The sequence below is a fragment of the Anguilla anguilla genome, chromosome 17, assembly GCF_013347855.1.
Source record: "Anguilla anguilla isolate fAngAng1 chromosome 17, fAngAng1.pri, whole genome shotgun sequence".
Classification (NCBI taxonomy): domain Eukaryota; kingdom Metazoa; phylum Chordata; class Actinopteri; order Anguilliformes; family Anguillidae; genus Anguilla; species Anguilla anguilla.
Window position 1 is genome coordinate 2386169 of NC_049217.1, and position 61603 is coordinate 2447771.

The window sequence follows — 61603 nt, forward strand, 5'->3', positions numbered from 1 at the left end:
AATTCTGGAATCTCTGGCAAATAATCAACTCAAAGTATTTCTTTCTAGTCATTCAGTTCTAAGCCCACATCAATCCGGATTTAGAGCCAAGCATAGCACTATCTCAGCTGTTACGCTAGTTACAAACAATATTATGTCTGCTCTAGACAGTAAGAAACACTGTGCTGCCCTTTTTGTAGATCTGTCTAAAGCTTTCGACACAGTCGATCACGCTTTGCTTTTACAGAAGTTGTGCAGCATTGGTTTAGATGGTAAAGCTTGTGATTGGTTTCATAATTACTTGTATGGGAGATTTCAGTGTGTGAAGTCTGGGAGCACCCAGTCTGGGTTCCTGCCTGTGTCGAAGGGGGTTCCGCAGGGATCAGTTCTGGGCCCTATCCTTTTCACCATTTAGATTAATAATATTGTTTCCCCACTAAATGATTGTCAAGTCCATCTATACGCAGACGATACTATTGTATATTGTATTGCTGATTCTGCTCAGCTTGCCATTGAGAAACTGCAGCTTGCTTTTAATGCCCTTCAGGAGGCTCTTGTTAAGCTTAAGTTGGTTCTTAATGCAAGCAAAACCAAATTCATGTTGTTTACTAGGGCCAGAAGCACTGATTATGATAGCATATTTATATCCACTGCAAATAGTTCTAAAATTGAGAGAGTTTCTGAATATAAATATCTTGGCATCTGGCTTGATGAGAAATTCTCATTTAAATTCCATATAGATAATCTTGTCAGCAAACTGAGACAAAAAATTGGCTTCCTTTATAGAAACAGATCTTGCTTCCCTATGATCAGTAGAAAAAGAATTGTTGAAGCAGTTTTCCTTTCAGTATTAGACTATGGTGACATTATTTATAGAATTGCTGCTCCTTCTTCCCTTAAGCGCTTGGACACAGTCTATCACTCTGCCCTCAGATTTATTACTGGCGATAGTTATGGTACCCACCACTGTGTCCTCTATGCCAAGGTGGGTCTGTCTTCTCTGGCAGTGAGGCGTGATAAACACTGGTTTTTGTTTATCTTTAAGGCCATTGTCGGAATGCTTCCACCTTATATTACAAGGTTGTTAGAGTGGCGCTCTGGACCCTATCAAACCCGATCAAATGGCTTGCTTATGCTTAAGGTCCCTCGGGCTCGATCAGAAATTGGGAAGTCAGCATTCCATTTTAGTGCCCCATCCTCCTGGAATGAGCTCCAACAATTGCTGAAAATCAGCTCTCTACCAACTTATGGGCAGTTTAGATCGCTGGTTTTGAACATTCCTGTCTCTGAGTGCATCTGTTTTTGATCGTATCTGTGCTGATTTTATTTATTTTATTATTTTATTTTATTTTTATTTTTTATCATATTTTACTGTATTTTATTACTGTTATTTTATTATTTACTATGTTAGTTGCTGTTGCTATATTCTATGATCTTTTATTACACCTATTGTGTTTTAATTGTGTTTGTAATCTCGGCTACATTGAAAATGAGGGCCTGGCCCTCAATTGTACCTCCGAGAATTTAAATAAAGGTTCTGACTGATAGCCCATAAGGCCATACTAAAACTGTGATATTCTGTAACACATGACATAGCCCATAAGGCCATACTAAAACTGTGATATTCCTTTTTTTTGTGATCAAATTTTTTATTGATTTTGATATAATCATCAGCATCAGCAATACATCATCAAAAAGCTCCTATCATAAAAAAGGGAAAAGAAAAGAAAGTAAAGAATGGCACAACAAAAAATAATAACAAAACAAAACCCTCCCTGCCATGGTTCCCCTCCCTCCCATCCTCCCCCACTCACCCACCCAAAATCCAGGCTACCCATCCCGACACGACGGTACTACAGTAGTGTTTTGAGTTTCTCAGAAATGCAACTCCACAGTTCAGCCACTTACAACCTCTGATCTAACTGTAAAGAAAAAATACTTTACTTTTAGCCAGTTAAAGGTTAGTTGCACCAATGGGGCAAAACCGGCGCTCCTATTAGCGCTCAAACTAGCCAGCACACACCTGGGGAACTGAGATGGTAGGCTGCTGCAGTGTCCTGCATGTAATGCTGGGTACATAAAAGACAAGGTACTAAATGCGAGTAGGCAAGGTACTAAATGCACGACAAGTTCCAGGGTTTTACGGTGTTGAACTCTGGCACAACGCTTTGAATTCATTAATATTTGATCATAGTTAAATGGCAAGTTATAAACGACTGAATTTGAAAATTTTGGACAAAAGGTAGTTTCCCCCCTTTCACACGCAGCAATTAACATATAATCACATGGGCGGATTGCGTGAGAAGCAACACATTATTGTTATCCGACAGGCAACATTTTTTAATCCCAAAATTTGCCCACTATCTCCTCTGACGGCTTTTCAAATTACAGGCACCAAACTGTCCGGATCTCGATCGGTGCCTGTGTATACAATTTTCAGATATTCTGAATAGTTTCCGAGATACTAAACGTTATTTTTGGAAAAATCCTTGTCTAGTTACACTTTCCCTCTAAAATAGCTTTGTTTGGACAACTCAGAAGACGGACGACGCAGACGTTTATCCTTAAATAACATTCAGTGCGCGCGCTCACAAAGCAGCGCAGCATCAGCAGTAGGCAAAGAACTGACGCGCGCCCCCGCTTCAGCCGAGAGTACCTCTTTAGTCAAGAAAGAGAGCTGGAGCTCGGCTCGTTGGTGTTTGGAAGACGGGGAAAGGATGTTGCCGTGGTTGGCGAAAAGAACATACCACCAGAAACAAGAAGGATAGACGCACGAGGAAACGCCTGTCTTATATGAACGATGAATCGCAAAATATTGGGCTCAAGTGTTTTACTTTTGCTCGGTTTTCAACACTGTTCCTCACGTAAGTCCTTTTCCAGGATTGTTATTCATGGTTTCATTACTTAAAATTTAAATAAATCCTTCTAGTACCAATATTCCCAATTGAATTGTTAGGTGGGACGGTGGAAACACGTGATGTATTTTTGATAGGCAGTCAAATAAGTGAAATAATAATACAGCCTATACACTCTTTTAACAACGAATGGTGTGTCAAAAGTCCACATCACAACTATATCCACTTTGTCAAGTGCATATCGAGTCACTCGCGGGCGGCCGTCACTGCCTTTAGTGCTCTCCCTATTAATTCATTCTGCATTGCAGTGGTTTCTGGTGCCTCCTCCGAGTTCCTGCAGGAAAATGTGTATCTTGCGCGCTCAGCAGTGAGAACCTGTGGGCGAACGTTGTGGTGTATCAGGGAATAAAATGTTTGAAACGCATAACGGGATGTTTGTGCAGCCTTAGGCGAAGACATTGCGCTTTGGTGAATGGCTACGGCCGTTAAAGTCCTCGTGCGGGACCAGCCCATGCAGCACAGGACGTGCTGTTCACCTGTAAATGTGGTACAATGAATAGCTCGGCGAGGGACAAACAACACGGCTTCTATAATCTGAATAAGGGAATTCGGCGGGTGTTGCAGCGTTGAATTTAACCGCGCAGAATTTTCAGGACTTCGTGTTACCAGTGAAAATCAAGGAGGTAGAAACTTCATTGACAAAATAAAGGTCATTGTTGTTCCATATTAGCGAAAAGGGTTAAAAACATACAAAACGTATCCGGTTCTTCTGTTGTGTGTCAAATTTATTTGATGAATCGTGGCGTTAAAAATCTTGGCTGTATCTTTCTGGCGACCATGACAGCATGCAGACTGCGGTCACTGCGCTGTGCCGGCAGCAGCGACGCTCTGGGTAGGGTACTTGAGTCATTTTGGAATGATACATCATACATCATTTATACAAAGGAAACGTTTGTATATACGTCTATTAAATAATAAGCTGTATGCTCAATATAATGCTATTCACGTTATAATCACGTTTTTAAGGGGGTAATGAAAGTGACCGGGTTTCTGTCAGTGTGTTGGCGCTGCACGTGCCCTTTTATTCGCCCGTAGGGAAACAGTACTCCTGTTTCTGCGACGGCAGAAAACCAAGATTGCGGAGAAATGCAACCAGATTAAAAAGGGAAACTCAGTACCGAGGAGATTAGATTTAATGCCTCATTTAAATCTAAAAAGCAGATGCTAAAATCCTTTGTGATGTATAAACCTTGAACAGGATAGTTTTGGATATGACCTGTCTTACTGGTAGATCATAGGCTTCTGCATTTTCACCCTTAACTGAAAATTTATATAAATTGGATTCCACATCATTTTACTGTTGCATCTTTTATCACTAGCTCTTATATGTTTCGGAAATTGTATTTTATGTGGCCTTTTATCTATATTTGATTTATAAAGCTAACATTTATTGCTTGTTCTACTATATGCACTTTGGGCTATATCAGAAAGGTCCATTAATAATAATAATAATAATAATAATAATCCAGCAATGAATGGGCCCAAGCAAAATGCCATGAACAGAGAAAATCATTCAGCCTTCAATATCAATATTTTACTATGTTTTAATCTGTAATTATGTGCAAGGTTAAATGTTTTTTTTTTTTTTTTTTTTTTTTTGTAGAATAATGATTTCATTACACTGTTGAAAATGTAAAATATAATTATTTCACAGTTTGAGATCTATAGCATCAGCATGTGTGTTGACTGGGCCAGAACTGTAGAGTTGCAGCCTTCATGTACCTATTAGTGTAAATAGTTAAATCTCATGTCAAACCATTTCTGATATATACACATTTCTGGGAAAAGCCAATCCTGCTGAAAATTCAGTTACTGTGGCTATGGTGTTGTCATAGCACCTTCATTTCACAACTTTTAAAAAATCTACAGAACATATTAGTCCAAACTGCACGTGAATATGTCAAAAGGCTTTGGAAGAGGTGCTCTTTAAGTGTTTCACAAAAAGTCCAAAATGTTGGGCTCATCTAAACAGCAAATCATGTTGCTACAAGTCAATACATAAAGTATACATACATGGTGAATAGATTTAGTTATTTAGCTGTTGCTGGACCAGACAGAATGGGCAAGACGTGTGATCTAAGTGAATCTGACCATGGTATGATTGTTACTACCAGACGTGGTGGTTATTTCAGAAACAGCTGCTCTCCTGAATCCATGCCGCAAAAAGTTTGGGCTGTTCTGGTGGTGAAAGTAGGCCTTTTCTGGTGCTGGATAGGTGTGCGCACTGGGTGTACAATACTGAAAATCACATTTCCCTCTTGTTGGTGCACTGTGATAACTGTGTAAATGTTCACCAGCTGTTGAAAGAATGATTTGAAAGATGGAGGGTTGGTGTCTCAGGTGGCACAATACCCTTTTCCTCTGGCATGGTACTGAAGCACTCCACCAAAAGCCCAGCAGCTGCAATGTGTTAAAGCTTCTCGAGTGAATCTGATTGGCTGGCTCATGAAGGCGCCATTGTATAGGCTAATGAAAGTTTGCTGCAGCGTAGGCGTTGGCTTTATCATGAACTGGTCCGTTTCGCAGTTTGTCATTTTGATTAATAGTGTAGCGCAGTCAGTCAAATTAGTACCTTGTATTATATTCTATTATTAGGTCATAATTATATAGGCTTCTGGGTTTCTGCTGATAATAATCAGCCATAGGGCTGTGCCATGGCAATATTTAGAGCGCCACGGTGACGTAATCATATTTAAATGTGCTGACAGACAACACTCATTACAACTTTATTAAAAATAATCTGACCACCAAAATGCATGAGATGCTCAAAACTGGCATCTGTATTACCCTATGCAGTGTATATCATCTGAAGTTTGGAAAAAAGCCCATCTAAACTCCAGCTGTGTGGGCTACCCAATGTAGCTATGATGATCAATATAAAGATTTAGAGCACAGCGACTTAAACTTCACAAGTAGACCAAAAGTCTGAGGACAACACCAAGTCCTGGTTGTTTTCATTATTTACGAAGGAATAATGCAATTATAATACTCCAGTAACAATTCTTATTCTAGAATACGTTATTGAGATTATGAGCATTTTTACACATTTCCGAAATGCTTGTATGAAATTGGAAGCTAGGTGCATATATGGTTTGTCCACCAAAAGCTATATGTTTCTCTTTTCATTGTAGGACGGTGTTCCATTCAGTGTGTTCCTAAACCTCAGTATGCAAATATCTGGGCTAACAAACAAAACCATTTATTAATTGAATGAATCTGCTGTTCTACCCATTAATGTAAAATATTTGTATTAGCCCTTTATAAATAATGGAAACAGTCAGTGTTGGTGGTGTCCTCAGTATATTGGTCTCTGTGCACTGTATGTTATGCTGCTAAGTTTTAAATTACTTTTTTTTTTTTACTTTTTGGAGTGCTCAAATGTGACTTTATGGAGTTCTCTGCACATAGATTTATTATGTGTACAGCAATTTATTTATGTGTATACACATAACCTACCAATAGAAAAAAAAACATTGAATTTGTCTCCCTCACCCACATGAGCTTGTTTACATAAGGCAAAGCTGATAACTTATTAGTTGGCCAGCAGGTTTATGTTCATTCGTACTTAATTTGATAGGAGGCCTACTGCCATTTATTCACCCAAATTCTGAAAAAGTACCAGTTGATGTAAACTTGTGCTAGATTTCATTTGTGATAGCAATAGGTAGCATTTAGTCTAATAGCCTAACTAGACGAGATATCATATGCAGTGTGGTTGTTGTGCCAAACACAAGCGACGGGGAAACGCAGTCCTGTTCAATTTTTTAGAGTTAGAGTTTAGAGTTCTAAAAAAATACATACAAAGCTGTGCCTTTGCGGTCACAACATTTTAAAGCCACAAATGTGCGTAAACTCATGTGGGTTTGAATGCACAGCAGCCCACTCTGCCTGTGATTAGGAATCAATAATTCAAACACTCTCTAATTCCATTCTAAGTCTTAAATTATTATCTAAATTAAACTACAAACAAGCACCTGCTTCAGCACCTCTTAACTAAGAAAAGAAGACAAATAAATAGCTAGGCTACTTACACATGTACACATACAACATGTACATGTGTCTATAGCTATTTCCTTTTCCCTTTGTCTGTCCTCTTGGTTAAGTGTGGATCTTGGAATCCCAGAACGTCAAATCACCAAGTGCTAAATTCGTTCTAGCAGTGTTATGTTGTACACTTGATTGATTGAATTCTCTTTGGATGATTGCAATGTTTGTAATTTTAATTCATTGATTGTAAGGTGACTGATATGTTGAGCATTCACTTGTAGGCCTATATTTGCCTTTTGAGGCATTCTATGCTACAAGGAGCAAGCCTAATGTGAAGCAACAGTGAGAAATGTGGTTTGCATCCTTACTTGCAACTAAACAACACAAGTCTTTAACATCTTTTCGTTTTTCTTCTTTTTTTGAGTGTGTGGTTCAGTAAATACCAGCTAATGCTGGCCTTCACATTGTTTGATTTGTATTTTGCCGGGCCTGCAACTTGCGATAGCACGCTGTGCAAAAGGCTCTTTCCTTTTTTTCATGCATGCACACTCACACTCACGCATACACACACAAATATTATAATAATTATTTAGATTAAAAATCATCAAAAAAACCTTCTCTTCGCCAATCCCTCATGATGAGCACCGAGCCCCTGATGCATCGTCGATCAGCACAGCCCTCCTGCAGAGCATCATAGCAGCCCTGACTGTGGCAGAGCAGCAGATCGAGTCATCAGCTCAGCCTCCTATCCAGCCGATAAGTAGACCATCAGATCACCCCCAGTAGGCTCATCGGCTGAGGAAACATCTGTTACCGGACAGACCCCTGCAGTTGTTGATGTGTAGTCAGTTGGAAACTTGAAGGCATGGGAACCATCCTGCCACATCACTAGTCTGCTACCTCCCTCATTTCAGCCTAACCTTCCACATCCCAAACAGTCTGTTTCCCCTGACCTTTCACTTAGTACCTCCCAAGTATGCTGATCTACATGCAGAGTTCAGCAAGAAATAAGCTGCTGAGCTTCTCACAGACCCTGTGATTGTGCCATTGACCTCCTGCCAGGCACCACTTCTCCCCTAGGAAGACTCAACTCTCTATCAGCCTGAGTCAGCCACCATGGAGGAATTCATCCAGATAGCTGGAGCTGCAGGATTCGTCCATCACTCCACCTCACCTGCTGGACCTGGCTTTTTCTTTATGGCAAAGAATAATGGGATCCTCAGACCCTGCATTGACTACCATGGACTCAACAAAATCACCATTAAGAGCCTCCCTTATGTCATCAGCTTCTGAGCAAGTTGTGCAGTGCCAGTATCTTTGCTAAGCTTGACTTTTCAAATCCTACAACCTCATCTGTATCCGAGAGGGAGTTGAATGGAAGATGACGTTCAACACTGCTAATAGCCACTATGAGTACCTTGTAATTCTGTAATACTATAGCATCCTTATAAAACATTATAAATGTAAGTTAATGTCATAAAGATGACCTACATGTGTGAATTACAGTGAAACCTAAGTTACTGGACTAGAAAGGCACTGAACAGAAACATGAAGCAAAGTGCAGGTTCAAAGCAGGATAGGGATGGATTTTGTTATGTCATAAATAAATAAAAAAATTGCAGCTGCACAGGCAGCTTCGAAATACCCAGCTCAATTTAAACAGCTTCTATCACTGTTAATGAAGAAATTAACCCGTCAATGTTGCAAACATACTGCATTGTAGTTTATGAGAAGGTAACATAGTTCTCGTTTCATTATGCCACTCATTGAAAAATTGCTCCCAACTTGGTAATTTTAGACATGCAATATGCATTTATGGAGGGAGAGGTTTAGCCGGCGGTCGCAGTGGGATTTGTAAAGAGTCCTGGTATATGTAATTGTTTTTTTTCTGGGGGGCAGGGGGTGTCATTTAAATCTGTCATTTAAAGCAGCCTTTCTCAAAATTAAATAATATTTCTCACAAACAAGATGATGAGCAAGCTAATGTCAGCAACAGCAATGAGCTTAAATAACGAGCTAGCTGATATTTGACAGTGTGTTTCATATGGTCAGTACATCAGTCTCTTGCTGTTTTCCTTTCACTGCGCATTGCAGTTGTCCATTAACTGTTTCAGCATAAGTTATAACTGTGTAGCATATCTTCCTAACCAGGGCGGCAGTAGTGTGACCCCGTTTACTGCTATAAAATTACATAAAAGGCTAGCTAGCATGGAATCCAAAGTAGCGATTAGAAGATAACGATTATAGATAGCTGAGCATGGGCTATATGAAATGATTTGGGACAAAAAACCTAATGAGCAAGCTAGCTAACTTTAGAAACAGCAAGCTCAAATGGTAGCTAGCTAATTTTAAACAATATGTTTTCTGTTAACCATGCTACCTGAACCAGAAAAACTGCCAGCTAGTCATAATGATAAGCATCATATCGTATTGACTGTGTTAAAATTAACAGGCTGCTATTTAATTTCAACTGAGGCCAATGTTTTTTTTTGCAATTTTCTGCAACTTCCTGTACCTGTTAATATAATAGTAACTAAACGTATCTTGTTAGCTTGTTTGATTTTGTTAACTTGCTAGCTAGCTTTTTATGCTAAAACACGGAGGAAAAATAGCTTGGCTGCCTTCCTCCAGACCCCACGAGCCCGAGGGCACATGGGTGTTCATGGACTCGTGATGATTGGCTAACCAATGATAATCAACAACAACATTTGTGTATTTTATCCCCTAATACATTTCTGCTTTTGTGAAAAATTGCTATTGAATATTTAATTGAGCATCTCATAGTGAATAAAAAATTAAACTGAAGTGTGACATTGAAGGAGACAAAGTGCGAAACTCCAGCAGGGTGTGATTTGGAATTAAGGAGGCAGAGAGCAGTTCAGGCTGGCCCCGGCTCAATTTAACCCCTGGGTGTAGCATTGTCTGGCTAACATGATGCTTGCCTCCTAACCTTTTTCTTCTTGTCACACACAACGTGGCTCTTGTATATGGCTTGGCTTTTACTTGCCCTGGACAAATGGGCAAACATTTATGCTGAATCCTGGTCTTTGTAGTATGCTGTTGGTAGGCAGTGTTCAGTCCTGCTCAGTGTTTGTCAGCAAACTTGGTGGGGTGCTCTTCTTCTTCTGTAGTGACCCCCCAGAAACAATTTACCGGACACCCTAGGGATCCATTTATGGTCAGTCTTTGTTTTAGGATACATTCTCCACAGATGTTGTTGGACACCTGGGTGTGTCCCAATAGTATTTTCTTGTCTCGTCTCCTTGTTGTGAGACACCTTACAAAAACAATTAAGCGAAAAATCTATGATCTCTTTCAAGGTTAACTTGTTGGTGCAATCCCCTAGTGGCCATGATGCCGGTGTCATGAGATGTTCAATGCAGAGAAGGGGTTAAGTAAATATATCATAGCCCACTTGATGCCAACAGTACAACAGCTGAGCTTCACCAAGGTATCAAACCTGCTATCACTTCTCTAACCATTGTTCCACCCTATTGTCAATTTCTTACCCCCACATCACAGCTGTCTACGTCACTGTTCTCATGAGGCCCCTGGTTAAATAATCTATTTTATGATATTAAACTGGGGGTCTCTTCAGATTATTATTGATTTTGTGCTAACATCCATAACATTCTACAGAAACTGGTAGTTACAATGTATTTGAACTCTAGGTTTCTCTAGTTTCATTAGTTTTCCTAAGGTGTCTCATGCCATGACCATGGAGAACTATAACTTCAAACTCCATTTCCCCTCTTGTCCTGTGCTGCTTGGCTTGTCCACTCATCTGTTTCTAATATTTTGTTCAGTGGACATGGAGAAGTATGGGAGGCTACTCTCTTGGCAAGTGTGATGAATCACACACAGGCTCTTGAATGGCATAATGAATCACACACAGATGCTGTAGAATGGCAGGCATAATGAATCACACACAGAGGCTCTTGAATGGCATAATGAATCACACACAGAGGATGTTGAATTGCAGGCATGATGAATCACACTCAGAGGCTGTTGAATAGCAGGCATAATGAATCACACACAGAGGCTCTTGAATGGCATAATGAATCACACACAGAGGCTGTTGAAATGCAGGCATGATGAATCACACACAGAGGCTGTTGAATGGCAGGCATAGTGAATCATACGGAGGCTGTTGAATGGAATAATGAATCACACATAGGCTGTTGAATGCAGGCATTATGAATCACACACAGAGGCTGTTGAATGGCATAATGAATCACACACAGAGGCTGTTGAATGTGAATAATGAATCACATAGAAGCTTTTGAATGGCAGGCATTAAGAATCACACACAGAGGCTGTTGAATGGCAGGCATGATGAATCACACACAGAGGCTGTTGAATGGTATAATGAATCACACACAGAGGCTGTTGAATGTAATAATGAATCACATAGAGGCTTTTAAATGGCAGGCATGATGAATCACAGTCAGAGGCTGTTGAATGGCAGGCATAATGAATCACACACAGAGGCTGTTGAATGGCAGGCATGATGAATCACACACAGGGGCTTTTGAATGGCAGGCATGATGAATCACACTCAGAAGCTGTTGAATGGCAGGCATAAAAAATCTAATTCAGACCCTCTCGAATGGCAGGTATGAAAAGTCATACGCTGAGGCTGTTCAAGTCTGAGAACAGAATACGTAAGTTTGAGGGAGAGATTTATTTATTTTATAGACTAGCAAAAGAATTTACTGGATTGGTATGACATCTTTGTAGTGCCAATCATATCCTTTTCCATAAATATTTGTGCTGTACAGCACTATTGAAATTATTGTTTTTCATTTGTCCCTTTTATTACTCTGTCTCAGACCTCTGGGGATTGACTCAAACAAATGCTGTTAAAATGGAACTGTGCTACAGTGGAGGAGCATGGAGATAAGCCACTGCCTGACTAAGGATTAAGGAGCAGAATGAGGATTTCTTATTGAGTGCTATATTGATGGCAGAGAGGATTACATTACTGGGCAAAGGTGAGCCTGCAGCAGTAGGAATGACTCACACTTGTGCATATGTGCAGTACCTGTATCACTGGTGGCGGGTGTGTGCTCAAGCATGCTGCTGTGTGTACATATATCCTCCATTGCAAATGTCTGCAAATATATGTTGATTTCACTCTCTGACCCTGTTTATGAAAGTGGCCTTTTAACACAAGAAACAAAATGATCTGTACCACATACCTGTGGATATTTCTCCCCACAGACAAAAAAGCTGGCTTGTCCCCTCCAAGTGAAGGGTAGCAACTGCCCCAGGTGGAGGAGTTGAAGTATTTTGGGGTCTTATACACGAGTGAGAGAAAAAGGGATTCGAAATGGATGGATGGATGGACAAAAAAGCAGATGTTTTTTCTTCCTCTGGCTGACAGGTCTGCTTCAGACTGTGCTGAACAGGACAGAAAAAGATGTTCTAATTCCTCTTTCCCATTAAAGACTTTTAGGTTCCAGAAATAGGTGTAATATTCATATCTGTCTGCGTGTTCAAAGGTATGCCTTGAATATTTTTGATAGAGTACAATAAGGGGCTCTCCTGGATGCAGATTAAATGTTTTTTTCTCATCTGCTGATAAGCTTTATAATAAATGTAAATATAAATATAATAATCTCTAAACATTGGCACAGTCATTTTTTGTTTGTCTCAGATTTAGATATATTAATTCCTGCTGAGAAATAAAGACACTTAGGCATTTGTCAGACGTTATATGAAACTAAGTTGTATTCACTCTCAAATCAAATATTTTACACCTTTTGGCTTTTGAAAACTAAAATATACAGCACCGATTAGCAAAGCTAAGAAGCTTGTAGAAGGTGGCCCTTCCTGTGTGGGAAGCTGACTGCTGGAATGAGAAGGGGTTCTCTACTGAGTGTGTCCATGAATGCAGTGTGGCAGTATATCTAGAGCAATGGTGGATTCCAGAAAGAGATTTAGGTGGAGTAATGCACTTGATTAAATGCCAAGGCCAAGAGTAAATCCAGATAATCTGTGGTCTGCCCACACATCGTATCAATGCAGTGATTAAGTCACTGGCAGAAGGTCATGGGGTTTAATGTGTTTTCTGCTTCTGAGCATACTCCCTATTGGGCCTGCTCCAAGGGACGAGGAACCTACGAACATTAACTCGTTCAGTTGGGCAGAGTTCATCACAAGGCCTGTTGCACTTTAAAATGTCTGTACTTGAAGAACATGATACCCAGCTAATAATTATCGGTTCCCAGTATGCTTCCAGGAATCTTATGATGGAGTAAATGTTCTCCAAATATCTGTTCTCCTGTATATCCCTTCAAGGTTACATGTAACATGTAACATCCACACTTCAAAACAAGCACTTTAAGTGATATATATTTAGACTTAAAGTGCTTGTTAAGATTGATTTGTTTTTTGGTTTTTGTCATTGTAATTTTTTTCAGTTATGTCATTTCAATACATTTGGGACATGTGCCTTCCATGATACACACTTCAAAAACCGAAAAATAAGTAAATCTTAACAAGCACTTTAAGTATTATATTTAGATGTATTTCTATTACTTTTTGGCTAAATAAGACAAAAATATTGACAATGGGATGACATGGTTTGACTCATTTCAAGATTTGCCAGTGGGGAGAGACAATTTCACTTCTTTAGCAAAAAATATCTTAAAACAAGCAAATATTTTATATTTGAGAGAAAGAAATACGATTTTAAGTCACATTACACTTGTTAAGACAGACTTTTTTGCAGTACAAGTCAATAACAGTGATAAGAGAATCAGTGATTCTACAAGTTGAAGTTATAGCTTTAATAATCAAATAGTACAATCAACTTCAGAGTGGGCTTACACCTAAAAAGGTGTGGCAAATATTTATAGGCAAATACACCAAAATATATTGTGTAATAGTTTCTTCTTGAGTAATATTTCAAATGTACTGTAAGAACTATGATGAAATCACATCTTCAACATTGGAAAATGTACACACTACAGTCAGCCAAATTATGTGGGGTATTTATATTGAATTAAATAAGAACTGCTTTTAAACAGCAATACTATACAATAATGTGGCACAAATGAATCGAGACTCAGTAGCAGAAAAAAATAAACTTTATGAGAAATAGAAAATGGAAAACGGGGGAAGACTAAGCAGGGGTTATGCAAGATTTTTTACTGGAAAATATTCTAAAATCTATCATGCTAAGGCATATCTATGATGCACTGGAAATCTGCTGTAAGTCTTTACTTAGTTTCACCAAATTCCTGCACGTTTTGCCTGTATGTTATTCTAAAATGTGTTTCTGATATGTACAGGTAATTGACATCAAGTTGTAAGCACTAAACAGCGAAATGAAGGGCATGTAATGTATTGTAATGTAATGTATTGCACTGTAATGCAGTATAAATCTGTTGGGCCAAACCCTGGCTGATTTTAGCTGTTTTTTAGATATGGGCCCATCTCCAAAGCATAGCTGAAGACTGGGGACCTCTGCCCTCTCTTTTGCTTGACTTAGTATTTAGCTTTGACTTTTTCCAGAAGCTCCTTTCCTGACCAAGTATCCGCACAATACTGGCTTTTCCCCAGCTGCTGCCCCTGGACGCCCCCCCCCCCCCTTCCCCCTGTTCACATTATCTGACTGTAGTATCGATGCATACGTCCATACTTTCTTAGTGAAAATGTACAGTTCTCTCTCTCTCTCTCTCTCTCTGTCTTGCTCTCAAATTCAAATTCAAAATGCTTTATTGGCATGTCTTCTTCTCTCTCTCTCTCTCTCTCTCCAGGAGACTGTGTTGATCCACTGGTGGGCCCACTCTATGCATCCTCTTTCTCAGCCTCCTCCCGGTATAGCTTTCTGTACTCTGCAAACTTGGCCAGATTGTACGGTAAGTGTCGTCACTAATGTCATCACTAATGGAGGACCCACTTACGTTTAGGCTGAATATGATTTTCAGTATTAATATTAGCACAACCGCCAGTGAAAGAAATAATTAGGAGACCTGTCACTTGAGGACAGCAGATGGACCAGTGCAGGGGACCCAAATGTTAGTGGTACTGGATGGGGCTCAGTGGGGATGGGGTACTGGATGGGGCTCAGTGGGGATGGGGTACTGGATGGGGCTCAGTGGGGATGGGGTACTGGATGGGGCTCATTGGGAATAGGGTACTAGATGGTGCTCAGTGGGGATGGGGTACTGAATGGGGCTCAGTGGGGATGGGGTACTGGATGGGGCTCAGTGGGGATGGGGTACTGGATGGGGCTCAGTGGGGATGGGGTACTGGATGGGGCTCAGTGGGGATGGGGTACTGGATGGGGCTCAGTGGGGATGGGGTACTGGGTGGGGCTCAGTGGGGATGGGGTACTGGATGGTGCTCAGTGGGGATGGGGTACTGGATGGGGTCTGCTTGTACTCTTTGCTTTTACGTATCTGGGTGGGTTTATGCTTGTAGAATGCCATAGGATGCCTTCAACACACAATGTCTGTTGTCAACTGTTAAACATGCTGGTAGATCAGTAATCATATGGGCTGCCATCTCATGGGTGTCCTTGGGGCGGTGGTTGCTCTGAATGATCATGTAATATGACGCTGTATATGAACCCAAGGAATATGAAGCAATACATGATCAGGTGCACGCTGTGGTGCAAACAGTGTTTCCTCATGATGAGACCGCCCCCAGACATACTGCAGAATGAAGTGAAGGTTTCATGGACACTAAGATGAAGGCCGATGCTTTCCATGGCCTCCACAATCACCAGTCTAAGCATCATGGATCATTTCTGGGAAATTTTGGAGTGCAGAGAGTGAAGTAGATTTCCACCTTTCTCATCCTTCAAAGGAGTGGATGCTTGAAGAATGGTCCGGTATCCCACTGCACACAGTTCTGAACCTGTATGGCAGCATTCCAAGCGTTGAAGCTGTTCTCAAGGCAAAGGGTGGCCCGACTCCTTACTTGATATTCATATATTGTTATATTATTATTTTGCTCAACCTCTGCATATGTATGCTCTGTACAGGAAGTAGTGGGTGGTCTCCGTCTCCAAAGGACCAGCAGCCATGGCTCCATATTGACCTGCGGAGGAAGTACCGGCTGGTGGCCATCTCCACCCAGGGCACTTTCAACTCCTACGATTGGGTCACCAAATACACCCTGCTGTATGGGGACCGCCCGGATTCCTGGACCCCCTATACCCAGAGAGGGGGGAATTCGGTAAAGCAGGGGGGACTGCAGCAGGGAGGGAACAGGGCAAATATATCACCATTTTACTGAGGTAGATGCTCTGTTGGTTATATTCAGATATATAACAGAGGCTAGAGTGACAGTAAGAAACAGGTGCATTTCAAGTAAGATAATAAGTGTAATGTCTTTATCTAATTTTTAGCCTTTCTCCATTCTAAAAAATGACTAAATCAACATTGCTAATGTGTTGGATCACCTTATATGGGAAAATATTTTTGGTGCTGTAGACATTTTAAGATCAAAGCTACTTTAGCCTTGGCAAGACACATTTTCTAGGCCAAGGTTAAATCAAAAGGCAGTAAAGCCAATTCCACATGAAGGAATCAAACTGTAAACTTATTCAAACAATCAAGTCACAAAAGAGAGAATTGCCCAAATGTGAAACTTTTAAAAACAAAACTTAATTTATAACAAATTTGTAAAGCACTTATAAATGCCAACATTGTTAATTTATGCCAAAACTATTAATTATGACATTAAACAAAAATATTGCTGGGATGCTGTGGCCATTTAGATTATAAGGCAATGCACCAATGGCCATTCAGGTAATTGTTTCTAAAATGCGATTAAGACCAATGGCAGGGCCTGTGTGCAATTATGAAATAGATAAGAACTTCCCTAATACCTTGTTTTGGATATGCTTCCTTGTGTGTTTAGCCAATGAAGAGCGGCATTTTGTGGTTAATGGAGAAAGGTGTGAAACCTGGCCTGTTTCATAGAGAATGCAGCCCTTAGCCATAGGAGTGTGGCCTCTTAAGACAAATAGATGGCTTGCTCATTAGTCCAGATTATTAGCCACCAGTATTATATTTCAGATTTTGTTCAGGCAGCTAATATGCACTGCTGTGCCATGTAATGAGAGTGGCTGTCTGCAGTCACAATTGCAACAGCAATGCCTTTCATAATTTGGGTTTAATTTGCTTTGAGACACTTACCGGCTCTTTGGGAAGGGAAGTTTATCTTTGTTTTCGGCTGAAGGTACCGCCCTTCTCTTTGGGATGGGTAGTTTATCTTTGTTTTCGGCTGAAGGTACCACCCTCCTCTTTGCACAGACCCTGTCTGGGAACTGGAACTATTACCAGGTGAAGAGACACGTTTTCCACCATGCCTTCACGGCCAGGTACCTCCGCTTCCTCCCCCTGGAGTGGAACACAGGGTCGGGGGGCAAGATCGGGGTGCGGCTGGAGGTCTACGGCTGTGCCTACGGTAAAAGCCTTTCAGTCTGTGTTCCTAAAGAGCTACGCTAAGGGTTCCCAAGCTCAGTCAGGGTCCATGCTCAGCTGGGCTAATGCCAATCTCTTCATCAATTACAGTTGAAAACATGTATTAAAGTCCTTGCATGCTTTTCCATTAAACATATCTTAACATAATGCAGGTGTTGCTTACTGATTTAGTTTCAGTGCCTAGGTATTAGAACGAGAATTAGAATTAGAAAAGCTTTTTTTCTCCCGGAGTGAACTTAATTTGCATTGTTGAGTACATTAATAACCATCTTAATGTCACATTCATACACACACACACAAACATCCATTCATTCATTCAGCAGATGCTCTTATCCAGAGCGACTTACTCAACTTTTACAAATCATCCATTTATACAGCAGGATATATACTGAAGCAATGCAGGTTAAGTACCTAGCTCAAGGGTACAACAGCAGTGTCCTACCTGGGGACCTGCAACCTTTAGGTTACAAGACCAGCTCCTTACCCATTATACTATAATAGTATAAGTATAAAATCAGTCTGCCCTTGGAGATGCGGGGGGATTGAACCCGGGACCTCATACATGCAAAGCATGCGCTCTACCACTGAGCTACGTCTGCACCCCATGTATTCTTTGGAGCATCAACCTTCCATAGTTAAGACTCCACTGATTTAATCTGCCAGTGCATACCTTCATTCATTCATTTCCCATAAAGCACTTTATAGCCAATGAAAAGCATTAGTTAACCTAACATATTAAACATCCTATGATGGGAATATTATACAGTTTGGCATGTCATGCATTGCTGTTTAATGTGGCCTTCAGAGGTGAAATCATCCTGAAAAAGACATTATTTCTGTTGTAGACAGATGGAACAAAAATGAGAAACAAGCTGGTCCCCAGGATAGTTTGACAAACCCTAATCTATTCCATGCTAAAAACACACTGTGTGTGTGTGTGTGTGTATTTGCACATGCGTGTGCGTGTGTGTGTGTGCGCGCGTGTGTATTCACGTGTGTGTGTGTGTGTATGAACTTGCGCGTGCGTGTGTGTGTGTATGTATTTGCACATGCGTGCATGTGTGTGTGTATTTTCACGTGTGTGTGTGTGTGTGTGTGTGTGTATTCGCACGTGCGTGTGTGTTTGTGTGTGCGTGTGTTTTCACACATGCGTGTGAGTGTGTATTTGCACGCGTGTGTATTCGCACATGCGTGCATGTGTGCGTGTACTTGCACGTGCGTGTGTGTGTGTGTATTCGTACATGTGTGTGCATGTGTGTGTGTGTGTGTGTGTGCATTTCCCCTTCAGACTCCTATGTGATGTCATATGATGGTGATCAGATGATGGCGTACGTGTTCCCGCTGAATAAGCTGCGCACGCTGCAGGACCTCATCACCCTGAACTTCAGAACCCAGGAGCGGGACGGGGTGCTGCTGCACAGTGAGGGGCTCCAGGGGGACGTCCTGACCCTGGAGCTGCGGAACTCACGCCTCTACCTGCACATCAGCCTGGGTGGGTATGACATCTACTGTCCCATGAGGAACACACACATCTACCTGCACATCAGCCTGGGTGGGTATGACATCTACTGTCCCATGAGGAACACACACATCTACCTGCACATCAGCCTGGGTGGGTGGGTCTCCTGTCCCATGTGGAACACACACCTCTACCTGCACATCAGCCTGGGTGGGTATGACATCTACTGTCCCATGAGGAACACACACATCTACCTGCACATCAGCCTGGGTGGGTGGGTCTCCTGTCCCATGTGGAACACACACCTCTACCTGCACATTAGCCTGGGTGGGTGGGTCTCCTGTCCCATGTGGAACACGCACCTCTACCTGCACATCAGCCTGGGTGGGTCTACTGTCCTATATGGAACACGCACCTCTACCTGCACATTAACCTTTTAGGGTTTAACTGACAAACAATGTTGCATGTAATCTGCCTGGAAAATGGAGCTAGCTTAAAATATGTTCACATTTTAGAGAATGTAATTAATATTTTCCTCGTTAATGATGTATTATTTCACCCACCCACAAACCATCCGCTTTTCAGAATGTTAATTTTTATGACTCGGCCCGCCCGATCAGTGGATTAACCGCGGATATAACTGCGATCCGCACATCACTAATACACACATTCCTTTTTTTCCCCACCCACATTCACCGAAGAAGAATATCACGGTCAGAGCCAATCAGAGGCAGAGTAGGGGCGGGTCTTTGCAGAAAGCGGGTGGGGGAAAAATAACGCTACACACATACACACACAGAGACAGACCTGCTAAATGACAGGCACACTGGTGCGACCAATGAAAATGTTTAGTCGCACTTGACAGATTTTTGGTCGCTTGTGCGACCAAAATGGTCGCACTCTGGAGCCTTGTATTACGATTAGTTGTGAGTTAGTTGTGTTATTACTTGTTAGTTCAGCCATTGTTTTGAGGAGAAACCAGGAATTATGTGTATTTTATTGTATAAGCTTGGAAAAGTAAGAAGACCTAGCTTTGGAACAGGCATGCTTATAAGCACCAAGACTCCTGTTCCAGGCCAAATAGACTTCCTGAAATTTGGTTGAATGCCATTTGGTTTCAGTTTATGAAACTTTCTTTAAAAGCAAGCATGTGGTCAGTATACCTGCGGGCGGTCCTTCTGGCATTACTCCCTTTGCCCCTTCATCAGTTGACAAGGAGCTAGTTAAGGTATCTGAATGAAAGTGTTCAGGCAGCACATCAATAACGTTTGTGATAGAGGAGGTCATGATAATGCAACCTGTGTACATCCTAGATTCAGGGTGTGGCAATTGTGCGTGCAGGGTAATAAGAAAACGGGCAGAAAGAATAGGATTACGTGGGTGGATTTCAGAATAACCATTTTCAATAGCAAAACTGAAGACCAGGTCTAAATTGTGACTGAAATAATATGTGTGGCCGTACATTTTATATGAAGCAGATGAAGCCAGAATGATCCCTCTCATGTGCCAGAGTAGATGGTCTCAAAATGGAGTCTCTCTTTCGCAGGGCACAGTACTCTTCAGGAGAGGGAAGGCTTGACTACTCTAACTGTGGGAAACCTCCTGGATGACCATCACTGGCACTATGTCACCATCGAGCGCTACGGTCGCCAGGTCAACCTGACGGTGGACAGCCACACCAAAAGCGCTATCTGCAAGGGGGAATTCATCCACCTTGACCTTGATACTCAGGTGAGAGTTTAAAGGAGAGGTAGAGATTCACTGTCTTAGGGAGGTGTTTTTTTTACTGTGGTAAGCATGGGCTAAATCACATCCTGTGCCTTCTGTCAGCAGTATCCCAGATAGATAAACTACCAAGCCGAAAATTAATCTGGTAATTTTATAAAAACATGTTAAATGTAACCAAAAATATAATATTGCACTCCGTAATTAGCCGGTAGTGAGGTTTGCAGGGGGCATTTCTTTCTGCAGAATGTAACTAATGATAGTCCTGTTGGGACATAACAAATGAAAGGTGTAATTTATTAGAATATTGACAACGTGCTGGTAATTTCATAACCTGGCAGGTGTACGTAGGTGGAGTGATTGAGCCTGACATTCCACACCTTCCTGAGAAGAGCAACTTCCGGGGCTGTCTGGAGAATGTCTTCTGCAACGGGATCAACTTAATCAGCATGGCTCAGCGGAAAGACCCGCAGATTCGATTTCCTCCTTGGCAGGTGTAGCACTTCACGTCAGTGCCAATACTTTACCACAAACACACAACATACCGCACCCAACTGTCTACGGCAGCTTCAACACTACACTCAACACTCTACACTCAGCACCCAGGACATTACACTCAACATCCAGCACCCAACAGTCTACACTCAACACCCAGTACATTGCCCTCAGCACCCAACACTCTACACTCAGCACACAGCACATTAAACTCAACATCCAGCACCCAACACTCTACACTCAGCATCCAGCACCCAGCACACTACACTCAGCACCCAACACTCTACACTCAACATCCAGCACCCAACACTCAACACCCAGCACCCAACACATTACACTCAGCATCCAGCACCCAACACTCTACACTCAACATCCAGCACCCAGCACTCTACAGTCAACACCCAACACATTACACTCAACATACAGCCATCTATACTCAACACCCAGCCCACTACACTCAACACCCAGCACACTACACTCAACATCCAGCACCCAACACTCTACACTCAACACCCAGCCCACTACACTCAACATCCAGCACCCAACACTCTACACTCAACATCCAGCACCCAACACTCTACACTCAACACCCAACACCCAACACTCTACACTCAGCACCCAACACATTAAACTCAACATCCAGCACCCAACATTCTACACTCAACATCCAGCACCCAACACTCTACACTCAACATCCAGCACCCAACACTCTATACTCAACACCCAGCCCACTACACTCAACACCCAGCACCCAACACTCTACATTCAACATTCAGCACCCAACAGTCTACACTCAACACCCAGTACATTGCCCTCAGCACCCAACACTCTACACTCAGCACACAGAACATTAAACTCAACATCCAGCACCCAACACTCTACACTCAGCATCCAGCACCCAGCACACTACACTCAGCACCCAACACTCTACACTCAACATCCAGCACCCAACACTCAACACCCAACACTCTACACTCAGCACCCAACACATTACACTCAACATCCAGCACCCAACACACTTCACTCAGCACCCAACACTCTACACTCAGCACCCAGCCCACTACACTCAACACCCAGCACACTACACTCAACATCCAGCACCCAACACTCTACACTCAACATCCAGCACCCAACACTCTACACTCAAAACCCAACACCCAACACTCTACACTCAGCACCCAACACATTAAACTCAACATCCAGCACCCAACACTCTACAGTCAACACCCAGCACACTACACTCAACATCCAGCACCCAACACTCTACACTCAACATCCAGCACCCAACACTCTATACTCAACACCCAGCCCACTACACTCAACACCCAGCACCCAACACTCTACATTCAACATTCAGCACCCAACAGTCTACACTCAACACCCAGTACATTGCCCTCAGCACCCAACACTCTACACTCAGCACACAGCACATTAAACTCAACATCCAGCACCCAACACTCTACACTCAGCACCCAGCACACTACACTCAGCACCCAACACTCTACACTCAACATCCAGCACTCAACACCCAACACTCTACACTCAGCACCCAACACATTACACTCAACATCCAGCACCCAACACACTTCACTCAGCACCCAACACTCTACACTCAGCACCCAACACATTACACTCAACATCCAGCACCCAACACTCAACACCCAGCACCCAACACATTACACTCAACATCCAGCACCCAACACTCTACACTCAACATCCAGCACCCAGCACTCTACAGTCAACACCCAACACATTACACTCAACATCCAGCCATCTATACTCAACACCCAGCCCACTACACTCAACACCCAGCACACTATACTCAACATTCAGCACCCAACACTCTACACTCAACACCCAGCACACTACACTCAACATCTAGCACCCAACACTCTACACTCAACACCCAGCCCACTACACTCAACATCCAACACCCAACACTCAACACCCAGCACCCAACACATTACACTCAACATCCAGCACCCAACACTCTACACTCAACATCCAGCACCCAGCACTCTACAGTCAACACCCAACACATTACACTCAACATCCAGCCATCTATACTCAACACCCAGCCCACTACACTCAACACCCAGCACACTATACTCAACATCCAGCACCCAACACTCTACACTCAACACCCAGCCCACTGCACTCAACACCCAGCACACTACACTCAACATCTAGCACCCAACACTCTACACTCAACACCCAGCCCACTACACTCAACATCCAGCACCCAACACTCTACACTCAACATCCAGCACCCAACACTCTACACTCAACACCCAACACCCAACACTCTACACTCAGCACCCAACACATTAAACTCAACATCCAGCACCCAACACTCTACACTCAACATCCAGCACCCAACACTCTACACTCAACACCCAGCCCACTACACTCAACATCCAGCACCCAACACTCTACACTCAACATCCAGCACCCAACACTCTACACTCAACACCCAACACCCAACACTCTACACTCAGCACCCAACACATTAAACTCAACATCCAGCACCCAACACTCTACACTCAACATCCAGCACCCAACACTCTACAGTCAACACCCAGCACACTACACTCAACATCCAGCACCCAACACTCTATACTCAACACCCAGCCCACTACACTCAACACCCAGCACCCAACACTCTACATTCAACATTCAGCACCCAACAGTCTACACTCAACACCCAGCCCACTACACTCAACACCCAGCACCCAACACTCTACATTCAACATTCAGCACCCAACACTACACTCAGTACCCAGCACACTACACTCAACATCTAGCACCCAACACTCAACACTCAACATCCAGCACCCAACACTCTATACTCAGCACCCTGTATTCTATACTCAACCCCCCCCCCCCCCCCCCAACCTATAAAATCTATAAAATATCTGTGAGGCTGTGATTAGATGGTTAGAAGTCAACTTTCTTTGCTTTTCTGTTCCCAGAAAACAGTGCAGTATGCCTGCCAGGACATCCCGCTGAAGCCACTGAGCTTTGTGGGGCCCAACAGCTACCTGCAGGTGCCGGGGATGTTTCGGAAGCCCCGCTTGGCTGTAAAGTTCAAGTTTCGCTCATGGGATTACACAAGCCTGTTGATGTTCACTAGGTTTGCTGATGACATTGGGTCGCTGGAGCTGGGCATGAGTGAGGGCCAAGTCAACGTAACCCTTGAGCAGCCAGGCAAGAAACTGCGGTTTGCTGCAGGTGAGAGGAGAGAACTGCACCTTTAGACACTCCTGCCCCTTTATTAGCACCTGCCCTGTAAAACATCACTGCCCCCTGAGGATCACCTGCCACTTTATAGCACATAAATTGCATTTACATTAGTGCAACTTTACACCCAGGGCTAGTAGTGATCTGATACCTACTGTATCCAGGTACGCAGATGTGCTAGGTATAGATGTTTTGGGCCAAGGTGTCCTGTATGTCTATGTGCTACATATAGATCCTCTGGGTGTAGATGTGCAGGACATAAGTCTGCTGGGTGTAGATACATTGGAAGTAAATGTGCTAGATGTAGATATGCTGGGTGTAAATGTATTTTGTGTTTTGTGTAGACGTGTTGGGTGTAGATTCATTGGCATAGATGCATTGGGTGCAGACCTGGGTAAAATACATTTGTTTTGGATTCAAATACTTTTCTACGCTCTACTGATCATGTCTGGTGTATTGTAACCAATTAAATACTGTCAAAGTGCAAACCCTGCCTTCTGGTCACATTGGCAGGCTCAGTTACACCAGCAAAGCTCAATAAAAGCTCACAGAAAAGTATTTGAATCCAAAACAAACACGTATTTGACCCAGGTCTGATTGGGTGTAAATGAGCTATTTGGGTGGATGTTGTATATAGATTTGTAGATATGTGGGGTGTGCATTTGCTACTCATTTCAGGGGTCAAACTTAGCTTTTTTACTTGGTTGTGCTGGTGTTGCCAACTTTTAGGTAGTTTAGGTACACTAAGAAAAATGTAAGGAGCACCAACAATAAAATTATTTTGGAAAGTGCACACATCACTCTTGTGACACAAACACAGCTGCTGTCCCTGGTTATCCTGGGTTATGGCTGCATGTGGGATGTAAGATTTGGTCCCTTTCCCTGGTTATCCTGGGTTATGGCTGCATGTGGGATGTAAGATTTGGTCCCTTTCCCTGGTTATCCTGGGTTATGGCTGCATGTGGGATGTAAGATTTGGTCCCTTTCCCTGGCTCTTTCAGGTTACCGCTTGAGCGATGGCCAGTGGCACACAGTGGACATAGTGGCCCGAGACAATTTTGTGATGGTGACAATTGATGATGACGAGGGGTCGCCTCTGAAGATCAGCAGTCTCTTTACAGTGCGCACTGGGGATCGCTACTTCTTCGGTGGTGAGTTTACTGATCTGAGCAATGGCTGCACTTATATATATGAATAATAGCGGAGTTCTTGCTTTTGGTGTTTAGTATTTGAGTCGATATACTCAGTACATAACGGAAGATCAGCAACAGTTAGGGTGCACTGCAACAACAGAAAACTAATATCACGGATAAAGCATGAATCTGAAAAACAGAAGCAAGATATACACAAAAACAATCAGGCACAGATGTCAGTGTTGTGATTCCAAAGCAACTGAAGCAATGCAGATACCCCATCTGGGAATCAAACCTGAAACCCGAAGTCACCAAATCAGCTCCCTGACCGCAACACCACACTGTTGCCCTGTTCTCTTAAATAAAGATAAATAAATTATGTAATTTAAATTATGTGCCATGGAAATCGATGCAGTGTGTCCTATTGCAGTGGTTCTCAAACTCGGTCCTGGGGGACCCCTGTGTATGCTGGTTTTCATTCCAACCTCAACAGCAATCCCAGAATTTTAACACGCTGTGAATTTTTCTCAATTAGGTGCTTTTCATGTTTTAGAGCTGGGGCCCCCAGTCCTATCCAGAAAGGGCCAGTGTGGGTGCACACACCTGATCCTGATTCTACTAATCAAGGTGCTTAGCAATGACTCTAGTGATTGATTAGTAGAATCAGGTGTGTGCACCCACACTGGCCCTTTCTGGATAAGACTGGGGACCCCAGCTCTAAAACGTAAAAAGCATCTAATTAAGAAAAATTAACAGCTTGTTAGAATTCTGGGATTGCTGTTGAGGTTGGAATGAAAATCAGCATACACAGGGGTCCCCCAGGACTGAGTTTGAGAACCACTGTCCTATTGTATTAAATAATAGTGGTGTACCATCACTCCAAAAGTCAGGCTTGCCCATACTGAATATGCATCTGAAGCTCACATTAAACTACAGTAAGCATGCTTTATTCCAGCGCACCCATACTGAATATGCATCTGAAGCTCGCATTAAACTACAGTAAGCATGCTTTATCCCAGGACTCTATACATTTGCATGCTGCTTTGTGCTGCATTTTCAAATGCTCGCTGTTGCATTTGAAAATCCAAACTTTCACACACAGATGAAATCTTGAGCATGCCTTTATCACGACAGTAACAGAACAGTTTTCTCATTTAACTGAATATTTAGCATAATTAATAAAGGAATGTCTTCCAACATAAGTTAACTAGAGTTAGCGTCCTAACTAGATAGGTAGATTAGCTTGTTTAATATTAATCTCTGGCTGAAATCAGATATCTGATAGGGATAAGTAAGGAGAGAATTCCCCACAAAATTAAATATTTCCGGTGAATTATTTTCTTGTTAAATGTAAAGATAACGTGGATATTTGTTCAGTGGGCTAATCCTATTAATTTTAGGCCATAAGGTAGTCCCACGCATCCCACTCCTGTTGGAAGAAATGACCTATTCATGTAGCCGCAAAGGACCTTTTCTGTTAGCAAGAATTTTAGGTGCAGACATTGGAAGTAAAATTATGATTTGTCCCCCTGGTTTGAATGTTTGCTATGGATTACCCCTGTCATACTGTGTCTTTGATGCTCTTTGGCCTGGACAAATTCTCATGTGCAGTTTGACCGATTGTAGCTTTGTCCACAAGATATGCTGCACGTCATCCTTACTGGGACTTGGACCCCCCCCACCAAGTTTGTACTGATAGATTCAGAATGTCTTTTTGATGTCACCCATATAATAAAGGAGGAAAACGAAAAACCCTGTGGAGGCTTTGGGAACCTCTCATATGGAAAACAGTGGGGATAAAATTTGAGTATAATTTATAGCTATGGTAATTCATTTTGGACTCGAACAGATCTGACATTCAAACTTAGTTCATAATTGGTGTATATCGCCACCTGCTGTTTTGGACTATAAGGACATGCAGTCCTCTTGCCACTGTTTGGTGCAGGAAGAAACATCTTTTATTGGGCCTCCCTAGTGGTCTCTAATCCTAGTAGCACTCTGCTAGCCCAGTAGCACTCACAGGCTGCTGTGAGTTACAGGGGTGTTTTCGGTTCGCTGTTTCATCATTGGATTGTGATTGGCTCTCAGGATGTCCCGCGACTAACACCACGGACACGTGCGAGACCGAGCTGAGTGCTTTTCATGGCTGCATGCAGCAGATATTCATCGATAACGAGCTGGTGGACACGGACACCGTGCTGCAGAGACACCAGGGCCGCTACTCCAGTCTGCTGCTGGGCACCTGCAGCATCACCGACAGGTAGGCACCCACAGGTGGGCACAAGCAGGATCAGGTGAGGCTCCAGCTGTGTAGTTAGATCATAGGCCAAGCATACGTCCCTCTGACACCTCTTGTGTGATAGCTCACCCGTTCAATACTAAGTACACAATATGGGATGAAGCTTTAAAAGGGGTTTGACAATGGGTTCTGCGGACATCCCCTGCCACATGCTATGGAGTAGACGAGGGACTCGACTTCTCCGTTTTCTTCTTTTCTTTTTAAATGTGGTGCCCAGTGTGGGGCTGCACATACGCATTGTTTACAACCACAGCCACATACATGCGCGAACCCCACTGGAGATGCAGAAGAGTGTAAGCATGCAGAACTGCACTGGAGATGCAGAAGATTGTAGACATGCAGAACTGCACTGGAGATGCAGAAGACTGTAGGCATGCAGAACTGCACTGGAGATGCAGAAGACTGTAGGGATGCAGAAGACTGTAGGCATGCAGAACTGCACTGGAGATGCAGAAGACTGTAGGCATGCAGAACTGCACTGGAGATGCAGAAGACTGTAGGCATGCAGCACTGCACTGGAGATGCAGAAAACTGTAGGGATGCAGAACTGCACTGGAGATGCAGAAGACTGTAGGCATGCAGAACCCCACTGGAGATGCAGAAGGCTCTATGCATGCAGAACCCCACTGGAGATGCAGAAGACTGTAGGGATGCAGAAGACTGTAGGCATGCAGAACTGCACTGGAGATGCAGAAGACTGTAGGAATGCAGAACCCCACTGGAGATGCAGAAGACTGTAGGGATGCAGAACTGCACTGGAGATGCAGAAGACTGTAGGGATGCAGAAGACTGTAGACATGCAGAACTGCACTGGAGATGCAGAAGACTGTAGGGATGCAGAAAACTGTAGACATGCAGAACTGCACTGGAGATGCAATAGACCGTAGGGACGCAGAAGACTGTAGACATGCAGAACCCCACTGGAGATGCAGAAGACTGTAGGGATGCAGAAGACTGTAGGCATGCAGAACTGCACTGGAGATGCAGAAGACTGTAGGCATGCAGAACTGCACTGGAGATGCAGAAGACTGTAGGGATGCAGAAGACTGTAGGCATGCAGAACCCCACTGGAGATGCAGAAGATTGTAGGAATGCAGAAGACTGTAGGCATGCATGGCTCTCCTCTGAAAGACGTGGTGTTACCAACTGCTTCATTTCATACTGCAGACTACAGCTGAAGCACACATAGAACAGAGTTGGTGAAAGACCTTTCATAGGCTTCAGCATGCAGCTCACGGGTGACTGATCATCCAGTGGGTGTTGCTCGATATCGATGAGTGCAGAGCTCTATCTGACTGTACCCATACCACGGGCAATGCAGTTGCAGTGTATCTCCCTGTGGAGCTACGAGCCACAGCTGCACTCATCTCTATTGTATTAAAAGGCAAAGCAATATTACTGATTTTAGGTGGGGATGAATGGCATTCTGGGGCCTAAGTCAATAAATGATATTTGACTGGTCATATTGCCCAATGCCAATACCTTTCAGCATTGCCTTATAGCACAATTATAAACTGTAAGAAATGAATGAGCGCATATGTGAAATATTGAAGGAAAATATAACAAACCTTATTTCTATAATTGTTATGTGTTTGTATATTTACTTCATTGAACATAGAGCGTGAGTTTAGTGAACTGGCGTGTTTGTAAAGCTTTTTTTGTCTTTGTTTGACTGGTAAAACTTATTAATAAAATAAACAATAAGGAGGTTAAGATGATTACTTTTTGAGCATAGAGTTTTCACTTACTTTACAGCATCAGCGGCACATTAAATGAGTCGCTTCTCTGGCGTACATGTATTGTATCACCATATCAGGCATCTTGGCTTATTGGTCAATATCTATGAGTTATTTTTCAGTAATTATCACTGGAATGACCCCAATGTTATCATGCATTCCTAATTTTGTGTGACCTGTTACTTAAAGTATAAAAACATACAAAACTACGTATGATGAGAACAAGACCTCAGGACCACTGGCTCCATTGCAGAGTAGTGTTGAATCCAAATCTTGAGCCCATGCTTTAATCCAATGTCTTTCTGATCCCAGTTTACCTGTCCTTGTCGATATGTTTCACTTCTCCTGCAAGTGTTTTACATTTTAACCGGCTTGAGGTTTGGCCAGGCCAAAAAACTGTTGCTTCCAAAGGAGATTTTTTTAAATTAGTTTTGAATATGAGAACCATGGATTTAGCTTCCTTTGGTTTAGAGTTGTGAATGCAAGAAAAACAGGTTTCATTTAATTCAGGGTAGAACTGTGAATATGAGGAGAACAGATTCAGTGCAGTTTGATTTGGGGTTGTGAATTTAAGAAAAAGGTTTACTTTAGCCCAGGTTTGTGTTGTGACTGTACAGACAAGTTCAAATTAATTTGATTTACAGCTGTAGTTTACAGTTTAGTTTGCTTTAGGTTAGTTTGATTTTAGACCTCTGACTCCATGTTTGCTTGTGGGTTGTCCAGGTGTATCCCAAACCCATGTGAACATGAGGGGAGGTGCGTTCAGTCCTGGGATGATTTTATATGCATGTGTGAAAACACTGGATACAAGGGGGAAGTATGCCATATGTGTGAGTATGTGTGTATATGCCTCAGTACATACGTGTGAATATGTGTGTATATATTACAAGCATGAGATAGGGGGAGTGTGTGTGTGTGTGTATGAATGCTCTCTCATTTAGTCACAGTCTTGGGGTCGGATTCAGTCAAACACACTTGGGCAGTTTGATGGCATATGCAATTCATTCTAACCTTTCAGAGTAATCCAGCACCTTATCGCAATAAAGGTGACTTTGCTTGTGCCTCAGTATGGTGGCACAAAGTAACAATTCCAAGCCAATGATAGTTTTCATGGAGTTATTGACACCCATGGTCAGGCCACTTAAATAAATAAAAAAATTAAAAAAAACCTTTTGTTCTAAAAGTGCAGATTTGGTCTATCAGTTTCAATCTCCAATCATTCAGCACATTAGGGAAACACCAAATATCAGCTGAGTTATTAATTTATTGTATGGAAAAGCCTACCGTATCATAATGGTATTTTAATTATTAATTATATTGAATATTCTATTTCATAACAACAATTTGATACATACGATATGGTCTATATGGCCAAAATATAGGGAAAACTGGGAAAGGTCTACATTATTTAATAGCTTTATTCTTCATGATGTTACGTGAATCAAGTGTGATAATTTTCCTCTATTTGCTAAATTTCTTTAAAATATTTTTTTTAATTATGTTTTATTTGTTGTATTATAACAATGAGGATTGTTGGAGACAAGCAAACGGATTCATTGCATAGAGTATGTTCTCCTGCTCTTTAGAAAAAATAGCTTCTGCCTCCAGCCTATACATTGCCATTTTTAGGCCACATCTTTTCCTGTTTCTAATATTTTTCAGTACCTTGAACTGGCTTAGTGTGTTTGATTGAATCTAGAGGTTCTTCTTGTACACCAAAATAATGCTATGCTGTGGACTTGCAGTATTTCTTGGTGCCACATATTCATTACAAGAAGAGTTTTGCTACTTTCATCATTCTTGTGAAGTGTTTTTGGTGATTTTCTAAAATTGAAAATTTGTTGATAAATGTTTTCATCATGAATTCCCTTAATGAAATGAACTGGATTCAATCCTACAAGATAAGTGTGTAAATGTTCTTCCTGCGAATAGAGCGCTGGGTGGCATTATTCTCTGAGCAAGCCCCTGCTTAATGAGCCTGTACTGCAGGAGAAGACATTATAAAACGCTAACTCCTCTGTCTGTCGCCATGGTGAAGCGGTCTACCGGCAGTCGTGTGAGGCCTACCGGCTGAGCGGGAAATCCAGCTCTGGAAACTACACCATCGACCCTGACTTGAGCGGCCCTTTGAGACCCTTCAGCGTGTCCTGCAAAATGAAAGGTGCGCTATAACTACTCTTAGTCTCAGTGTCTTATAATTGTATTAGCCAGCAACTTCCTGTTTCATCATGGTTGTTAGATTTATTCCAAGCCTAGCCAGTAGAGTCAGATCCATGCTACTTAAACAAGGCTTTTGCTTTCTGCAAATATTTAATTACATTATCTGTTAATAATTTGAATGATAGATTTACAGGTGAAAGTTGTGTGGGCCTCTCAAACTAAACCACGTGTAGAAAGTAAATAATTCAAAAGCAATCGGCAATGAGCCAATTTGGAACGTTATTAAAATACCATCTAACATGAGGGCATCTACAAGCAAGAAATGAATTTCACATTGACCTCTGTTAATAAACCATGCAGAGATTACAGTTTATGCCAAACAGTTTTTTAAATAAATATCACTGTAAAGAAGGGCTTCTCAAACTGCTGGTAATGCTGGTTTGATCTCTTTTGTTCAACAAGTTGAAATCATGTGTTTAATTTCTTAGATAATTTCTTCCTTGTGGTTATTTTAATGTAGAGCAGGTTTAGTACATTGTCATTTGTTTGTTTTTAAAGTGCCTGATTCCCACAAATGGTTTTGTTTCAGTGACCAGGTGCTTACAGCAGTCTATAATTGGTTTTGAAAACTGCACCTCTTTTCTTTATCAATCAATAACTGTGCAGCACTTAACAAAAATGAAAGCATTCAATGTTTTGATTGATTTAAAGTCCTGGGATAAGAATATATTCCATTTTTTCCTCATGGCATGGACAGCTGTTCCTGATATAATGTGGCTTTAGAAGATAAATCTTCAATAGATTTTTAAAAACTTCTGGTTTAAAGGATTGAAGGGGTTTGGATTTTTGATGTAACACACTGTTGTTGCGCTGCCTGTTCCTAGCAAACAAGGCCTGGACGGTGGTGAGCCACGACCGTGTGGATAACACCGAGGTGACGGGCTCGTCAGCAGACCGGCCGTACCTGGGGGATGTGGAGTACCACAACGCCTCCTGGGCTGAGGTCACAGCCCTGGCTCAGGCCTCAGAGTACTGTGAGCAATGGATCGAGTTCTCCTGCAACAAGTCCCGCCTCCTCAACACCCCTAGTGAGTGGACTCATATATATATACATATATATACCGCCTCCTCAACACACCTAGTGAGTGAACTCATATATATATATATATATATATATATATACCGCCTCCTCAACACACCTAGTGAGTGAACTCATATATATATATATATATACCGCCTCCTCAACACACCTAGTGAGTGAACTCATATATATATATATATATATATATATATAAATATACTGCCTCCTCAACACACCTAGTGAGTGGACTTTTTATTTACCCAAAACAACATGTCCCTAAGCAACAATCGACAATATATTATATATACATACATATATTTATATGTATTTTATCCAAGGCGTTGCACAAAAGTGCATATCAAGTTAATTGGAACAACTACAAAACACAGGTTCGATAAGGTCCAATACTCACTATGTACAGTTATTCATAGCCAAGAACACAAAGTCCAGTTCACAATAAGTGCTGGAATGGAGGTACTTATAACATGAGTGCCATGAAAGTGGGGAATGTAGTCTAAGAACTGCCATAAAAAATTAAATTAAAATGATAGAAAAAATGAACAATAAATGTAAAGTATGCATTTTTCCTGATTTTGGGATTCATATCAGAGTCAAACTGGACAGCAAAAGATCCACAAAGGCCTCTGATTGGCTTTTGAATAGGCTATGGTCATGCACACATGCTGCAACTTGTGTAGACGTGGTCTAAGGAGGCGGGCAGTGAGGGAGAAACTCGCAGACAAATACCAAAATCGCAATGAGCTGCACCAAAATCCCAGTGCACTGCTCAACTTTGTCAGGCACACCCTCTTTCCTAACACTTCGGTACACAGCAAGTCATGAAATTACATGCAATGCGCAGACCGGAAAATACAGCTCCCAGTGTCTCTGGTCAAGCAGAGCTGTTGGTCTGGGGCTGTTTGTCATGGTTTGGGCTAGGCCCCTTAGTTCTAGTGAATGCAAATCTTAATGCTACAGCATACAATCACATTCAAGACAATTCTGTGCTTCCCCAACAGTTTGGGTAAGGCTCTTTCCTGTTTCAGCATGGCAATACCCCGGGCACACAGCAAGGTCCATATAGAAATAGGTTTTGTCAAGAATGGTGTGGAAGAACTTGACTGTCCTGCACAGGGCCCTGACCTCAACCCCATCCAACAGGATCAATTGGAAAGCCAACTGCGAACCAGGCCTAATCTCCCAATGAGGGCCTGTGAGGTCACTAATGGCTGAATGGAGGCAAATCCGTGCAGCAATGCTCGAATCACTGGTATAAAGCCTTCATAGAAGAGTGGAGGTTGTTACAGCAGCTAAGGGTAGACCAACTCCATTTTAATGCCCTTGATTTTGGCATTGTAGTGTTTCATATTCACATCATAAGTCCCTGTGGATAAGAGTGTCTGCTAAATGAATGTAAATGTAACAGAAAATATTGCTGCCAAATTTAAGAGAAATGTTAGTCTATTTTCACAAGGTACATAGGGATACTATGTACATACTTATAGTTTGATGTTTAAACTATACTAGATATAGTGCTATATTTTAACGATCTAAGCGCACGGTCTAAAGCGCATGGCATTTAGGGCGTGTCCAAATCCACTTTTGCTAGTTTAACGGCGGATAATCTGAGCGCAAAGTAAGGCGCATGGTTCAAAGGGGTTGTACTTAGTCTCTGAGTTAATCATAGGTGTGTTTTGGGCGTAACATGAAATAAACCAATCAGAGTGTCATCTCCCATTCCCTTTAAAAGCCAGGTGCGCTTGCACCTTGGCGGATTGCTATTATAATGGCGGATTTGCCAAGTGGTAGGGAAGAATGCTTCTCTGCAGAGGAAAAATAACAGTAAAATACTGCGCCATTGACTTAAGACCAGGTTTTTGTTGGTCAATCGCGCAATCGCTTTCCACTGCCTCAAGATAGCAATGCACCAACAATGCGCTTGACCAGACCTCATTTTAAGACCAACACGCCCATGGGCGCTCAGATGGGCGCAAGTACATTTGCAATTTAAACAACGTGAGCGCTGGACGGGAAAATGACAACTGTGTCGGTCTGAAACTAGCAAAGACACGTGCGTTGCGCTTGGCGCCGCTTTGCGCCGGGTGTGAGATGGAGCCCATAAAGAGTGGTTACCTTGCATGCAATGGCTGATGCTCATTATTTCCTGAATTTCAGGTGGAAAGCCATTCAGTTACTGGATCGGTCGTCATGGCGAGAGGCAGGTGTACTGGGGCGGTTCCTTCCCAGGAATCCAGAAGTGTGCCTGTGCCATCAATCAGACCTGCACAGACCCCAGGTTCCACTGCAACTGCGATGCAGACTACCTCCAGTGGTGAGAGAGGCGTGGGGGTGGGGGGTGGGGGGGGGGGGGGGGGGGGGGAGAGGAGAGAGGGCAGAGAGAGGGGTACAGAAGCACAGAAACAGTCCCCAAGCATTTTTTCAATGTTTCCATTCTTTTAAAGGTCCAGAAAACTGGATTCAAATTGTGGTTATATTCCCCAGAAGTGACAATTGATTGTCTTCTTAATATTTCTTTCAAGGTTTTAACCCAATTATAACCATTAAATTGTAATAAACACTATTATATAATATTAGATTATTGTGACCTGTTCAGCAAGCACAGGGTGGGTGTGTATCTTGCACTCATTAACGTTCATATCTGTAAAGACACGTCATATGTAAACCATTCCTCATCCTAATCATTAGGTTATAGCTCGTTAGAGCAGTAATTTAATACTTTGATTCCACATGTCAAAGCTTGAAAGCTATTTAATTGTTGCTAGCTAACAGTAGGCCTACTTACCAATAAACCGTTTTCTGCAACCGTTATGGTTCCAGGCGAAAATGGCCACCGCAGATACTAACTGTATGAGTTATTGTACGACTTATTTCAGCAATGGCTTTAGTACACAAGTTTTGTGATTTCTATGCCTCCGCGACGGCATAGCCGTGGCCAGAGGCATTATGTTTCGGGTTGTCCATCCGTCCGTCAGTCCGTCCCGATTCTCGTGAATGCGATATCTTAGGAACGCATTGAGGGAATTTCTCAAGGATTCAAGGATGAACTGATTATATTTTGGTGGTCAACGGTCAAGGTCACTATGACCTCACAAAACACGTTTTTGCGTTGAGGGAATACAAAACACGTATTTGCCTTGAGGGAATTTCTTCAAATTTGGCACAAATGTCCACTTGGACTCAGGGATGAGCTGATTAGATTTTGGTGGTCAAAGGTCAAGGTCCTTTGACACAAATGTCTAATAGAATAAAATGATGAAGTGATGACATTTTATATCCAAAGGGTCAAACAGAGCACTGGATACTGGTTGGCGGAGGCATACAACTGCGAGGCGGTATTTCTAGTTTTTTTAGTTCTGTATTTATTTAAGGGAATTGGATTGGATGTATCTAAAGATGTAGTTAACTCATGCTAATGGGCCCTACTTACCTGGAAACAGGTCCTCCGATAGGGGCTGGTTGAACTTCCAGGACCACCTGCCCGTCCAGAGGATCATTATCGGAGACACAAACCGGACGGAATCGGAGGCCCAGTTCAACCTCGGACCCCTGCGCTGCTATGGCGACCGTGAGATCCAGTTCCTCTAAAGGGGAAAATCCTTCTGTCTCTGATCAGTTTGACTGCAGAGTGGTGAAGATGTGATAGTATACATGCTGGGTTCAGCTCTACAGTTATACTGCATGGCCTTTCAACAGTGTTGTACACTGCACACAATTACTGCATCATGAATACATACAAGTGCATTTATCAATTGAAGAGATACTTGGCTTTTTGGGTTTTGTGATAATATTTCAGTCATAGTGTATGTTTTTATTTGGCCAGCTTTTGTGTGATGTCCCATTTTCTTGCTTTAAACCACAAACTCTGGAATGCCCCATACCAGCCATTGTAAAGCTGCCAGGTCAAAGCTTCTGTGAGTGTCTAAAATATCCTTCATGGCACACAAACATGGTCTGGCACAAATTAAAACATACACGAATGTTGAAAAAAACAAAACAGAAAGTGAACTATCCCTTTCGCTGTACCTTTAAAGCAAGTACCTAACTGAAATGTTAAAAGCTAACGTCCCTACTTCACACAAAGCAGTCATTTAGTTGAAATCCATACATGATCAAAATATTAAAGATTTTGTTGATGATATTGTACTAGTGGTACAGCTATTGGCTATGTTTCCGTTACTGTAGCAAATTTACACTACTCTTGGAGGGTAAAAACACCCACCAAGACAGATTATTACAAAAAATGTTGTCAGGTAAAAGTGCTTACACTATTTCAGCATGTCTCCAATCTTGTAAAAGAAAATTTTTGTATGAGAAATATGCTCTATGATGAGCCTATATGACTGAGTCTGACGCTGTATATGAATTTCCATTAACCTCAGTGAACATTTAAATGTTAAAACCTAATTTGTGTTTACTTTGTATGATTGGTCATGTATTTAGTTAATTTACATTTTTGCTATCTTCTTATGAAAATGACTTTTTTAAACTATATGCACTTTGTATTTTGGCAGGATTAAACTGTATTACTCAAAATACGCAAATTTGTGAAACAGTGTTCCAAAGGTGCAGTAATTAACGCTAATGGAAACATGGCTATTGTTATAATGAAGGGAAAGTATATGGGTTGGTAGCACTGAAACATAAGCTCCATATGATGTCACAATAATGCATGGCAAGGCTAGGATATAGTAATGTGGGTAGGTACTCTGTGATCTCCACTCTGTCTTTGCTGTGATTGGCCAGTCCTTGGTCATGCTCTGTTGTGATTGGACAGTCTTTCTGTGTGCTCTTCTGTCATTGGCTAATCCAGGAAACACATGGAACACAGTAGCCTTCACCAAACCCACCTACATAGAGTTCCCCACCTTCAGGCCTGGCACCACCGCTGACATCAGCTTCTACTTCAAAACCACGGCGGACCACGGGGTGTTCCTGGAGAACTCGGACGAACACCATCGCTGCTTCATCAGAGTGGAACTCAACTGTAGGCCCATCAGGCTGCACCAGTACACTCAGAGGCCCTCTGTTTGACCTCCAGAAAAATCATCTGCTACATTTGCTAGAATTAGTTATCTGTCATAAAACGTGGGGTCAGTTTAACATAAAGATTGAGGTGAATGTATTGTACCTCATGCAGATTTACTGCCTGTATAGATTTCAAATTTTATAGTTTTTGCAGTAGAAGGTTTTATGTTCAATGTTTTTTATTTAAAAATATGCGAACAAATTTATGGTAATAGTCATTATAATGTCAGTAACATACCAAGTTACTGTGTGACATCTTGAATGTACTGGCATTTAAAATGTGAAATGGTGCAGTTGAATTCTACAGAGCAGGGATGCGTGTGTGTAAATGCTGGGCAGGGATGCGTGTGTAAATGATGAACAGGGATGTGTGTGTAAATGCTGAACAGGGATGCGTGTGTAAATGCTGAACAGGGATGTGTGTGTAAATGCTGAACAGGGATGCATGTGTAAATGCTGGACAGGGATGCGTGTGTAAATGATGAACAGGGATGCGTGTGTAAATGCTGAACAGGGATGTGTGTGTAAATGCTGAACAGGGATGTGTGTGTAAATGATGAACAGGGATGCGTGTGTAAATGATGAACAGGGATGTGTGTGTAAATGATGAACTGGGATGCGTGTGTAAATGATGAACTGGGATGCGTGTGTAAATGATGAACTGGGATGCGTGTGTAAATGCTGTACAGGTGTAAATGATGAACAGGGATGTGTGTGTAAATGCTGAACAGGGATGTGTGTGTAAATGATGAACAGGGATGCGTGTGTAAATGCTGTACCAGGTTATATTTTTTCCTGTCTTCTTTTTGTGTGGTGTCCTCTTTCCGTTTCCCCTCATCCTGGCCTGAATGCCTGCCATCTCCTTCCCAGCCACCACGGACCTGCTGTTTGTCTTCATGGTGGGCAACGGCATTGTAAACGTGACCCTGCGTTCAGCGCGGCCCCTGAACGACGATGCGTGGCACTGGGTGCAGGCGGAGATAAACGTGAAGATGGCGCGGCTGAGGGTGGACCGCCAGCCCTGGGCAGTCCGCCGCTTCCCCGGGCAGACCTACCTCACCCTGGCCTTCACCCAGCCCCTCCTCGTGGGTGCGCTACTGCAGCCTCAGGGGCTCCCCCCTTGCAAGCCCGGGTTTACATCATAACAACAACAACACTAATAATAATACCTTATTTATATCGCATATTCCATAGCATTAACAGTGTTTTAGCCCAAACAGAATTCTATAGGTATTTATTTCATTTATACAGGAAAAATCCATGTTAAAAAGACATAACGTGGTCAAGGGCCCGATTCTGGTTTTCTGTGGTTCCTGTCCTACAGAGGTAGAGGAAGAACTCAGATAAAATGACTGCAAGAAAGAAAAAGTTAACAATCAGATTTCTTGTTGTAGGATTAAAAATGTTTCAATGAAATGAGCAAAGCAATCAGCTCAGTAGGTAATAGGGCTATGAGCAGTATTGCATGTCCTAGTTTATGAAAATGCACTGGATTTTACAACTAACTCCATTAACCTTTTTCTTTCCCTGTATTAAAGTAAACAAAAAGTCTTTGTGAGTAGATTACACACTGTTTAATTGTACAGAATATTGTTGCTGTTGTGCCAAAACTTAGTCAACAGCCTCATTTTCAGAAATGTGAAGCTTGAGCACAAGACCAAGCATATGGCCTTATTTTACAGATTACCTGTGCTCTCCTCTCAGGTGCTGCTAAGCACAAACTGAGGGCCTACCTGGGCTGTCTCAGAGGCCTGCGCATGAACGGCGTGCCCCTTGACCTGGAAGCGAAAGCGGACGAACAGGAAGGAGTCCGGGTGAACTGCACAGGGCAGTGCCTGAACGCAGCAGTACCGTGCCGCAGCGGTGGCCGCTGCATAGAGGGTTACGCCTCCTACTACTGCGACTGCAACAATACCGCCTTCGAGGGCTCCTACTGCCATAAAGGTACATACAGTAACACCACCCACAGCTACTACACCTCCATACAGTAACACCACCCACAGCTACTACACCTCCATACGGTAACGCCACCCACAGCTACTACTGCCATAAAGGTACATACTGTTACATCACCCACACCTACTACTGCCAAAAAGGTACATACTGTTACACAAACCCACAGCTACTACACCTCCATACTGTTACACCACCCACAGCTACTACACCTCCATACTGTTACATCACCCACAGCTACTACACCTCCATACTGTTACACAAACCCACAGCTACTACTGCCATAAAGGTACATACTGTTACATCACCCACACCTACTACTGCCATAAAGGTACATACTGAAACACCACCCACAGCTACTACACCTCCATACTGTTACACAAACCCACACCTACTACTGCCATAAAGGTACATACTGTTACATCACCCACACCTACTACTGCCATAAAGGTACATACTGTAACACCACCCACAGCTACTACTGCCATAAAGGTACATATACTGTTACACCACCCACAGCTACTACACCTCCATATTGTTACACAAACCCACAGCTACTACTGCCATAAAGGTACATACTGTAACACCACCCACAGCTACTACACATCCATACTGGTACACCACCAACAGCTACTACACCTCCATACTGTTACACAAACCCACAGCTACTACTGCCATAAAGGTACATACTGAAACACCACCCACAGCTACTACACCTCCATACTGTTACACCACCAACAGCTACTACACCTCCATAAAGGTACATACTGTAACACCAACCACAGCTACTACACCTCCATAAAGGTACATACTGTAACACTACCCACAGCTACTACTGCCATAAAGGTACATACTGTTACACAAACCCACAGCTACTACTGCCATAAAGGTACATACTGTAACACCACCCACAGCTACTACATCTCCATACTGTTACACAAACCCACAGCTACTACTGCCATAAAGGTACATACTGTAACACCACCCACAGCTACTACACCTCCATATTGTTACACAAACCCACAGCTACTACTGCCATAAAGGTACATACTGTAACACCACCCACAGCTACTACACCTCTATACTGGTACACCACCAACAGCTACTACACCTCCATACTGTTACACCACCCACAGCTACTACACCTCCATACTGTTACAACACGCATAGATACTGCACCTCCATAATGATGCATACTGTTACACCACCCACAGATTCTACACCTCCATAATGATACTTACTGTTATACCACCCACAGATTCTACACCTCCATAATGATGCATACTGTTACACCACCCACAGATTCTACACCTCCATAATGATACTTACTGTTATACCACCCACAGATTCTACACCTCCATAATGATGCATACTGTTACACCACCCACAGATTCTACACCTCCATAATGATACTTACTGTTATACCACCCACAGATTCTACACCTCCATAATGATACTTACTGTTACACCACCCACAGATACTACACCTTCATAATGGTACAGCCTGTAACACCACCCACCGATACTACTCCTCCATAACAGTACATACTGTAACTACACAAAATTAATGTAAAAGACAGCTGACTGAAAGATCTCCTTGGTGTTTTGAAACACCGATTACATTTTGTCCTATCAGATAGAAGATAGCAAAAAGTACAGTAGCAAAAAGTATCAATATTTGCATGTTCATCTGGTTAAAGTATTATTCCAGTACATGGAAAGGGCCCCACACAACATTTGATCCATCCTGACTGTACCAGTGACGACTGTGGCCAGTAGCCCCGCATGCTGATAAACACTAGGGGGTTGTGTCACCTAGGTTTAGGAAGGGTTCAGTCAGCTGGGACCTGAATTTGCTCTCAAGAGACTCCCATTGGTTGATTGTAACACTTAAAATTACAAAATGATCAGATTATAATAATCACATCATTTTTGTTACTACTAGCTACTGTGCAAATATTCGTTTATAATGACAAATGCTTTGCATAAAATGTCAACCATTAAGTTGTCTGTACTCAGTGGGATGGACTTGTCGTTTGTTTTGCTAAGACATTGGGGCCTATTTTGAGACGGGGTCATGGTTACGCTACGACATTCGAAGGGAGGCGCTCTCCGATGAGGCCGCCTGGACAAGCTCGCCGGACCCACGTAACTTCAGCCTGGGGTTCAACCAGACCAGCGAGGAGATGGAGTTCAGCTTCAGCACCACCCGAACCCCCGCTGTGCTGCTCTACATCAGCTCCTCCATCAGAGACTACGTCGCCCTCATCCTCAAGCACGACGGTAAGTGGAGAGAAATACAGCCATTCAGCAGAATCCTGATTAAAGGGGAACTCAAGAATAATCTGTATTAGTTATTGCATGTCACCTATAATGCACATATAATACTATAGCCAAATTCAAAGAGAAGGTACTGAGCCCCACCCCAAAACATTGAGGTCATCCAGTTATAAAGTCTCTGCTTAGTCCATTGTAGAGTACCTGAGTCTCATACCTGAGTCTCACCTAAAACTTAAACTTGACTTGCAGCTTGTCTTTAAATGACTTTAGACTTGACTTGGACTCACCAATAGATAAAATGTGAAAATCTCAGAAAGTAGGAGAATAAGAATGTAGTGGAGGCTGCAATTCAGATTTTACAAAAACAAGACTCCAAACCTTCCGTCCAACATATTTTAATGGTGGCATCAGAAATAGAGAAAACAATCAGTCTGCTGCCATTCAGCAGTTCAAAAGATACCTCCACTCACTGATAATATGATGAGTTATGTCCTTGTGACATCATAACTTCAAATGAGAAAGTGCAAATGCTGAAGGGAGGTTTTATCATAACGTATGATACAGGTCACTAACAGTAGTTACTGGCTGGGTATGACAGACATTGTGATTTTTTGTTGGTGATTTCCTTTAATCTTGACTTTGAAATAGCCTTTAGTGCAGGAGTGCACAAGGGTCGATCCGTTTCAGGATTTTGTGTCAACTTCTGCTCTTAATTATTGAATTAGCTCAATCGTATCTTCAGACTGCAAGTGTATCCTCCAGATTTTACTGAGCTCAGGTACAGGAATGAACCAGCGTAGTTCATAGAGCTGTCAGCAAACTGAAAATGAGGTAATTAGTTAGAACAAAAACCAGCACGCAGACCAGCCCTCCAGGCATAGATTTGTGCGCCAGGATTTATTGTGCAAAATTTAGTGTGCTGCAGAGCAGATAAAACCAGTCCAGTCCTCGAGGAGCTTGGCATATGCAGGCTTTCTTCTTCTAGGCTGATGTAGACTGTGAGCTCATTTTGTGCATGCGCTGATCGGGTTGTACACTGTACACGGCTGTGAAATGTCTGAGTGCAAATCTTAAGCACACCGGCCAGTCAGCCCTTTTGTCAACCCTGGGCTTTAACACCCCAAGGATACAAAATGGCAAACTAAGAACATGAAATTGAAAGCAGTCATTGGAGCAAATAACCAACATACTGTCAGACCTGAGCTGGAGATACAGTATTAACATAGAGTACCCATTCTAATTTTTATCTATTAGTAATTACAGTACGGTATCAAATTTTCAATTTGTGCATTTTTCCACTTTTTAATTTCTCCATTAGTTTAGTCATTGCATACCTTCTTTTAGTAACCAAGTGTATCAAGTAAACAGCACTCTAAAAGGTTTCTGTCCCACTCAAATAATATGGACTTGCTGTCTTTCCCCATACCAGGCAGCCTAGAACTGAGGTACCGGCTGGGCCAATTCACCCATAAATACCAGGTGTCCCCTCTCAACCTAGCGGATGGGTTCCCCCACTTCGTCAACATAACCAGACATAACTACACCATACGGACTCAGGTACGGATCACCCCTTTCTGTTTATCACATACAGACTCAGGTACAGATCACCATACGGACTCAGGTAGAGATCACCATACGGACTCAGGTAGGGATCACCATACGGACTCAGGTAGGGATCACCATACGGACTCAGGTAGGGATCACCATACGGACTCAGGTACGGATCACCATACGGACTCAGGTACGGATCACCCCTTTCTGTTTATCACATACAGACTCAGGTACAGATCACCATACGGGCTCAGGTAGGGATCACCATACGGATTCAGGTAGGGATCACCATACGGATTCAGGTGTGGATCACCCCTGTCTGTTTATCCTGTCTCAGCTAGTTGATGCCAGAACTTGGCTTGGTTCCATTTCAGTTCAATCAAACGAGGAAATGAGCTGAAAAGTTATGAACTGAACAAATTGCACTAATGTTATGGCAATGCTCTTTCTGCTGTGGTATGTCTTATCCTGCACAATGCTCTTAACAGGACATCATGCTTAAAGTTAAAATTAGTCAGATTTGATCACATTTATATTTGATATTTTTCACAATATTTACCAAGTGTGTGAATTTGTGTGGTGTTTGGCACACAGTTGGATTACATGGACCCTATCTGGGAGAAGATTCCCCTGCTGCAGGATTCCAGTTTTTACTCACCCAAGTCCATGTTCCTGGGGAGGGTGATGGGTAAGTGCTATTACACCTAACACAGAGCACCCACAGTTCATCATCTGTTAAACACAGCTGACACAGAGCACCTGCGGTTCATCATCTGTTAAACACAGCTGACACAGAGCACCCACAGTTCATCATCTGTTAAACACAGCTGACACAGAGCACCCACAGTTCATCATCTGTTAAACACAGCTGACACAGAGCACCTGCAGTTCATCATCTGTTAAACACAGCTGACACAGAGCACCTGCAGTTCATCATCTGTTAAACACCGCTGACACAGACCACCCACTGTTCATCATCTGTTAAACACAGCTGACACAGAGCACCCACAGTTCATCATCTGTTAAACACAGCTGACACAGCCCACACCGTTCATCATCTGTGAAACACAGCTGACACAGAGCACCCACAGTTCATCATCTGTGAAACACAGCTGACACAGAGAACCCACAGTTCATCATCTGTTAAACACAGCTGACACAGACCACCCACAGTTCATCATCTGTTAAACACAGTTGACACAGAGCCCACTCCGTAAACTCTTTATACACTATATTTTGTATGCATTTCCTTTCTAATGAGATGCTGTTATCCTGGCTAACTGATATTCTCCCATCTCTGAGCGATATTAGAGCTAATTATGCCTCACCCTGCAGAGCTGCCAGCCACAGTCAGCCCTGGCATGGTCTAGATTCCAAACCGTGGGTCCCATCCATGCACTACAACAGTACTTTAACAGAATGTGCCCTAGCAGCATCCGATAGTATGATTTTTTGAAAGAGCAGCCTGTAATCTGTAATATTGATGGGAGAAAAATGTATTATTGTCCACAAGGATCATCTTATAATACATTTTTAAATGATTGACAATCTTCTAAATCTAAATATAGTGAGAGATAGAGCTTTAGGGAGAAAAGCTATATTTAGCTATAGGGTGACCCCAGAACCATCTGGGTTCCACCTCAAACACAACTCACCGACTGACTGGGCATGGAGCTCACTCACACGGTTCGCTGATGTGAGAGCCAGTAGCAAGGTAGTCTTAGACAACGGCCATTTATGGTCCGCCATGGGTTCAAAAGGACCATGGAGCAGGCACCCTAGCTATCTTTTTAAGGGACACCAACCTGTGACTCCCAGCAAGTGTTGCTGGCAACCCTAGCATGAAATGGCAGCCATGTAATCCTTAGGGATGAAGGCTGCTCCACCATTGTCTAGCAGGAACCTGAAGATTGTAGGCAAACAGCAACATTCCTCTGGCCCCACACACCTATCCAAAAATAACTTCCAACTGTTCTCATATAGGGGTCGAGTGGACAGCGTCCTGGCTTACAGAATGGCAACAATGACAGGCTTAATGCAGGCGCTCAGAAGGGGGTTGGGTCTTTCAGGGGCCAGACCCACAGCTGCAGGTGCCCTAGGTCCAGGTGCCAAATGTGGCCCCTCAGCTGAGACAGGAGGTCCTGCCTGAAGGGAAGGGGCCGGGGAGATCTTTTATGGAGACTGTGTAGCAGGGGTACCATGTCTTTGCCAGCCAGAAAGGGGTCACCAACAGAAGCTTGCAGCTCAGTGGTAACCAACCCTTTTCCCATCTTGTAGGTTTTCATTTGAACCCTAATTTGGCACATCCGATTCTGCTAATTAGCAGCTCAATGAGATCTCTAGATGTTGAATGATGTGTGCATTGTTAGGGTTGGAATGAAATCCTTCAGGACAGTAGATCTCTAGGAGCAGGGTTGATTACCACTGCTGTAGGTGCTGGTTCTGGGTGGTCCTGGTCTGTATGTGTTAAAGCTGTGAAATGAAAAGCATTATCGCTGTCTGCACTGTATATCAGCTTATTGCAACACATTGTTAGTTCACCATATGCACTAACATGTCAAGAGTCTGCTGTACTCTGAGCTGCTTGTTTCCTTGTATGAAAGGTTAGGTGAATAACGATTATTATTATTATTATTATTATTATTATTTTACAACAACAAATCACGCACATTTTACTTGCTATTGTGTTACCATGTTTCCCAGTACAGTACAGTACACTGAGCATTTAAAAAGTAAAGTACAATAAGTACTTGTGAAATGTGAACTAATAATGATAGTAATTGCATTTAAAATGACATATTTTCTATAGCCTTCCATGAATCACTGAATGCTGGAACCTATAGGTAATATTTTTGTTTTTTTCCTGCAGAGGTTGGGGATTTAGACCATGAAATTCAGAGGCACAACACTCCTGGGCTGGACGGCTGCATTTCAGGGGTGCGGTATAATATCTATGCCCCTCTCAAGACATACTTCCGCTCCAACGAGGCAGATCCTCCAATCACCACGCAGGGATATGTACTTGAGTCCAACTGTGGAGCCTACCCCCCCATCCAGGGTCCGGTGCCCCCTGAGGCTGACCCCTGGTACACAGGTCTAGGTGAGACATCCTCTCTCATCACACATTGCTGTAAGGACTCAAATTTCCTCCCAAATTTGACCATTTTCAGTCCCAGGAATTTGTATATGTCCCCTTGCTAATTCCGGTTTTCCCAAAAGAAACTGGAATTATTTTTCAAAAGTACTCGATATGTATGAATGCGTTGGGAATTAATAAATAATAGCTTATGGATTTTTTTCAAAGTGCTTAATAAATTTCAGAGTTCTGAACGTTCATTTAAGAAGTGTTTGTATCTCTGAGGTAACAATACATAACAATGAGAACACACCATTCAGCCCGACAATGCTTTCCATTTTCATACCACTAAAGTGTACCTAGTGCTCAATTTACCTACAGATAGTATCCATCACCGTATCAAGCCTGGTCTTGAAAACCCCCAGAGTTTCTGCCTCTACTAAACACAACACCCTCCCCACCACACACCTTTCTAGTTCTTCTGAATGCTTCCTTCATCTTATCCACCATGTTTTTGTTCTGTCACTTTTCAGTGTTTGAGTATATCCACGATGACCTGCCCAGTTTGCCAGTGTTAGCACGTAAGTCCTTGTGCTGTTACAGTGTTGTGATTTGTGAAAGTGTGTATATAGAGGGTATGCACATGACATCACAGTAAGTGGAAGTCACTGCGGTTACGCCCACTGAGTGGCAGAAAGACTACTGAGTGGCAGCGTTAGCGTTCAGCTGGAATGCTGCAATAACACAAAAAACACATCTAAAATCGGTAAGAGTTGTTGTGCGATTGACTGTACAAATAGATTCAACAAGCAATCGGAGATATAGTTTTACAGACTGCCGAAAGCTAAAGAAAAGAGAAGAAAATAGATCGCTCCAATTCGCAGAAACAACTGAAATCCAGACATCGAAACGTGGATTTGCGGTTGTCATTTTGTGTCAGGTATGTTGGATTTTTGGGTAAAATCATACCTTAAGTTATGTACTGTATTTAAGTTATGTACTGTATTGACTACTCATCAATTAAATATTTAGCATCTTTCATTTATATTCTGTGTAAATGTCAAGTTTTTGTCAGCATTTATTTTTTTTTAAAACATCCGTGATGATGAGCCTTGTGTTCTACAAACAAAGGGGGGATGGTTAGATAGTGTTAGCTAGCCAACCATATAAATTATTAAGATATGATTTTACCCAAAAATCCAACATACCTGACACAAAATAACAACCGCAATTCCACGTTTCGGTGCCTGGATTCGAGTTGTTTCTGCGAATTGCAGCAATGCATTTGCTTCTCTTTTCTTTAGCTTTCGGCAGTCTGTAAAAAGATAGCTCCGATTTCTTGTTGAATGTCCATGGACCACTGGTTCTTTGGTAAGTTGTAAGGATCACTGTCGAGTCCAACTGCCTTTAATTTAAACAGATAATCGTTTGTTTTACGCCCAGTTTTGCAGTTTCCTCTACTAAAGGCAGCCATGTCGCAGTATGTTTTGCCACTCAGTCCCGACTGAGGGGGCGTATTCCGGTGGGAAAGTGACGTCAATGCATACCCTCTATACTGTTCAGAGGAGTGTGGTGGAGTGTGGTTGCATGGGGCAAATGCCTACTTAAGGCACCAGCTGGTCAATGCCTTTTACCACAGAGCTATTACTATATAGAGTAGGGATGGGTATGGGTAATGGACTGATCGATTACCCTTCGGATACGTGCTTACTCAGTCTTTGTTTTTCTCATAAAGGCTGTGCATGTACAACTATGTTGGAAATTGGCTCCATTTATTAATTTATCATACAGTAGCCTATGTGAAAAAGAAGTAGCACATTAAAATAGAGGATATTTCTTTATCTAATATAAACAGAACATGGTCACAGAGCATTTTTTGATTGTAGTTATCCTTTTTGTTGGGGAGCTGTTGTATAAGCAGGATAATGTCTTGAGTGGCTGAGCATTATGCAGTTTGAATGCCCTGTGCTGAGAAAATTTTCTGAGGCAAACTTGACACTGACTGCGTTTATTGACGTATTCAGACTTTATTATGATGGAAAAACTCGGGTACTGATGTGCACTGTTATGCGTTGATGCATTTTCTATACAACTGGTGAAGCCGCCTGGCTAAGATGCGTTCTTCCCCATGCTAGAAATCGATTTGAATCGAGCACATTATGTGATCCCTCGATCTGTGAAATACCTGAAAATCACAGAGGCGCTGTTACTGTAGAGGGTTTCTTTTTGAGATCTCTTATTGTTTAGATTGTCTCTTATGTCAGACCTGAGACTTGGAGGACGGAGCTGTTTTTCAGACAGATATGGTCAGAACACTGGCGCAAATGGGGTCGCTGTCACAGCAACGCTAAAAGGAAGTGTGATGAAGGTGATCTATCAGCTAGCCAATCAGAATGAGTTAGCTTGTATGTACACTTCCACCCACATCAGAACTGCTGAAGTGCCCTTGAGCAAGGCAACCAATCACGAAACTGCTCCAAAATCATCCCAACCACCCCCCATAATATACTAATTAACTAACCAATTGACAATTAAGAGAACAAGGGAGATATAAAAGGGAAGAAAAAGGAGTAAATAAAAAAGTGATGACTATAAAATAAAGGTGTAAAGGGGTGGGAGGGGAGAAACGTTTCCCTTAGCCCCTTAAGTAGGTGGCTTTGTACCCTTGAGCTAGGTACTTAGCCTGCATTTCTTCAGTATATATGCAGCTGTATAAATGGATGCTATGTAAATGCTATGTAGAAGTTCTGAAAGTCGCTCTGGATAAGAGCATCTGCTAAATGCTTGTAATATTTGCAAAACCTTAACTGTTTATATGTAGACTAAATGTGTAAACACTATCCAAAACATATATGAGCAAATTTATGTTCTTTTAAATTTGTCAGAGTCTCAAAGGTTATTAATGTGTTTGAAATAAATATTTACACTAGATGTGCTATCTACTAACTCTAATGTTCTGTTTTCTTTGCCATGCTGGTCTCCAGTCATCGGGCTGCTGTTCCTAGCACTGATATGTGTGGTCCTGTATGCAATCTACCTGTACCTCTACCGGTACAAGGGCAGCTACCACACCAATGAACCCAAAAACCTGGAGTCCCCCAGCAGTGCCTGGCCTCTGACTGAGACTTTCCTCAGGGACAAGAACAGCAACCTCCCCCAAACACCGGAAGAGTCCAGGAGCGAGTGAATTCCCTGACTGGGGGGCTGGGGGCTGGGGGCCGGGGGCTTGGAGTTGGGGGGCTGGGGGCTGGGAGTCTGGGGGCTTGGAGCTGGGGGTCTGGGGGCTTGGACCTGGGGGTTGGGGGTCTGGGGGCTGGGGGTTGGGGATCTGGGGGCTTGGGGCTGGGGGTCTGGGGGCTTGGAGCTGGGGGTCTGGGGGCTTGGACCTGGGGGTTGGGGGTCTGGGGGCTTGGACCTGGGGGTTGGGGGGCTGGGGGTTGGGGATCTGGGGGCTTGGGGCTGGGGGTCTGGGGGCTGGGGGTTGGGGATCTGGGGGCTTGGAGCTGGGGGCTGGGGGGCTGGGGGTCTGGCTGAAGCGGGGGGGCTGCATCAGGAACTTTGTAAAGACTAGACATCTCTTTGATTTCTGTATTCTTTCAAATATTTATGGTCTGTTTTTTTTTGTTTGTTTGTTTTTTGTTTGAAAATGACAATCCCTCTGCGACGCAGGCAATCAAACATACTACATTTGTTTGAAGTCATGTTTTCATTTCAATTAGTGCATATATTTGTTATGAGGGAAAGCATCGGTCCAGTAGATTCAACAGCAGCTAAAGGCAAAATGAGGTTGGCATGGTCAAAGCAATGTCACAGCAGGAGACTGTATAAACATTTTGTTTCTGTGGAACGGTGAAGGATAATATCATATTTTAGTGTCTCAGTCTGCTATATAAAAAAGGGGCACAAAATGTGTGTTAGTACAGCTTTGTTAGGTTTTTGTAGATTTGTTATTTTTATTCTACAATCCTCAAACGGGGAAAAGCTGCTGCTTTTCCTTTATTATTTAAAAAAAAAAACTTGCACTAGGGTCATACTGAAATGACCAGAACTGGGATGTTTCATCAATTTTTTTGCTGTTATTTAAAGATATAAAAGCAATATGCACTGTATGGGGCTGGGTGTTGTTTAAATATGAAGCTAATATTGATAGGCTCTCTGGAAACCTGGTCACTGTCACTGTGATTGCCACAAACAAATAATATCATGTGACTGTAAACTATAATCACAGGATGTAACTAGCAGCAGGAGAGTAAAGCACAAGCCGTTTCACTGGGAAAGTGTGCAATGTATGATTTACACGGTGGGTCACCTCAGAGGCAAATATGGTGGGACTGAAACAGTGTGAAGTGAGCCGTTGTTTAGAGGATTGTGTATAGACCTGCATAAGTGGGCAACATCAGTGTTTGTGTTTGAAATACAGTATGATAACTACCAAGAAAGCAGAGATGGCCTTTGTATGATCAATAAGTGTGATATTTCAAAGCAACAATTGGGGTTTTTTTTTAATAAAAGAAAGTACTGTTAGACAGATATCCTAATCTTTACACAGCTATACCTATAACATTAGCACAAGAGGAAACCAAAAAAGAGAGAAAGAAAAAGAGAGGGTAAGGAAGCCATAGTGTAATCTGAAGAGGTGAGCCTTCAGCCATCTGCAGTCCTGACTGTAGTGGTACATTCATTCTGTTCATCACAGGATATTGTTTCTACATTCTATTCTATTGGAGCTTTCCCAAAGCTTAAAGTTACTGCAATACTACACTCTGTAAATGACAGATTTACACAAGTTTGTAGAAAACACTGGCGATCATTAGCTATGCATGTTTATAACTCTGTTAACACTGCAGCAAAAGTCAGATGCTACTAGTGCAAACTAGTCACATCACTGTAGATGTTAGTTTTATATCTAGGCCTGTATTTTTTTTCTGTTTAAATCATTCTGCTGCCATTTTGGAATTTAAATATTTCCAGCAATAAATGTTAGTTTTACACAGTTAACAGAGAAATAGTTTTATTACTACATTGTATATTTTTGGAAGTAAAAGTGCTTTTTTTAATTGAAAGTGCTGAAAAGAAAACACACAATCCTAACATTTTTTGCCAACGGTTTGCTACATGACATTACACTTTCCCATTTACACTCTTATCCAGAGCCATTACACTGATTCTGCTCAGCGACACAAAGGAGTTGCTTTAGCTGAAAAAACATCTTTTCTTCCAGAGACACATTGAAAAATGATATTTTAAAAATGTGATATGGGATGTAATGATAGTGATTGGCAGTGCGGTATACAATACTCAAGTTTCCTGTTATGGACTGCCCCATTACCTGCAGTCAGCCATTTCCACAAACTATTTTTCTCCACAAATATAAAGTACGGTGGAAGAAACAAGGTACTGAAAGGTTCTATTGTGAGTAAGCATGATCATTTTCTTCCTGTTTTTACCACATACGCAAGGAGGAAGAAAACAAATGCAGGGGAAACTGGGGAAACTGAGACTTGGCCACTTCCAGCTTGCGTAATGTGAAAAACTGAATTCAGGGCTGGAGATTAGTACAGGGGGCACATTTGATCCCATTTGGATATAAACAAGAGAATTGAGTTAACTGTGAACACCCTGCTGTCAGTCATAGTGTGATAGGTTGTCTGTGCTCTGTGGCATAAGGCAAAACAAGCACAACCTTTTATTGAAGAAGAAAGGTCCAAGGCACTTCTCTATCATGATGAAATATTTAAAAACATAGGGCTATATTTTAACCATCTAAGCGCACGGCCTAAAGTGCATGGCGCAAGTGCATTTAGGGCGTGTCCAAATCCACTTTCGCTAGTTTAATGGCGTATAATCTGAGCGCAAAGTAAGGCGCATGGTTCAAAGGGGCTGTACTTAGTCTCTTAATTAATCATAGGTGTGTTTTGGGCGTAACATGAAATAAACTAGGAGTGTCATCTCCCATTCCCTTTAAAAGCCAGGTGCGCTTGCACCTTGGCGGATTGCTATTATAATGGTGGATTTACCAAGTAGTAGGGAAGAACGCTTCTCTGCAGAGGAAACTGATCTCTTTTTTAAAAAATATCGCCCGTTGTGCGCTCGCCTATGTTGGCGCATATTACTATCTTAATAATGCGCCCTTAAAATAATAGTAAAATACTGCACCATTGACTTAAGACCAGGTTTTTGTTGGCCAATCGCACAATTGCTTTCTGCTGCCTCAAGATAGCAATGCACCAACAATGCGCCTGACCACACCTCTTTTTGAGACCAACACGCCCATGGGCGCTCAGATGGGCACAAGTACATTTGCTATTTAAACAACGTGGGCACTGGATGGGAAAATGACAACTGTGTCGGTCTGAAACTAGCAGACACTTGCGTTGCGCTTGGCGCCGCTTTGCGCTGGGTGTAAGATAGAGCCCTTAGAGATAAAGAAGGACCTCAGCCCACGTGTGGTGGCAGAAATAGTCCAGCACACAGGTTTTCCCCTATTGCAGCCTACACCACATAATTACACACACCTGAGCTACTTCTTTCACAAAAATTATTTAGGAAACGAATGGTCATAATTTGAAACTGTTTGTCCTTACAGTGTATAGTTTTTACCCAAGCACCTCGACTGTACAGTGTACCTGTGTGATTTGAGAAGTCTTGGAGTTAGGGGGCCCTATTCTCAGGCTGGCGCATGGCATGTTGCGAGCTGTCGCACTGGAATGTGGTAGTTTCATCTTGGTTTATGACACACCTTTAGCCCCTTGGTAATTTCATGACTCGCTGTGAGCCTAAGTGGGAAGAGAGCCCCTGCTGGGGGTGGGTCAGACAAGATCGAGCAGCACATTGCAATTATGGTGCAGCACATTGCAGTTTTCATGTCAGTCTCCTCTGTCACTGGCACCCTTGTTGCCTGACTGCCACCATGCGCTGTGTGACACAGATTCCAGAAAATAGAGCCCAAGGTCCTAAGCTGCTATTAGTAGGTGTACAATGAATGGATATAGAGACACGTGTGTAATAGTGTATATTTTAATAATATATGTATTTTTATGCTGTTTTTTCAGAAAGAGTGAAAAGTCATTTAATCAAAGCTATTACTTAAGGTTAATAATGATGTTGTTGTGCTATGATTAATATTGCATAAACAGGTGATTTTTTCAGCTCTGTATAAGCGCGAGCCTGAATATCTTTACACATGGTCTTTTACATTGCGGCCATTACATGCCTCATAATGATGAGACTATCCTGAGTCTGCACTATTATATATATATTTATACAGTGCAGGCCAGACGTATTAGGCTGCCTGTAGTTAAAAAAAGTTTACACGGAGAATTTCAGTTACTATATGCTCATTTATTGAATAACAAACCAAAGTACAAACATTTTCAGTTTTACTTACAATAACACTAAAAGATGGCTTTTACTTAAAAATAATCTTCGACATCACTTTTCTCAAAATAGCCTCCCTTAGCTTTAATTACAATGAAATTAATTATTGGAAATGTATCCAATCATTTTGGAAAGTGGGAGGTGCTGGGGTAATTTAATTGAGTGAAATCTTACCTACTTTAAGTTAATCTTTTTACAACCCCAGGTAGCCTTATATATTTAGCCTGTAGTGCAAGTAAAATAGACACCAAATTTGCAAGAAATGTGGCAAAGGAGTTAGGCTTAGATGTGCAGGCCCAAGTAAACATTGTGGCAAGAAGGTTATTTGCAATTAAAATTTTCAAAGAAGCTTAAGATTTCCAGGTGCAGTGTTCAGTACACACTCAGAAGGATCCAGCTTATGGGCAGTAATATTAATAGGAGACCAGGAAGATGAAGAGGCAGTACACAAATATCCTGAGTGTGTACTGAACACTGCAGCTGGGAATTTTAAGCTTCTTTGCAATTCCTTGTGGGGAATAACCTTGCACAATATGTTTACTTGGCCGTGCACGTTTAAGCCTAATGCCTTCTTCTTTGCCATATCTCTTGGAGCTTTCGTGCCTATTTTACTTACGCTACAGGTCAATGATATTAGGCGACCTGTGGTTTTAAAAACTGCTTACGGTAGATAAGATTTAACTAGCCCCCCACCTCGCTCCCAATCCCATTTGCAAAATGAGTGGATAGACTTCCAATAATGTGTTTAATTGTAATTAAATTCAAAGGAGGCTATTTTGAGGAAGATTATATCTTTTTGTGTTATTGTAAGTAGAAATTGAAAAGTATTTTATACTTTGGTTTTCTATTCAATAAATGTGCATGTAATAATTGAATTCTTCTCTACCTAAGGTTTAAAATTTAATTTAATTTTTTAAAACATAGGCCTAATATGTTTAGCCTGTACTCTGTGTATATATAAAAATAAAAAGTGAGCTCCATGTTTTGGACAAACATATATTTTTTCTTGATTTGGCTCTGTACTCCACAATTTTAGATTTGTAATCAAACAATTCACGTGGTTAAAGTTCATATTCTCAGCTTTTTATGAAGGGCATTTGTTTCACCATGTAGAAATGACACTTTTTATACATCTGATCTTGACAGTAGTCACTGACACATCCACACCTATCTCCTGAAGAGTGTTTATGACAGGTGTTTATTCATTATGGTGGGAATTCTTCAGTCATCAACCATAGTGGTCTTCCTTGGCCAACCAGGCCCTTTGCGATTAATGAGCTCACCAGTGCTGTCTTTCTTCTTAATGATATTCCATACAGTTGATTTTGGTAAGCGTAAGGTTTATGTTTCTGCTACTTTTTTTCTTATTTCTCAGCCTTCCTTGACTTTCATTGGCACAACTCTGGTCCTCTTGTTGACAAACGTCAATAACTGAGTCCAAAGGCAATCAAAGGCATCAATACTAGATACTGAAAACACTCTTATACATGCACCAAGGAAGCAATTGAACACAGCTGACTAATCAAAAACCATTGTGACACCACGCCGTGAAATAGGGGTATTATTTATAAAAAGAATGCTGTAATTTCTACATGGTGATACCAAAATGTAGAAACATACCCTTAAATAAAAGAATCTGCCCATTAACAACCTGTAAATGGATTGGAGTTCAGAGCCAAATCATGTCATTGTCCCAAACATTATGGAGTTCAGTGTATGTTTACAAGTGGTACTCCCATGTGCTTTTTAGTGGCTGCTTGCATTTGAATGGCTTATAGACAGAATGAGCTGGAGAGTAGTAAAGGAAGTATGCAGTAAGATTACTCAGAGAGCTGACAAATACTATACAAATTCAGTATTCAGCAAAGCCAAATATCCAAGTACTGTTCAAATATTCCAAGGGAAAGATGCTTTTGCATGTATTATTTATTTATTTATTTTTTTACTGGTGAAGCTTCCATATGACCATCAGTGTGTGTGCGCATGTACACGCGTGTGAGTGCCAGCTCTAAGAGTCCCCACAGTGCAAGCTTCATCAGGCCTAAATACTGCTGGCTATGTAATTAGATACTTCCGTGTTTGTGTTGACTGGCTTGACGTGCACTTATCATTTGACAGAGAAATATGCTCTCTAGTTCACCAGAAAATTACTTATTTACATTTTTATACACAATACATATTATACAACTTGCATAGGAGCTTACAAATATTTTCCTGGGAACAGTTTTAGCGTTAGAACACTGAAAGAGTAACTGAAAAGTAATTTGAACTTAATTTTATTTACTTTACGTGGAAGCTTTAATCTCTTCAGTGATCTCAGAGATCTTACAGCTTTGCAGAGATTTACAAGTCAGGAATGGGAGGCTATTCACCGCGGTTTGTATTTTCTGGCACAACACTTACCACATAAGAGCACATGCAAAAGCATCTGATCATATGTTCAGAGAACTCGAGGTGCCCTTTGACCCAGGATACACTTTGGGCCTCTCCTTGGGTTCCCTGCTGCAGGGGTAACAGCATAAGAACAGGTGCATTATATGAAGATGGGATACCAATCTCTTCACTCCGTTACATTTCAGGCTAGGCAGGATCCAAAATGCAGGACTCAGACAGCAGTTTTAGGGAACTCAGAAAGATGTTTTGAGTGGACAGCAGGGAGCGGTAGGGACCAGGGCTGGCTGGGAACAGGGACAGCGAGGGTTGGTGAGGAGGTGGTCCGGAGTTTGGCTTGGCTTGGTGCTGGAAGGGCTTCCTTGATCTTCGGCAGCGGAACAGGGCTGGGAACTGGGAGGCCGGCGAAGGACGGGCTGAATCGGGAGGTCGGAGCTGGGGAGGTAAACAGGGTGAAGGAGAGAGAACACGAAACAATACGAGACGAGGACAAAACACGTGGACAAGACAGGCTGGGGAACACTGTGAAACTAAAGTGCATAAACCAAATAAACTGAGTGAATACAAAAGGTTCTGTCAAAAAAAGAAACAAAGGAAGGTACTAAGAAATCAGGGTACAGGGAAATGATTACTAGGCTTGGTTCAAAGCAAGAAATGCTAGGTTCAAGGCTTGACAACAAATCAACGATCTGGCAAAAACTGAAACGAAAAGCATGCTTTTATACTTTGGCTAATTGGAACTAATAAGGGGGGTGTGAGGAATGTGACCTGAACGGAGTGAGAAAATGGCTAAGGGCTGAAATCAATTAGGAGGTGAATTGGGGATGTGGTCACGCCCACCCTGTGGGGAAAAGCAAAGACATGGTGTGGAACACAAAAGCAGAAGGAACATTAATAACACGAGGAAATACAAATGACAATCGAAACACAAGGGCATGACAATCGAAACACAAGGGCATGACAATCGAAACACAAGGGCATGACAATCGAAACACAAGGGCATGACAAACTCTTTGGGAAAAAGGACCGCTGTGCCTGTGTGCTCTGGGAGCTGAGGGAGAACGGTGTTTCACAATGCAGCCATGCAATCCACAGCCATGTCCTGTTATTACTGATTTGCCCACCTTGAGTCCAGACACAGCTGTGATTATTTAGGCTGGGGCATGGGACCCTAATAATATACTCCACTCAGATCAAACCCTTCACTCACTGGAAAGGAACTGATCCTTATGTTAATAAGTGGGAATAAAACTGAAGCTTGGTATTATTAGAAACAATGGTGAATTCCTTTCCAATTTGCTTCTCCAGGTTACATTGCAGGTACACTCTTTGAAAACACAATGTAAATGTGCCATGTCACGAAAGGTAGTCACTGCAAAGATGTACTGCACTTGCTGTAAAAAGACTACTTTCAGTTTGTTTTGTCATACATTCTTTGTAAATAACCATGAATATGTAAATCAAAATAAAACAAGATCATCTGTGTCTGAGCATTTAAAAACTAAAATAAAATACTTTGAAGGGGTTAACAGCTCTGTGGAGTTTTTGTTGAAATTCAGACAGAGTTATTTGGCTGTTCCAGTACATGGATGGGCCCCTCAGTCTGGTGTCTAAATCAGACCATCTCAGAGCAGACTGTGGCCAGCAGAAGCACAGTCTGGTGCATAATGGGTGCTAGTACCACCCAGGGAGGAAGGGTTTTTAGCTGGCCAGAATGATAATGACGGGCACACCTGTCTCAGGGCCCGTTCAGCTGCAGGTGAAGTGTCTTCCTCTGGCTCATGTCTGTACAAGCGCTGGCTTGTCAGCCACAGCGTGACCAGGATTAGGTACCCTGAATATGGAGAAAAGCATTTTAAGAAAATGGCTCAGGTGGAACGAACTTTAAAACCCTTTGCAGGGCTTTGGTGTGGTTAGACTCTGTAGTGCCCCTCCATGGTGTTAGCATTGCTAGCAGGATGAGAAACAGGAGATAGGGACGCATTCCACAGGATGTCTCTCTCCCTCTGGATTCCTACCTATCACAGGTCTGCGGGCTAGAAACCAGAACTGTGCCTGACATCTTTACTGCCCAACACAAACCAGCCTGACAAGCTATAGCCAAGTTTGAAGCCAGAAACCTAATTGCTGAATAGTATGTGTTTGCATAGAGTGTGTTTGTGTAATAGAGGAATCATTTCCAATGTACGTAATGATCAGAACAGACTAGCCAGCTAGATTTGGTGCCATTTTCCCTTTCGTTAAGAGGATGTTAATATGTTTGTCATTGTTTGTATTGGTCAGAACAGGCTAACCAGTTAATTTTAGTTCCATTTTTCCTTCAGATAAACATGATGTTAATATGTTTGTCATTCCTGTACTGTCAAAAACATACAAAATAAAATGTTTTTTCTCGATCCCGATTGACTACAGGCATAATCTTGGTATCTTCTGAAAGGTAGCTCTTGGAAGTTTTTTTTTTCCAAGAGTCAGAATTACTCTAAATATTACTGAAACTGATAATGCAAGTATTTTCTCAACTAAATATATATTTTTTTTCAGTGGACACATTAATTACATCATGAAAACCAATGCTTTTAAGACATTTACACCTATTATCATTCTTAATACTTTCGCCAATGAAAACATGAAGGCCATATCGATGGCAATTCATTATTCATTTTGCTTACAGCATATTTTTTCTTGTTTTTTAAAAATTATGTTCCAAAATATTTTCTCACAACTCTTGCTGTTACTGATACTTAACACAACGGGGTCTACCCAGTGCCTTCACAGCCCACAGGTATGTGATAGACCCGTGGGCACTCTTCCAAAAAAACCTGTGCTTGGGCTCAAGACAAGTTGGAGAAAAATGCAGGGGGTCCCAATCAAGTTAAATCAATTTTATTTGTGTAGCACTTTTTACAGAGATCTGTCACAAAGGTGCTTTACAGAGTAGCAAGGCAAGAGACAGAGCAGAAAGAGCAAACAGAGTGAACAAGGTAAAAACTCCCAGTGGGGAGAAAAACTGTCAAATAGTGGTGAGAAAAAACTCCCCGATGGGAAGAAATCTCAGGAGGAACCCGGCCTGGTGTAAAGTAGTGGTAGAATGTAAATGGACTGCATTTATATAGCTTTTATCCAAAGCGCTTTACAATTGATGCCTCTCATTCGCCAGAGCAGTTAGGGATTAGGTGTCTTGCTCAAAGACACTTCGACATTCCCAGGGCAGGGTTTGAACCGGCAACCCTCCGACTGCCAGACAATCGGTCTTACCTCCTGAGCTATGTCGCCCCTGGAATGTAAGAAATGTAATACGGGATCTCTCACAGCAATTAAAATGGGTTGAGCAGGTTTCAGTTGAGGTAACTAACTGGAATCGTAGAAGTACAAATTGTATAGTTCAGTATAGTGGAAATTAGAGGGGCTGGATGATACCTCTGGAGCTCCAGGCTGCACCGAGGCATGGGCAGGGGAGAAGCAGGGCGTCAGTGGTCCATGGCCATGGAACTCAGGGCAGGGAAAGGCAGGAGCACTCTAAGAACTCAGGGTGAGGAAACAAGGCTGGAACACTCTGTGAATCAGGGTGAGGAACAAGGCTGGAGCACTGTGTGAACTCAGGGTGAGGAAACAAGGCAGGAACACTCTGTGAACTCAGGGTGAGGAACAAAGCTGGAGCACTGTGTGAACTCAGGGTGAGGAAATAAGGCTGCAGCACTCTGTGAAATCAGGGCAAGAGAGGGGCAGGAACCCCAGGAAAACAGAAACACAGAAGATGAGGTTAGGCACTGTAAAGATTGTCAACACACAGAGTAAATGCACTGAAGCCCCAACTCTATTTCAATTTATGCTCTAACCCTGAAGGGCAAAATCAGGCTAATACATTCATGCACTAGGCTAAACTACCGAGTGTGTCAGCTCTGTAATGGCCAGCTTGACACATCGAATGAGTGTATACAGCCCATTAACAAGTGCTCCTTAGATTTGATAAGCGAGTACCTGGTCCTGCGGGATTGAGTGGTAGTACTGCAAGCAGGGGCGCAGATGGCGGGGGGGACGGGGGGATATGTCGCCCCCAGTTTCATAGGGACCCCAATCCGCCCCCCCCCCCCCCCCCCCCCCCACTTTTGAGAAGAAAAAAAAACTTCCGATGAGCAGCATCACATCCCTAGTTACGGTTGGATATCTAAATGTTTGACCTCATTTAGCCTACTGTGACCATCATCACGAACTAGGCTACTCGCGGCAAGTGATCGCTGCAGTCCACTCAAACACAAACACGCGCATTTCCTGCTGTCTCCCGTTCACCCCGTTTGCTAGCTAGACATTGTAGAGTGTATGCACTGCTATTAACCGCAACATTTTTTTCACTATCACAATGCCCTAATGATTTAATGAAGGATACATACCGATTTTAGTTTCTAAAACATTTTATTGCAAACATCTTTTATTAGAAACATGTAAATCTGCCACTTAGGTTACCTTCGTGCATATGTCCCTTCTGTAACGCCTGGTCCACACCGCTTACCTCGCCTGTGCGTGACGGCTACCTCGCCGAACTGCTGCGGCTCGCATGCATGTGTGTGTCCACACCGCCAGCGTTGCTGCTGCGGCGCTGCTACTGCCAGCCCTATCTGTCTACATTGAGTTTGCCTTTGATAATGGCCATCAATAATAGAATGCTTGATTTCATTTCATTATAAATTTAATTTATATTTAGTTTAGACAGAAAAAGGTTAAGAAGCGTGTGCTCAATTGTAAAAAAAAAAATATATATATATATATATATATATATTTATATTTTTTTCATGTCTGTGACATTCAGATATAGCCTAGACATTGAAACTATAGTGAAAAGTGTCAGTTATGTAATGTTGCTGGTATGATTTCAATATGACTGTCCAACAGCTCTTTTCACTGTCTATTTTTGCTGAGAATCGTGCGCCTCACACGTGAACAATAGGCTCCATGCCGAAACTCCAGATGACGCGCCACAGCAGCGAGGCTCGAGCCGCGCCTCAGACGCGTGTCTCACGCTGGCTGTGTGGGCTGCTCTAACCTGTTAATATGGGCGCCGAAATGAAAAGCAAGAGGTTCCGCTACCGTCACGCACAGGTGAGGTAAGCGGTGTGGACCAGGCCTTAATGTTCCACTGTTTCGGGGGTCCAAAAGCGAGCTGGGGACTGAGCTGCCTCAGTTGTGGCTGTCACAGATGTAATCACAAACGATACCCTTATGATCACATGGTTAGGTGATTTTAAAAAGCGATATTGGTAGCTTGGCAGCTATAAGTTTT

At 42.4% G+C, this 61603-nt stretch overlaps 1 protein-coding gene and 1 long non-coding RNA gene across 2 annotated transcripts; one reads left to right on the plus strand and one right to left on the minus strand.

The window, feature by feature from the left end:
- Window positions 1-2543: 2543 nt before the first annotated feature.
- Window positions 2544-49766, plus strand: LOC118216121 (contactin-associated protein 1-like). The gene is made up of 24 exons (XM_035397147.1): window positions 2544-2843; window positions 14648-14749; window positions 15880-16073; window positions 17156-17309; window positions 18615-18818; window positions 20332-20516; window positions 20852-21004; window positions 23978-24236; window positions 25247-25396; window positions 27467-27638; window positions 30137-30243; window positions 31452-31574; window positions 32458-32661; window positions 34830-34986; window positions 36113-36240; window positions 37486-37659; window positions 38571-38789; window positions 39405-39644; window positions 41703-41936; window positions 43363-43490; window positions 44079-44172; window positions 46354-46584; window positions 47094-47141; window positions 49545-49766. The coding sequence occupies exons 1-24, from the start codon at window positions 2780-2782 to the stop codon at window positions 49745-49747; spliced, it is 3927 nt and encodes a 1308-aa protein (XP_035253038.1). The 5' UTR covers window positions 2544-2779; the 3' UTR covers window positions 49748-49766.
- A 6988-nt stretch (window positions 49767-56754) lies between these two features.
- Window positions 56755-60396, minus strand: LOC118216276. Its single transcript, XR_004762994.1, has 3 exons — window positions 59746-60396; window positions 58062-58162; window positions 56755-57169 (listed from the first exon to the last, which is right to left on the minus strand). It is a non-coding gene; the product is annotated as an uncharacterized LOC118216276 (long non-coding RNA).
- Between the last annotated feature and the right edge of the window lie 1207 nt (window positions 60397-61603).

Bases quoted from the DNA above. Each gene is read 5' to 3' on its own strand.
- LOC118216121 (XM_035397147.1), top strand. From the start codon at position 2,780: ATGAATCGCAAAATATTGGGCTCAAGTGTTTTACTTTTGCTCGGTTTT. The intron at 17,310-18,614 runs GTAAAAGCCTTT...TTTCCCCTTCAG, and splicing joins GGTCTACGGCTGTGCCTACG to ACTCCTATGTGATGTCATAT. The intron at 25,397-27,466 runs GTGAGTTTACTG...ATTGGCTCTCAG, and splicing joins GGATCGCTACTTCTTCGGTG to GATGTCCCGCGACTAACACC.